At 16.2% G+C, this 64,270-nt stretch overlaps 11 protein-coding genes across 11 annotated transcripts, besides 74 other annotated features; 8 read left to right on the forward strand and 3 right to left on the reverse strand. All coding sequences in view use genetic code 6, as the record gives it.

Moving 5' to 3' along the window:
- Positions 1-58: a microsatellite.
- A 352-nt stretch (positions 59-410) lies between these two features.
- Positions 411-533: a microsatellite.
- Positions 415-521: a microsatellite.
- A 521-nt stretch (positions 534-1,054) lies between the features above and the next one.
- Positions 1,055-1,116: a microsatellite.
- Positions 1,117-4,010: 2,894 nt separating this feature from the next.
- Positions 4,011-4,050: a microsatellite.
- Positions 4,051-4,183: 133 nt separating this feature from the next.
- Positions 4,184-4,255: a microsatellite.
- A 284-nt stretch (positions 4,256-4,539) lies between these two features.
- Positions 4,540-7,241, reverse strand: IMG5_128250 (hypothetical protein; the record flags this gene model as incomplete). The annotated part of the gene is made up of 3 exons (XM_004032133.1): positions 4,540-5,323; positions 5,525-6,617; positions 6,679-7,241. Coding segments are annotated over 3 exons (2,440 nt in total), but the record flags the coding sequence as incomplete, so codon positions are not given.
- Positions 5,338-5,515: a microsatellite.
- Positions 5,410-5,513: a microsatellite.
- Positions 7,204-7,249: a microsatellite.
- Positions 7,250-7,637: 388 nt separating this feature from the next.
- IMG5_128260 (NLI interacting factor-like phosphatase family protein, putative) lies at positions 7,638-9,357 on the forward strand (the record flags this gene model as incomplete). The annotated part of the gene is made up of 5 exons (XM_004032134.1): positions 7,638-7,640; positions 7,809-7,895; positions 8,088-8,207; positions 8,264-8,410; positions 8,758-9,357. 5 exons carry the CDS (start codon positions 7,638-7,640, stop codon positions 9,355-9,357), a joined length of 957 nt encoding a protein of 318 aa, XP_004032182.1.
- Positions 8,433-8,483: a microsatellite.
- Positions 8,480-8,534: a microsatellite.
- A 1,462-nt stretch (positions 9,358-10,819) lies between the features above and the next one.
- Positions 10,820-10,852: a microsatellite.
- Positions 10,853-10,947: 95 nt separating this feature from the next.
- Positions 10,948-11,080: a microsatellite.
- Positions 10,948-11,127: a microsatellite.
- Positions 10,987-11,127: a microsatellite.
- Positions 11,019-11,183: a microsatellite.
- Positions 11,081-11,220: a microsatellite.
- A 126-nt stretch (positions 11,221-11,346) lies between these two features.
- Positions 11,347-11,417: a microsatellite.
- Positions 11,418-11,444: 27 nt separating this feature from the next.
- Positions 11,445-11,498: a microsatellite.
- Positions 11,499-11,647: 149 nt separating this feature from the next.
- Positions 11,648-14,213, forward strand: IMG5_128270 (hypothetical protein; the record flags this gene model as incomplete). Its single annotated transcript, XM_004032135.1, has 2 exons — positions 11,648-11,971; positions 14,172-14,213. 2 exons carry the CDS (start codon positions 11,648-11,650, stop codon positions 14,211-14,213), a joined length of 366 nt encoding a protein of 121 aa, XP_004032183.1.
- Positions 14,214-16,108: 1,895 nt separating this feature from the next.
- Positions 16,109-16,152: a microsatellite.
- A 1,819-nt stretch (positions 16,153-17,971) lies between these two features.
- Positions 17,972-18,026: a microsatellite.
- Positions 18,027-18,829: 803 nt separating this feature from the next.
- Positions 18,830-18,928: a microsatellite.
- Positions 18,929-19,306: 378 nt separating this feature from the next.
- On the forward strand, positions 19,307-21,432 carry IMG5_128290 (hypothetical protein; the record flags this gene model as incomplete). Its single annotated transcript, XM_004032136.1, has 2 exons — positions 19,307-20,310; positions 20,592-21,432. The coding sequence occupies 2 exons, from the start codon at positions 19,307-19,309 to the stop codon at positions 21,430-21,432; spliced, it is 1,845 nt and encodes a 614-aa protein (XP_004032184.1).
- Positions 20,378-20,417: a microsatellite.
- Positions 21,433-22,259: 827 nt separating the features above from the next.
- Positions 22,260-22,297: a microsatellite.
- A 123-nt stretch (positions 22,298-22,420) lies between these two features.
- Positions 22,421-22,477: a microsatellite.
- Positions 22,478-23,267: 790 nt separating this feature from the next.
- Positions 23,268-23,318: a microsatellite.
- A 2,179-nt stretch (positions 23,319-25,497) lies between these two features.
- Positions 25,498-25,540: a microsatellite.
- Positions 25,541-25,708: 168 nt separating this feature from the next.
- Positions 25,709-29,381, forward strand: IMG5_128300 (IQ calmodulin-binding motif family protein, putative; the record flags this gene model as incomplete). Its single annotated transcript, XM_004032137.1, has 5 exons — positions 25,709-26,459; positions 26,522-26,971; positions 27,027-27,178; positions 27,292-28,027; positions 28,330-29,381. The coding sequence occupies exons 1-5, from the start codon at positions 25,898-25,900 to the stop codon at positions 29,379-29,381; spliced, it is 2,952 nt and encodes a 983-aa protein (XP_004032185.1). The 5' UTR covers positions 25,709-25,897.
- Positions 27,180-27,248: a microsatellite.
- Positions 27,214-27,247: a microsatellite.
- Positions 27,383-27,422: a microsatellite.
- Positions 27,678-27,725: a microsatellite.
- Positions 28,048-28,133: a microsatellite.
- Positions 28,048-28,135: a microsatellite.
- Positions 28,057-28,165: a microsatellite.
- Positions 28,057-28,169: a microsatellite.
- A 72-nt stretch (positions 29,382-29,453) lies between the features above and the next one.
- Positions 29,454-29,494: a microsatellite.
- A 204-nt stretch (positions 29,495-29,698) lies between these two features.
- IMG5_128310 (major facilitator superfamily protein, putative) lies at positions 29,699-31,225 on the forward strand (the record flags this gene model as incomplete). Its single annotated transcript, XM_004032138.1, has 2 exons — positions 29,699-30,830; positions 30,879-31,225. 2 exons carry the CDS (start codon positions 29,699-29,701, stop codon positions 31,223-31,225), a joined length of 1,479 nt encoding a protein of 492 aa, XP_004032186.1.
- Positions 31,214-31,256: a microsatellite.
- A 1,041-nt stretch (positions 31,257-32,297) lies between these two features.
- IMG5_128320 (hypothetical protein) lies at positions 32,298-32,705 on the forward strand (the record flags this gene model as incomplete). The annotated part of the gene is made up of 1 exon (XM_004032139.1): positions 32,298-32,705. One exon carries the CDS (start codon positions 32,298-32,300, stop codon positions 32,703-32,705), a length of 408 nt encoding a protein of 135 aa, XP_004032187.1.
- A 1,248-nt stretch (positions 32,706-33,953) lies between these two features.
- Positions 33,954-34,024: a microsatellite.
- Positions 34,025-34,400: 376 nt separating this feature from the next.
- Positions 34,401-34,434: a microsatellite.
- A 112-nt stretch (positions 34,435-34,546) lies between these two features.
- Positions 34,547-34,592: a microsatellite.
- A 734-nt stretch (positions 34,593-35,326) lies between these two features.
- Positions 35,327-35,368: a microsatellite.
- Positions 35,333-35,385: a microsatellite.
- Positions 35,345-35,405: a microsatellite.
- A 185-nt stretch (positions 35,406-35,590) lies between these two features.
- Positions 35,591-35,625: a microsatellite.
- Positions 35,626-36,197: 572 nt separating this feature from the next.
- On the reverse strand, positions 36,198-37,176 carry IMG5_128330 (protein kinase domain protein; the record flags this gene model as incomplete). The annotated part of the gene is made up of 2 exons (XM_004032140.1): positions 36,198-36,709; positions 36,760-37,176. The coding sequence occupies 2 exons, from the start codon at positions 37,174-37,176 to the stop codon at positions 36,296-36,298; spliced, it is 831 nt and encodes a 276-aa protein (XP_004032188.1). The 3' UTR covers positions 36,198-36,295.
- Positions 37,177-37,367: 191 nt separating this feature from the next.
- Positions 37,368-37,417: a microsatellite.
- Positions 37,418-38,541: 1,124 nt separating this feature from the next.
- Positions 38,542-38,584: a microsatellite.
- A 1,733-nt stretch (positions 38,585-40,317) lies between these two features.
- Positions 40,318-40,356: a microsatellite.
- Positions 40,357-40,454: 98 nt separating this feature from the next.
- Positions 40,455-40,546: a microsatellite.
- Positions 40,477-40,559: a microsatellite.
- A 125-nt stretch (positions 40,560-40,684) lies between these two features.
- Positions 40,685-40,760: a microsatellite.
- Positions 40,702-40,760: a microsatellite.
- A 106-nt stretch (positions 40,761-40,866) lies between these two features.
- On the reverse strand, positions 40,867-42,315 carry IMG5_128340 (hypothetical protein; the record flags this gene model as incomplete). Its single annotated transcript, XM_004032141.1, has 6 exons — positions 40,867-41,119; positions 41,166-41,282; positions 41,348-41,471; positions 41,525-41,661; positions 41,709-41,890; positions 42,226-42,315. The coding sequence occupies 6 exons, from the start codon at positions 42,313-42,315 to the stop codon at positions 40,867-40,869; spliced, it is 903 nt and encodes a 300-aa protein (XP_004032189.1).
- Positions 42,265-42,303: a microsatellite.
- Positions 42,316-42,394: 79 nt separating the features above from the next.
- Positions 42,395-42,458: a microsatellite.
- Positions 42,459-42,629: 171 nt separating this feature from the next.
- Positions 42,630-44,115, forward strand: IMG5_128350 (hypothetical protein). The gene has a single exon (XM_004032142.1). It carries the CDS (start codon positions 43,577-43,579, stop codon positions 44,069-44,071), a length of 495 nt encoding a protein of 164 aa, XP_004032190.1. The 5' UTR covers positions 42,630-43,576; the 3' UTR covers positions 44,072-44,115.
- Positions 43,859-43,929: a microsatellite.
- Positions 44,116-47,851: 3,736 nt separating the features above from the next.
- Positions 47,852-47,881: a microsatellite.
- Positions 47,882-47,894: 13 nt separating this feature from the next.
- Positions 47,895-47,937: a microsatellite.
- Positions 47,912-47,955: a microsatellite.
- A 1,360-nt stretch (positions 47,956-49,315) lies between these two features.
- Positions 49,316-49,357: a microsatellite.
- Positions 49,358-49,360: 3 nt separating this feature from the next.
- Positions 49,361-49,418: a microsatellite.
- Positions 49,363-49,417: a microsatellite.
- A 27-nt stretch (positions 49,419-49,445) lies between the features above and the next one.
- Positions 49,446-49,515: a microsatellite.
- Positions 49,455-49,541: a microsatellite.
- Positions 49,457-49,541: a microsatellite.
- Positions 49,496-49,588: a microsatellite.
- Positions 49,518-49,606: a microsatellite.
- Positions 49,607-50,354: 748 nt separating this feature from the next.
- Positions 50,355-50,399: a microsatellite.
- Positions 50,400-50,592: 193 nt separating this feature from the next.
- On the forward strand, positions 50,593-52,109 carry IMG5_128360 (major facilitator superfamily protein, putative; the record flags this gene model as incomplete). The annotated part of the gene is made up of 5 exons (XM_004032143.1): positions 50,593-50,596; positions 50,700-50,707; positions 51,347-51,479; positions 51,540-51,998; positions 52,052-52,109. Coding segments are annotated over 5 exons (662 nt in total), but the record flags the coding sequence as incomplete, so codon positions are not given.
- An 887-nt stretch (positions 52,110-52,996) lies between these two features.
- Positions 52,997-53,051: a microsatellite.
- A 1,943-nt stretch (positions 53,052-54,994) lies between these two features.
- Positions 54,995-55,055: a microsatellite.
- Positions 55,056-55,654: 599 nt separating this feature from the next.
- Positions 55,655-55,709: a microsatellite.
- A 934-nt stretch (positions 55,710-56,643) lies between these two features.
- Positions 56,644-56,716: a microsatellite.
- A 995-nt stretch (positions 56,717-57,711) lies between these two features.
- Positions 57,712-57,740: a microsatellite.
- A 1,652-nt stretch (positions 57,741-59,392) lies between these two features.
- Positions 59,393-59,429: a microsatellite.
- A 438-nt stretch (positions 59,430-59,867) lies between these two features.
- Positions 59,868-59,930: a microsatellite.
- Positions 59,931-61,776: 1,846 nt separating this feature from the next.
- Positions 61,777-61,832: a microsatellite.
- The last annotated feature ends 2,438 nt before the right edge of the window (positions 61,833-64,270 follow it).

The raw sequence follows: 64,270 nt of genomic DNA on the forward strand, positions 1-64,270 counted from the left end.
AATTTAATTTAATTTAATTTAATTTAATTTAATTTAATTTAATTTAATCTAATTTAATAATAAATAATATATATATATATAATTTCTCCCCCCTCATATAATATTTAAAGGTGGTAATTTTATAAATTTTTTTAATATTTTTTTAAAAATATAATTTAATGTTTAATTTAAAAAAAAAAAAAAAAAAAAATTTTTTAATACAATCTAAAATATATTATTTTTTAAAGATATTTTAAATTATAAAAAAAAAAAAGTAAATGTATAAAATATTTAATATATACTAATATATTTAATAAAAATATTAAAAAAGAAAAATTAAAAATATAAAATATCTTTAATATATTTATATAAATATATTTTTTATTAATACAAAAATAAATATATATATATTGTTAAAATAAATATGTATTTATATATTTATATATTTTAATATAATTTTATTTATATTTATTTAAATTATTAAATATATTATTTATATATTTTTTATTTATTTATATATTTTAATATAATTTTATCTATATTTATATATATTTGTTTATATAACTTTTTTATATAAATATATATAATAAATATTTTTTATTTTTTGTATATCAAAACATAGAAGTTTTATATAATTTATTATTATAATTATTTTTTTATTTAAATTTAATATATGTCTCTATTATATTTATTTTATTTTTTTTATATGAAAATTTTATTCATAATATAATAATAAATTTGTTTTTTATATATTTTTTTTTAAATTTAAAAAAATGATTAAAAATAGTGAAGAAAATTTGATTAATAAAAAACGACAATTAATAAGAAATAGTATGCGTAAAAGTTAAGTAAAAGATCTTTTAAATAAGTGTAGAACTAAATATTTATAATAAACTACATATGAAATGAATTCTGTTTAGCCAAATTAATAAATATATGCAATAATACCCTAATATATATACAACAATCAAAAAGTAAAATATTATATTAATATAAATTTTATAATTATTTAATTTTTAGAAATTAGAAATATATATAATTGAAATGTGCAATTAATTAAAATAAGATTATAATAATTATAAAGAATTATAAAAAATAGATATTTTATTATAATAAATTAAAAAAATAAGAATTTTAACTGTTTTAAAGAGCAATTAAGAAATTTCATAGATTTTAATATAATAAAGAATACATAATTTATTAATTGAAATTTTAAAAAATAATGAAATTGATGTTTTATAATATGAAGCTGCATGGATATTATAAAATTTTATTGCTACTGAAAATTAAATAATAAAAAAAGATCTTTTAGCAGACTTAAATTATATATTTGATGCTTTTTCATAATTTTTATAAAGTGAAAATAATAATATTTATTAATTAGTAAAAAAAAATATTGTTATTAATTAAAAGTTAATTTTATTTAAAAGGGTTTATTTGGATTAGGAAATTTATGTTTAACATATTCTTCTCTTATTAGTTTATTTTATGAATAGGGTAATTTGGATATAATTAAAAATAAATATTAAACTGAAGAAAACTCTGAAAATAAAATATTGATTGCATGGATATATCTTACTTTATCTTAATATTTAACAATTGATGTTTTAAATAAAGTTTTTTTTATTTGTGAATATAATTAATCAATTAATAATTTTATTTTTTAGGAAGAAATTAAAAAGTAATTTCTAGATATATGCAAAATATGCTTAAAAGATTAAAAAAATATGGAATTAAATTAATACGGAATAAAAATAATTAAAAATATGTCAATTGATAATTACGTTTGTAATTTAATAACTGAAAAAATCGATAATTTTAAACTTATTTTATAATATTTTAATTAATAATAATACTAATAGGATATTTTAATAATATTAGGAAATTTAATTTATTTTTAAAATAATTCTGAAGTAAAAATAAATAAAAGATTTTACATTAACTTATTTTTTTAAAAAAAACTAATAAATAGATATATATATAAAATAATATTTTGGAATTATTATCTATTTCTCTTGATAATACAAATACAAAGGTTAGAAAATATGCTTTATTTTGTTTAGGAAATTTAATAATTGAGGGTGAAAATATAATATAAGAAATATTAAATTTTAACAGGATTATTGATAAAATAATTCTTATAGGAAAAATAGATTCAGAAGAAGTAATTTTTTTAAAAAAATAAAATAAAATATAAATAAAGGTTATTTTTGAAGTATGTATATGTATAAATAATTTTGTTTTCGGAGCAAATAAATTCCAATTAATAAAATTAGTAGAAAAAGGTATTTTAGATTTATATGTTAAAATGATTTAAATAGATAATGTTAACATTATTATAAAAAGCTTATAAGGAGTTGATGCTTTAATTAAATTTGGTGAAAATCTGACCTAATCTTTTGAAAATAATTTAATAAAAAGTGTACTTTAAGAATTAGGTTTTAAATAAAGGATTTAAGAGTTACAATACCATGAAAATGACTAAGTTTATGAATAAGTACAAAATTTTATTTTGAAGAATTACGAATATAAAAATTAAAATGAAATATAAGATGAGGAAATATGAAAAAAAAAGTAAGAAATGTGTACAAATATATATATTTATCTATTTTTATTATTAAAATTATAAATTTATTTTTAATATAAAAAATACAACAAATACAAATGATAGAGTTTTTTAAAATTGTAAATAAATTAAATAATTTATATTAAAATAAAAGAAGATATATATTTATAAATAAAATTTAGTTTTTATTAATAATTAAATAAGGAAAAACTTATTTGTTATCAATATTATTTTCTATGACCCCAAAGATTTTAAAATTACAAAGAATTTTCACTATCTTCATTAGTTTCCTCAATGCCTATTTTTTATTATTACAATATTTTATTTGTAGCTTCAAGTATTATATTAGATTATCTTTTTTATTAAATCATATTAATGCTTTTAGTTTATATTTTTCTACAAATTTATTAAGAATACATTGTTCTACTTCTACTTATAGGTTTGAAAATAAACTAAGTGTCATTATTTTTTTTTTATTAAATGATATTTTTTTATATAATGTTTTATTATTAAATTTATTATTTTATTATTTAAATAGAATTATTAATATAATTATTTTATTTATTTGAAATTATTTTAGGTTATTCGCTATTTTCACTTGTAGAAATACTTTTTTAAGAATCAATTTAATTTTAATGTTTTAATAAAGGTTTTTAAATTTTAACTTACTCTTATTTTTCGCAAATTTATGTTTAAGTTTATAATTAATTTTATATTTATTTAACGTATTATTATAAATTATTGAATTCTATTTTTTTTGCAAATTAATATAAGTATGTATAAAAATCATTTGATTAAGTTTAAATATCAAGCAATTATTTATATATTAATAACATTTTTTCATTTAAACATTATTCTTATTACATTTAATTTATTATTTTTAAATAATCTACATGTTTTATTAATTATTTTTCATATTTTTTCTTATAATTTTCGTTTTTTTCAAGACTTTAAGAATTCATTAAGTATTAATACATTAATTTTATATTTTATAAAAATAAAAATATTTTAAATAAACACTTTTCGGTCTTTATTGAAATAAATATATATATATAATATTTTTTTAGATAAATATTTTATTATTTACTTTATGTAATATATTGATATTTATTTAATTATTTGTATCATCATTTAAAAATATATTCTCTAATATTTCAGGAATTAATAATTGCTATGATTATTCGCTTTCGTTTAATATATTTTATGAAAATATAATGTATTCGTTTATGTAATTAAATAATGAATTTCTATTTTTTTATTTTAAAAAATTATATATTTTGATATAAGAATTAAAATTATAAAATAATAAAATATTTTTTAAAATTTAGTTTAATTTTACATTTCTATTTATTAAGAACTGTTTAAAAAAATAGAAAATTTTTCGATTAAATATTACTTTAAATATTTTTTATAAAACTCTTTTTTATCGAATATATTTATTTACATTTTTTTTATATTAATTATTTTTAAAAAATTTAAAAATAATTTAATAAATAATAAAAATAGAGCCTTTTATTATTTTTTGTATTTCCAATAAAATTTTTAAAATTTAAATTTTATTACTTTTAATAATAATATATATAATAATAATACTAATTAAAATAAAAAAATATTTCTTATAATTTTTTAATAAAATTGAAAATAATATAAATATATATTTTAGAAAAAAATAAAATAAAATAATATAAAATTAAATTAAAAAAAAAAAAATCATAAATATTAATCAATAAATTAATATTAAACAATTTTAGTTTAAGGATTCGCATCTATATAATTTTAAGCAATTTCCAATTCTTCCTAATTCATTTTATAATCAACTATAAAATCAATTAATTTTTATTAATCTAAATCATATAAAATTTTTCCTCCTTTTTACAAAATATTAATTTTAATTTATTTCCATTCATTTGAATTTCTAATAAATAAAAAAAAAGTTTTCTAGTTAAATCCTATTCCTAATTCTTTTTAAAGAATATCTCTTTCTTTTTCAAGACTTTTATCTTTTTCGAAAATTTCATCATCACAGCTCATATTTTCTAAAATATCTCTTAATTCCTCAACATCTATTTCTTTGAAATAAGGATCTCCATATTTATCATATAAAGCTATATTTCTTTATTTAAGTTCTTCTTATGCAAAAGTTATATACTTTGGTGCATAATCAAGAATTTCTTTCCTTTTAATACAATCGAATACCCATTTAGGTTTCAAAACATTTACTTTATAATTATTTATTATTGCCTAAACTCTAAAATCATGCATATAAGCTAAATAATGTGTTACTTTTCCGGAATCATTTTAAAAAACTTATCCATTATTAGAAATAATAGAAAATTAGAGATTTTGCTTTTCACCTTCTTCACAATTAATAATATTAAAAACAAACCCAATAAACAATTAAGAAACTAAATTAACTTAAGAAACATCTATTTATTAATATTACTACATTATCTAATTTGCATATTCTTGATGGTTTCTTTTAATTTGCTTTCTTTTTTTAGGTGATCTTGTACCTTATTCATTATTATCTTCTCCATCTTCTTTTTAACTTTTCTCAGCATCACTTTCGCCTTATTTTTTACTTAAATTATTTTTCATTTATTATAAATCTTCTAATGTCATACATTCATACCAATCTTTATCAGTTCTCAATTTTTCAAAACGAGGAAACCTTAAAGTATAATGAGTTGGAAAATTATGAGAATTAATAATTTCTGAAGCCCTAACTTCAAAAATAAGCGAATTATCAGGCGAATTAATAAAAGCTTCAGGTTTATCCTAATATAATAAATTTTAAATATATATATTTAAAAATATATTATAAAAGTATATAAATATATTTTTTTCAATATATAAGGAAATAAATATGTATAATATTATATATATATATATATATAATATAATATATATATATATATATATTTAAATATATATAGATATATATATATCTATATTAATATATATATATTTCATTTTTACGGATTTTTATAATTTGCAATTTTAAACAAAAGATGGCAAATTTGATGTTCTAACCCATTAATCTCTTAATTTTATTTTTATAGTTCTTAAAATTTCATCTGTATATCCTGTTCCAACTTTACAAAATGGCAAAAATACAGAATTTGTAGGCACATTTTTATCAATATAGCTACTTATTCCAAGTAAAAAATGAGTTAAGCAATCTGTCCAATCTCCTATGCCTGATGTTTTATATGATTTATTTCCTAAAAATGCTCCTAAAACAATTAAATCTAATGTATCAGTGATTCCTTCATAATAATCTCCTTTCATTTTAATCCATTTATTAGACCTTTCATCTGGCACATATTAACTATCTAATTATTTGATGATAATACCTTCCTCATTATTATTCATTGCTTCATTGAATTCATTTAAAATATCCTCCTATCTAGAATACTCGTTTCCTTATATGATTTCTAATTAATATTTTATTTCATTTACAATTGCACTTTTTAAAACTTCTTTTCTTTCTTTTAAAGTTGAACTAAGTAAATTCACATCATTTCCATTTTTAGTTTTAATATATAAAATATCAAAAACTTTATAACAAATGCAAAAATCAGTATCTTCATTTGATAATGCAACTACTTTATTCATCCCAAATTAAACTGATTATCCGCTTTCTTTTTCTAAAACGACCATCTCACCATCTAGTATACATTCGTTTATTTCTTATGAAATCCCATGACGGACTATTACGCACATCTTGTGGTATATATTTGTATAGTTATGCGAATTTCGGGTAAAGAATCTTATTTCATTCTCAGTTACGTGACATTATATTCTCTCTCCATCATATTTGGTCTCTATTAGGAAATCTTTACCTTCTAAAATATATTAGATATCCTTCAAACTCTTCTTTTAAGCCAACATAGGCCTTATAGGGTAAAAAATTCTCATTACTTCTTATAAACGGTGGTTTTTATCCTAAAATTCATTACATACTTCTCTTAAACTTGATGTAGTATTAAATAAAGCTAGGGCGTCTTAGTGAAATAAAGTTAATGTTTTATCATGATTTATACCTATTTTTAAATCTTTTAAAATTAATCTTTATTTTTTTATTTCAATTAAAAATTATTATTTATTATTTTTTGTATTAAAAAAAAAACCTTGCTATCCATTTCATTTCTTCTGATGTGCATTATTTTATTAAAAACCTTATAATTTCGATTTATTCTTCTTTAGTTTATGCTTAAGCTAATTTATTTAAATTTTCATCAACTTAATTTATTGTTATTACATGCATAGTTGGGCAAAAATCATCCAATACATGTTTTAATACATCTCCAAAATCACCTATAGGAGCCTAATGTGGTTAATAAGTAGCGTTTTTATAAAATCTTAATCTGTTTAAAATATCTTTACTAGGAGGAAGGGCTTTAGAGAAAATATCTGCTAAAACTTTTTCTTTTAAACCAAACGCTCCTCTCTCTTTATCATATACTGGGAGGAGAAGTCTTAATATTGTATATGAATAATTTGGGTCACGGCAATCTTTAAAGAAAAAATTGTCAAACCAATCTTTCGTTGTTTGGATTTTGGAATAACTTTATTTAGGCTTTTGCTAATTATTATAAAATAAAATCATTTAGTAAAATAAGATTTTATCTAAACGAGGATGTCTGATTGTTGTTTTTTCTTGATTTTATGTTTTATTTTCTTGGTTTTACATTTTTTTTTTATAATTTTTTTTTTTTTTTTTTAAGAAATTAATTAATATATTTTTGTTAATTAATTTATAATAAAATAATTGGATAAATATTTTTTTTTACTAACGAAAAATGAGGGAAAACGAACAAAATTTATAAGAAAAATAAAAAATGTTAAGTTCGTTTATTACATAAGCAAATTAAAAGTAATATTTTTTTTTATTATCCATTTATTTAAACATTAAAATAATTAATATTAAATATAATAAATTAATAAAATTATATTGATTATAATTATATATAAAAAAGTGATTAAAATTAAACTAATAAATAAGTATAGGTGACAAATACATAAAATACAAGTACTATATAATTTGGCTTCTTAGATTTTATATGCAGTTGTTTTATATAAAGCACTAATGGTAAAGCAAATTAAAAGAAAATTTATTAAAATGGAAAGGAAAGCAGTTTAAAAAATCCTTAATAAATAAAACCAAAATAATCTAAATTTAAAGTCTATTAAAAAAAAAAAAAAATAGGCAAAATAAACTTATGATTTGAAAAATAATTTAATTTTTATAAATAAAAAGGACCTAAAAACTCTTGTTATTGACTTGGATGAAACTTTAGTTCATTGTTATTTTAAAGAAGTAGAAGATTATGATTTTACTTTGACTGTAAAATAAATAGATATATATATATATAATATTATTATATAAAAAAATTTGTTTATAATTTATATTATTAAGAGGAAAAATAAAATAACTAAATTACAAAAATCAAATATATACTACTATATAATTATTTAAAATTTTTTAATTTTAAATATTTTTATTTTTTTCAAAAAATATTATATATAATAAAAATAGATTAATATTTAAAATATTAAATTTGATATTTATGTTAAGAAAAGACCAGGGTGTGAATTATTCTTAGAAATTTTAAGTCAATATTATGAAATAATTATATTTACTGCAAGTCTGGGAGAAGTATTTTATACATTAAATAATATTATCTATTATATATATATTTTTTTAAAAAAAAGTATGCAAATCCTGTTATTGATTAAATTGATAAAAATAAAGTTGTCGCATCTAGAATTTTTAGAGAAAATTGTACATTTCATAATGGTATTTTTGTTAAAGATTTATCAAAATTAAAAAGAGATTTAAAGGACATAATTATAATTGATGTAATAAAAAACAAATGTTAAAAAAATAATTATTTTATTTATAAATTAAAATAGATAATTTAAATTATAAATTTAATATATTTATATAAATAATAAAGAATTTAAATATTTTATATAATATAAAAAAAACTAATTATATTGCTTTAATAAATATTATTTACTTTTTGTCATGCTTTTTTCTGTATATTTTTTAAAAAACTCAATCTACAAAAAAAAAAAATGGATTATATTTTTATTTTTTTTTAAATTGAGTTTTTTGAAAAAATTTACAGATAAATTAAGTCATGCCAAAAAGTAATATTATGATATATTTTAAATATATAATTAAAAAAAAAACCTATAAAAAGAATTCTGAATGTTCATTTCTATTCTAAAAAGAAAATGCGATTTTAATAGACTCATTTTTTGATGATATAGAAGATTAAGAATTATTCTAATTAATTCCTTTTTTAATGTATTTGAACTAAGTTTATGATGTAAGAAATGTTTAATAAAAATTAATTGAATTTGTATAAAATTAATAATTAGAATATATTAGTTCGATTTTGAATAAAAAATGTATTTTTAATAAACCTAAATATTTCTAAGAAATTCAATTAATTTTTGAGTAGAAATATAAAGATGATAAATATTATAGGTATTTATTAAAATGGATAAGCGCATAAATTGAAAAAAATAGTGATATTAATATTAGTACATTATTAGATTAAATTTCTATGGAAAATTAAATAGATATTCAAACTCCAAATAAGTATAAAATAGAAAATAAAATAAGGGATGATGAAAGAAGTATTTTAGATTAATAAAAAATAAAAATTTTTGATAAAATAAGATTCTAATTTTCATCAAAAAATCTAAACTCTCCTATATCAAAATAATCTTATATCTAAATACTCAAGAGGAAAAAAAAAGAAGAAGTGTTGATTAAAAAAAAGAAATCATTTTGAAATTAATAAATATAATGATAAGAAAATAACTGATATAAATAATTGTAGTTTATTTAGGTTAAAAGCACAAACGACTTCAGAATTTAATTAATGATATAAGCATAATAAACAAGTTTGAAATATAATTAATTATATATTCATAATGAAATTTATAGCTTTTTTTGGTAAATATAAAAATAAGTAATGCAATAATTTTTTTTTTTTTAAAGAAAAAGTAATTAAAACAAAAACTAATAAATAAAACATATAATATTATTATTATAAGATTTATTATTTAATATATCTGTATTTATAAATCAAAAAAAAATATTAAACTAATAAATGATATTTATATTTTTATCATAATAAAGAAAAAATAATTTATTTTATTTTTATAAACATTTTGTATTAAGTAAGAAAATGAAAATCTAAAAATTTAATCTCCTTAAAAATATAAAGTATCCTTTTTGATATTAATAATTTGAAATTCATATTAATTTTGATAACAATTTGAGTATTAATCAGAAAATAAAAATAATTCAAATTAATTAGTAATAAAGAAATTAAATAAAAAATAAACAAATTTAAAAGTTATCAACTAGAATTATATCAATAAAAATTAATAAATATAGAAATATCTTTATAAATTTTAAAAATTGAATGAATTTCAGAATAAATTTAATAAGAAAATAATTAATAATAGAGATTATTTAAAAATAAATTCCGATAAAGTATATTTATATAATAATTTTAAATATAAAATTAAAACTTCTTTAAAAGAAAAATAAACTTATTCTTTTTCATTAAATATAAGATTATTGGAATGATAAGTATAATGAAATTAAAAGCTAGTATTAATATCATAATTTAATTAAAAAAAAAAAATTAAAAAATGTTGGAAAACATAATTAATTAAAATATAGACTATATATTTTTAAGTATTTATAAATAATTTTGATAATATATATGTTTGATTTGCTTTTATATATATTTATTTATTTTAAATATTATTAATTAAATAAAATTAAATACTTATTATTTACTTAAATAATAAGAATATATATTAGAATAATTTATTTAAATATCAAAAAATATGCAAATATTTCTATATATAAAAACATATTAATATAATCTTATCCAATTTATTTTTATATAATAAACGATTATTTATATAATTTATATTTAATAAAGTAATAAAAAAAATGTTTTTATTTAAATAGATTATAGAATTTAATGATAAATGAAATCATTATATAATAAAGTATAAAATAATATTTATAAAATTAAAAAAAAAAAAAATCTTAAATATTAAGGACATATATATAAATTGAAAATAGCATTATTAATCTTATAAATAATAAACTTAAATTTGCCTGAATATATTAAAAAAAAATTAGATAAAATATAAACAAAAAAATAAAATTAATTAAATAAGAATATATTATAATAATAGTATGATAACTAATGTTTAAATATATTTATTATTAAATTAAAAATAAATTAAATAAAAAAAATTGTATAATTATATAATGATAAATAAATAATAAATATGAATGTAAAAAAAAAAAATATTTGTTTTTATAGGTAAAATATTAAAGATTAAAAAATTAAAATAAAATAAAATCTAATATAAAAATGATATATAATTATATAATAAAAAATAATATAAATATTAGTAATACTAATAATATAATAAAATAATAAAATAATAATAATAATAATAAAAATTAATATAATAATAATAATAATAATAATAATAATTATTATTATTATAATAATAATAATAATAATTTTTATAAATGTAATAAAAATAATAATTTATAAATTATTAATTATAATATATTTATTATTTTATTTTAATAATATAAATATTATTTTATAATAGTATTATTTTGTTTCAATTATTGTTAAATTTTATATTATTTTTAATTTAAAAATTAAATAAATATTTCTCTTATTAATGCAAATTATTTGATAAAATATATATTTTATATACTTATTTTTTAATAAATATATATATATATATATATATATATATATATATATATATATATATATATATATATATTTATAATTATATACTAACTATTCTTTTAATATTAGATACTTATTTTTTTATCTTATTTTTAATATTTTATATTTATTTAATTAATATTTTTATAATAAAATTTTAAATCTATAATTAAATTATGTTCATTTTATAAATAAAAATAATTTTGCACATTAATTTTATACAAAAATTAATTCATATTATAAAAAATAAATATTATCTATAAATAAATTAAACACTAAAAATAATAAAATATAAAAAATGGAAGATGGTGAATTATCAGACGCAGAAATTGAATATGAATTAAGTACATAAGCTGAAAAAACATAAAATATAAAACGAGAATGCTGTCGTTCATTTTATTATTATCACGAAATATTGCAAACAAGTGAATCAAATACAATAGACTATAAATAATATTCATGGCCAATAGTTAGTCCTTAAATAACTAGAAAACTAGCTATTGAAATTTTGAGTTTTTTAAATACTAATGGAGGAGCTATTTTAATAGGAATTACTGACTTAACATATAAAGTTATTGGCATTAAATTATTTTTAAAATAAAGAGAAGAATTTACTAAATATGTAATTTTTAGTATATATGCGCATATATTAATATTTTTTGTACAATAAAAAATAAATAATAGTTAGATGATAAAATAATTTCATTTATAAATCCTGTAATAAATGATGAAATTTAAGTTGATTTCATTCCAATTAAAGGCTCAGAAGGTTGGAAAAATAATTTATATGTGGCACGAATTTTAGTTTAGTAAGGAAGAACTGATTAAATATATACATATAGTAGTGAAATGACCGAAACAATAAGCGCTTTTAGGAGACTTTCATCATGTATAACATTAAGAAGCGAATAAATAAAGCAAGAAATAATAAATAGAGCATAAAATTAAAGATAATAAATAATAGAAAAACATAAATGTACACATCCAGATATTGATGGATTAACACAAAGTAATATGATGTCTTAAATGGAAAAAGAACACTTAGAAGAATTAAGAGAAAAACAAAAAACGAATATTAATACGAGATTAAAAATGAATATTAATTTGAAATTTATAATCGAATAAATTTTTCGTTAATAAAATGTAATGAATGTGCAGAAAGTTTAGTTTTTTTATGAAGGAAATATTTACTAAGAGGAATATATAATTTAATTATGTTTTACATTATGGGAGTGTATTTATATATATTTTATATAAGGAAGATTTGATTTTGGTAGATGAAATATTAAAAAATTAAAATGAAAAAATAATTTAATTTTTAGGAGAATTTTTATTGAGAATTGTTTTTATGAATAAAACTTATTTTGAAAAAAATTCTGAAATTTAAAATTTAATTATTTTTGAAAATATTGATAAAAATTAATTCGCAAATTTCAAAGAATTTCTAAATGAAAAACTAGAAGATAAATCAGATTTTAATTTTTTATAATTGGATTTCAATATTTTCCTTTCTGTTAAAAATATCAATAAAATTCTACTCAATTTAAATTATTTGAGAAAAATTATTGGTAAAAGGTTCACTTTTTATAATTCTTAAGATATTAGATATGGACTATCAGATAACTTTAAAGTTATAATCCAAAATATTTCCAATTTGTATTCTTTTAAAAGTTTTTTTGATTATCTTTGTGATGGAATTGAATGTGTAGGCCAGGATATTGAAGAAGATTAAGTAGTTGTATTTTTTAAAAGTCCTGTAGATTTTATTTTGGGTTGTGAAAGACTTATTTATGTTTCATACTATGATAAATTATATAAAAATTTTGCGAAAAATGGAAAAATATATTGTTATGTGCAACTGATTTAAAAATGAAATATTTAAATTTTATTTATAGGAAAAGCTATGTTACAGACAAAAATATTAATATATATTTTTATAAATTTTAATAGATGTATATATTTAAAAGCCTAAAATCATGTTAATTGCAATTTTCATATTTTTTTAAAAAAAAATTAATTTTATACAAATATACCATATGGTTAAATTTTATTTATTTTTAATTTATAAAATTTATTATAATTTTTTTTTTTTATATTTTCTATAAGTATATAATATTACTTTTTTTATTATTATTTTAATAAAAATGAAACAATTTAGTTCTTATATTATTAATAGAAATATTTTAATTTAATTTTATTTTGCACTTAAAAAAAAATAAATATTGAATAATCATAAATAAAAATATTATAAAAAAATTTCGCCTATAAATAAAAAACTATTTTTTAATAAATTTAAATAAAAATAAAATAAAAATATTTCTAAAAAAAATAAAAAATATAATACAAAAGCATTCACATTACAATTTAGACAAAATGCAAAATATATAAGAGTAATAATAAATAGATGAATTACTATCATATTTATTTTATGATGTAAAATCGAAAGCCATACATAAGCATTACTAAATTAGTAATATAATAATAAATCCTCAGCAAGTATATTACTTATTTGAGCAATTAAAATCTATATAAAATCCAAAATAAAAAGTAATAAATATACTTAATAATATATAAAATATAAAAAAGATCTTATTCTTACAAAAACTATCTTATATTTTAATGTCTATTTAAACAAATGCAGTATTATTAGTATAGAAAAGCATTAAAAGCTAAGAATATCCACCGAAAAATATATTAGATTATACTATAAGTGAATACCTTAATACTGATGATAAGGAATTGAAAAAATCATATAATACATTCATTTCAATTCTTTTAAAATACAATTATATTTCTAAATATAATATTTATAATATGATTAGACAGAATGCTATAGACTTTCAAACAAACTAATTAAAGTTTGAAAAAGCTATAAATTCAGTATGTATCCTTAGAGATATATTAGGATATTAAATTTGGAGTAGTTAAAATGAGCCTAATAATTATTTTTATTTTAATGGATTGAGAAGTGGATTAGATATTATAAATGCAAACCATATCAAATGGTTTTTTAGTAAAGTTATATTTATATTATGTAAATTATATTATTTTATTTTTTTTTTTTAAAAAAAATAAAAAAAGAATTAGTTTTTTTTTATTTAAATTGACAAAAAAAATAATTTTTTAATAAAAAAAATAAATATATATATAGCTTTTATTTGATTTTTTTTAATAAAAAAAAAACTAAATCAAGTAAAAAAAAAAAAAAAGATTAAAAAACTTTTTATTTTTTTTTTTTTGATTTAAGTTTTTTTATAAATAAAAAAAAATCAATAAAAAAGTTTTGTATAAAATTATTAATTTTTCTTATAAAATTTTTATTAATAAATAGGGAATTATTTTGTTTTTTTGTTTTTTTACATGAATCTGGTCCTAAAAAGCATTAATCTATTTTTTCTGCATAAGCTGAAAATAAAGACTTTGAATTTTATATAGGAGAAGATGGAAAATTAAATTACAGATGTGAAAAGAAAGATCCTATATCCTTAATAAAAATTCCTTTTAATACATGGAATAAACTCGGAATTTAATTATTACATACAAAAGGAATGCTTTAAGATAAATATCACATTAGTATATATTTAAATGAAGATATAATTTAAAATATAAATATTGATTTTCCAAAAATTAAATCTGAAAGTTATTTATAAAAAATGTGTTTTTTCAAAAATTTACTTGGAAGAGTTTCAACTATTCTTATGTTTGGTAGCCAAGAAAATATAACGTAATATTTAATAAAAATATATAATTTATTCTTTGTTTTTTTTAGATTTATTTAATTTATGGAAATTTTTAATAATTTGAAATTCGGAATAGAGAATAATTAAGATCTGGAATAATTTTTGAATATTCTAAAAAATTAATAAATTAAAAAATTTCAAATACTTTTTACACCAATAAGAGCAAGCTAAAAAATTGCTTATGATATTGTTTCTAAAAAATAAGCTTCTTTTTGCGAAAATACAGGATTTTTAGTCCGTGATTATAGAAAAAAAAGTATTTAATTGAATAATATATTACCTTTTTATTATTATTTGTAATTTTGTGATAATTAAATTGAGTTTTTGAATGAACTTTTAAATCTTGTGGATTTATTAATGAAGAACTATTAAAAAGAAATGAAAGAAATGAATTTTTTTATTATTATATCTTAATTTATTAATGATAGTAATATAAATATTTTAAATAATTAAATTGTTGAGAAAATGATGGAAATTAGAATAAATATATTTGATAAATAATTAAAAGATGATGTATTATTTTTTTTTTTAATAATTAATATTATTTATTTAAATTTTATAGTATTTTGTTTAATTTTTAATGAACACAAATATTATTAATATAGAAAATATTTAAACTTTTTAATCTTATTTTGATTATATATATAATATATATATTGAGAACTTCAAACATAATATTAAACTATTTGGAATATAAGATATTTTAGAATATATTGTAAAATATTTTAATTTTTTTAATATATCTAACTAATAATAATTATATTAATAAATATTTTTTATTTTATTTAAAAAAAGTCTTCGAAATTTGAAGGAAAAATATAAATCTGCTGCTAATAACATTCTTATATTGAAAAAAATTATGAATTTTTAATTAAAGATTATAATAAAAAACTAAAATATATTTTACATTTAATTGAAAAGTTACTAATATATAGTAAAGAAAAAGATGATACTGTAAATGATTTTTTTCTTTTAATTAAATCTTTTGTTAATGACTATTCTCCATGTTTTTATATTTAAATCTTAAAAAAAATAACTGTAAAAATAAATTAATCTTAAAAATTATTTTAAAAATATTATTAAAATTAAAAGAATATTTTAATAAATGAAGATGAGTAGAATTTCATATTTATTTAAATATTTATGTAAAATAATGGAGTAAACTACATAATATACTTATTATAAAAATAAGATTGTTAAAGTAATATTTTATTTCCCCACCTCCACAAAAAATTAAAATTAAAAAAATAAGTTATAAAAGCACTATGTATAAAAGTACTAAGTTTGATATCAAGAAGTGAATACATAATAAAGAATGACATAAAATATATTCAAGATATAGAATATGACTAAAGTATATCTCTTTTAATATATTTTGCTTTATAAAACTTACCATTTACAACAAAGCAAAATGATTTCGTAATAATAGATTAAAAAGATATATTAGAAATTTAAACTAAATATAAATCCTAATAATTAATTCTTTCAAATAAAAATGGTTAAAAAATAGACGAAAATTCGGATTAAAACTAAAATGAAAAGACAGATTAAGTGGAAATTTCTTTTTTCGAAAATTCTAAAAAAATCAATTTTATTCCTCTCTATACTGTAATTATGGAATGGATGCTTAATAGAGATTTAACAAACAAATTAAAAGAACTAGTCATTATAGACGAAAAAGATACTATTTAATTCAAAAGTGTTTTTTAGTTACTTGTTGATGTTTATAATATGTGTGATTAATTAATTTAAAATATAATTTTAACAGACATGTATTTACTTATTAAATGGAACGCCAAAAATAAACTTATAATGTTACAAAATATAGAATTTAATAATTGGCTATTGGATCTATTATATTAAATAATTTAAAATGAAGAAAGCCAAAATCAGAATATGGAAAATACATGGAATTTCGGTACAAAAATACTATCTATTTTGCTAAAATTTGGAATGAACTAAGTGGAGAACAAAACAATTTAATACATAGTTCATTTAGAGAAAATAAATGAAGAAATTAATTGTGAAACTTAGCAAAAAATATTAGCTAATTAAAATGTATCATTTATTTTTTTGCAAAGATTGCTTTCTATTTATTGTTTAGATAGTATAAAAGATGATATAAAATAAATTTCTGAAATATCTGTTTCTTTATTATAAAATAATATTAGAATTTTAATTAATTATATTTTCTTTTTTGTTTTTAATAAAAATAATAATAATTCTACTCTAAATTATGACGGATAACATAATTAAAACTTTTAATTTTTTCCTTTTTTAAAATTTTATAACTTTAGTTTCAAAAGAAAAGGATTTTCCTAAACCTTATAAAGCTTTTTATGGATTTAATGTATGGATAGACACTCCTGTAATTTAAAAAATAATTAATCTTTACACACATTTATTCCAAAAGTAATTTCATGAAAGTGAAAAACTAATCTAAATCCAATTTTAATTACAAAACTAAAATTTATGTAAATTTTTATTTTTTAAATAATCCGAAAATCTCTTCTTTGTTTAAAAAATATACCTTTTAACTGCTTTTTTAATAGAATTTAATTTAAAAGAAGGAATTAATGTGAAATTTAATGAAAATTTAACTTTCTTATAAAATTTAATTATTTCATGTATAATATGTGCTCATAATATAAAAAGTATAAATGAAATATAAAGGGCAAGCGATTTTATAATAAACTCGATTTCCTATATTTACTTCCTAAACGAAAAAATGTCCAAAAACATATAAATATAGGAAATATTGGTAAACATATTTTCCATTATAATAAAGGTAATTGAAAAAAATTTAGAAAATTTATTAATTACTAATATTTTTTGCTCTATTCTTTAAGATGAGGAAAACAAAAATCTTCTAAATTAAGAAATAATAACTAATATTTCCAAAAATAATACTAATAAATAATTTTTACAAGAAATAATTTTAAGTGAACGATTTGTAAATTGTTTTGAGAAAATTCAAAAAAATAACGAAATTAATGAAAGTACTATAAATAATGATTTTTTTTAATAATATAAGAACAAATTAATTTTAAATTTGAAATAAGATAAATAAAAAAATAAAGCTATTAAAAAAATAACTCGATAAAAATACGAAATAGAATAATATGAAATATAAAAAAATATATTAATTTACGAAAAAAAATTATTCACAAATGATAAATAAGAATAAACTATTAGATTTGCAAAAAATCAATGGCACAAAATTTGGAAAAAATAAAGAATTTTTGGAGGATTTTGGAAAAATGAAAAATTCAAAGCTTAAAATGATAACATTTTTGATATAAAAGTAAACTATATATTTTTTTTGAAACAAAATATATAAAGTAAAAAAACATTTTTTTATATAGGATTTTACTTATGAAAAGTTGAATTAAAAAAAATTGTTTTATTATAAAATGTCCAAATATTAAACCAAATCAGGAATAAGGCCGTTATTAAAAATAAAATTAATAGAAAAAGAATTTTAGAAGAATAATAATAAAAATAATGCATAAATGTAAAGAAAAAAGTTGACTCTTCTCTAAGAATAAATTGAATATTAATAATGCGAGCAGCAACTATATAAGGATTAACTAACTCCATTATAACAATAAGGGAATATAAAAAAGAAATAATTTTAAAGATTTTCAATAATAAAACAATTAAAATAGATATACACAGGTATAAACTAGAAGGTAATATAACAATAATAACAATATTAAAAAGATGATTTTTATTTCTAAAATAATAAATAAAATAACAATAATAATAATAATAATAATAATAATAATAATAATAATATTTATAATAATAGTATTAATATTTATAATAATATTAATAATGGTATTTGTAACTCTAACATTTTTTTTTACAAATGTTAATGGATAAAATCCTTAACAATAAGAAACGGTACTATAAAACTTGACTAAAATTATTTAACATTTTATTTTGAGAATATTATCGAAAAAGAATCCCATTTATGTATATAAAATCACACAATTCCTGACTATAGAATGTTATTAAAAGTTTGGTAAATAAATTATATTAAGAAAATATTAAGAAGGAGATATGTACTAAGAAAATCTGCTGTTGAATTTTTTTTTATAGATGGATCTTAATTATTACTAAATTTTCCAGATAAAGAAATTTCAGATTCTGTTGTTGAAAAAATATCTTTTTTTTCCAAAATATAAGAATAGAAAACAAAAAACATTGAAAAAATGAAACATTTTAAAGAATGGGTTAATTGTAAATACTCCAATTTATAATATTTAATGCTTTTGAATTTCCTTTCTGGTCGTTCTTTTAAAGACTTAACTTAATATCCTGTATTTCCTTGGATTTTTCAAAAATATGATAATAAAGAATTAAATCTATCAGAATAAACTCTATATAGAGACCTATCTAAGTCTATGGGAGCATTAGGGACAGAAGAAAGAATTAAATAATTCATATTTAAATACGAAAGTGGAATATAAGATATCCCTCCTTATCATTTTGGCACACATTATAGTTCCCCAGCTATAATTTATTAGTATTTATTAAGAATAAAGCCATATACTGATGGTGCATGGATTCTATAAAACGGTAAATTTGATATTGCAGATAGACTTTTTTTTTCTATGAAAGAAACTTACAAAAACGCTACTGAAGAAACATCTGATGTGAGAGAATTATTACCTGAGTTTTTCTTTTTACCAGAACTTTTTTTAAATTTAGATGCAAATGATTTCGGATTATAATAAACTAAAGAAAGAGTTCATAATGTTTCTTTACCTCCTTGGTGTGGATAAGACCCTTTTAAATTCGTAGTCTGGCATAGAAAAGGATTAGAAAATGAATTAGTTTCGAAGAATATAAATTAATGGATTGATTTGATTTTCGGGTACAAATAAAAAGGAAAAGAAGCAGAGAATAATCTTAATAAATTTTATTATCTTACTTACGAAGATGCTATTGATATTGATAGTATTAAGGATGAAAATTATAAAATTGGAATTGAAAGTTAAATTATTAATTTTGGATAAACTCCTTCTTAAATTTTCTAGGTTTAACATGTCTAAAGAATTCTTAATTAAACTAAAATGCTTTTAACATTTACTGAATTAAGTACCTCTTTGTAGTTTTTTAGATCGGTTTGTAAAAACTAAAAAAGTAATGAAGGATAGAATTTGTAATTAAAAGATTTTTATTTTAATTCTTTAAAAGATAGAACTATTGTTTCGTTAAAATATATGGATGAAGATAAGGTATTGGCTTTAAGAAAAAATGGAGAAGTTAGTATCATTAAGTATTTTTTTTTATTTATTTTCATTTTACTTTATTTTATTTAAAAAAAAAGACTTTTAACTTCTTAAGATCCAAGAGATTATCCATTTAAAGTTAATACAATAAGTGATAGAGAAATATAACTCGATTATTTAAAAAATGAAAAATTATATAATGTGTTTTGTCTTGATGAATCATGTTCCTTTTAAATTCCTCCTTTTTTATTTTTGAATTAAGGAAAAGTTTAAACAAAAATAAAAATATTTATTTTTATATAAAACATTAAACATACTTAACATTTTATTTAACAAAAAAATAGCTTATTTTAACTGGAGGACTATGGGACGGTCATTTAAATTTATATAATGTAGAAAGTGAGAAAATAACATAAGATTTTAAAGAATTTCATTTTGAAACTGTAACAGCAATGAACTTTGAAAATCGATATTAAATTCTAATCACAGGTTCTAAAAATGGAGATGTCTGTATAATAAAAGTAAGCCCTGACTATTAATCATTTAATGAAATTTATCATTATTATGATCATTTTGAGGAAATTACAGATATAAATATTTGTGAAGATATGATAAGTTTTGCAACAAGCAGTTTAGATGGAACTATTAATTTATATAATTACCAAAGTTATTAGTTTTTGAGATAATATAATCACCCAAAATATTATCCAATTAATAAAGTCGAAATATCAATTTGTCCTTTGTATTCTATTATTTTCTTTTCATAAAGAGATTGTACTTTTTATTCATATAGTATCAATGGATAATTTTTAGCTTCCTTTAAAGAAGATTCTATGATTATTTTAAATCCTAAAATTATTAAAGATTCTTAATAAATGGAATATTTTGTAAAAATTTAATTTATTTATAAAAATATAAAAAAAAAATATATATTTATATTTTTTTAAAAAATAGGTATATGTTAATTATAGTAAACAACATATATAAATTTTAGAATTGCCTTACCTTAAAAATATTCGTAAATTAGAAAAACCTAAATACTTTCCAAATATGATTTGCTGGTGTAATTCTTTAGATAATAAATATGTTATTTGTGGTAGTGAAGATACTTAAGTTTATTTTATTATTGATCCCAAAACGTTTGAGGCGAATGTTTATAAGTAGATAAATTAATTTTTATGAAAACATAGATTATAGGAAGTTGGCTTTTATAATTGTTTATTAATTTTTAATATTGAAAAAAAAAAAAAATTAAATATACTTTATTATAAAAATTATTACTTTATAAATAAGTAATAATAATAATAATAGGTATCATAATTTAAAGTAAAAAATATATTTTATATAATATATAGTAGTAAATATATATCTTAATTTTTATTAATAAAAATTCTGTTAATTTTTTCATTTCTTTTTTTAAAACAAAATCTTTAAGATATTTAAATAATCACAAGCCTATAAAATTATATATTTTTAAAAAATGAAAAATTAATTTTAATTTAATAATTAATAATACTAAGTTTTATTATTTACTTATCAATATTAAAATTAAAATTGAATAATACTAAAATAATGTGATTAACCTTTGATACAAACCTTTTCTGAAAAATAATTAGAAGGGGGGGGGGGTTATCTTGAAAAAGAATTTCGAAAAATAGAAATATTAATGTTAATGTTAGCCATATCAAACTTAAACAAAAATAAATATATGTTTATTTAAATAATAAAATAAGGAAATGTAAAATTAAAAAAATCATATTATAATATTCATATAAATTAATGTTTTATTCATTTATATTTTTTCGAAAAGCATTTTGTTTGTTTAATAAATTAAAATATACTTATTGCTTTTCAGAAATAAATAAAATGTCAAATATAATATGTTTTTCATTAAATTAAAAGCGTTATAATTCAAAGTATAATTATTTACATTATATAGAATAATATTAAATACAATAATTTATATACGAAATTTTAAATAATATAATTACTCCTAAAATTAAAATAAGTTCTATACATATGTATAATTCCTCTAATAATGCCTTTTAAAATATGCAAACATATTTTTATAAACTATAATTTTATGTGATAAAATTAAAGAAAAAATACTTTCTAATGAATTAAAGAAAAAATACTTCCTAATAAATTTAGGTAATACGCTTTAATTAATATTATCAAATGAATTGATAAAACTAAATTTAAATATATAAAATATTAAAATAAAAAAAAATAAGTATGAAAACTGGAGAATTAATTGATAAATAATTAAAATCTTGATTTTTCTTATAATTTCATGTGGAAAAAGTGACATAATAAAAATGCATAATAAGTTCGAAAAAATTCAGTTAATATTTATTGAGTTGAAGAAATAGCAAAAAATAAAATTAATTTAAAATAAAAAGTATACTATAATTAATGCTTATTTATATATTTAATGATGGAATATATTTCTTAAATTTAAAATTACTTCAAAAAATTTAATCATAATTTAAAAATCTTAATGGAGCCAATTTTAAGTTAGGATTTTAGTTAATACATATTTTAATATTTTAAAAACTCAAATTAATTAATACTTATTTTTGATAGTTTTTATCATTTGATTAACGTTAAAAGATTAAGATTTAAAAATATAGAATTTTTTTAGATTATTTCTTCATATTTATTAAATTGCAATATATAAGATTGATAATATTTTCTTTCATCTATATCATTAATTATTTAATAAAATATGTGAAGCATATAACCATATATTAATCGAAATATGTATTATCACTAATTGGGTAATTTTACAAAAAAAAATCACTTAATTTGTTAGATAATCTTTTCGTCTTTAAATAATTAATATGGGGAAAAAATGAATAATTAATTAAGGGTAAAAACCGAAAAAACAAATAAATAAGATTTATTAAAAAAATTACTCAAGTATTAAGTATTATTTAAAATTTGAATAAATATTTAATTAAAATTTAAGAAATATATTTATCAAAATAATTCATAAGCTGAAGTAAAAAAATTAATAAATGTTTAACTAAAAAAAATATAAGTTTAGTTTTTTATAATGAATTTATTATTTCTAATAATTTTATGAAAAAAAAAAAAATATTTTAATTTTAAATTTATATATTCTGATTGTTATTACTTTTTCTAAATTTTATATAAACTTTTATTAAAATATATAAATTATTAATAATAATTTATTTATTTTTAAATAATTAATCATAATAATCATTTTTTATCCTAAACTTTACCATATATATATGAATGAGTTCTCTAAGGTATTCCGAATCCAATTACAGGTGGATACATTTTTAAATCATTTAAAATAATTTATCCAATATCTATAAAAGTTAAAAAATAAAAAATAAAAAATATCTACTTGATCTATCAATATTATTAAAATCATTATCATCATCTGGTGAATTAGATCTTTTTCTATTCCTTTCTCTATTATTTTAACTATTGTAATTGTTTGAATTTGTTGATGTATTATTTCTTTTATATTATCTTTCTAACGAATGTCTTTTAACATCTTCAGGATTGCATCCTGTAATATATTTTTTTTTTGTTTTTTTTTATAAAAAAAGATTGTTAATATAACCTATATTAGTAAATTTTTATAATAAGTTTTTAACCCTAACAGCCACAAAATTTGCATCCATTTTTCGGTAGTTATGTTTTTCTCACTTTTTCTGGTACCTGACATATACATGCCTTTTTTTTTTTTTTAACAAAAAATAAATAAAATTTATTGATTATTTTTTTTATTTACACGACCACTTTAAGAGAATGCCTTCAAACATAATTTACAGCATCCGTTTTTCATTTAAAAATCCTTTTAAGGTTTTTATTAATGGTAATTTTATTCGCTTGTTTTTCTCCTTTAATTGTAAAAATCATCCCTTGAGCATCCTTTACATCCGCATGTTTAACATCCTGTTGCTCCTAAACTACTAAATCTTGAATCTTTTGGAACTATACATATACATGTTTTACCTCCTTTATCATTTTTTTTGCATTTGTTACAACACTTATATATTTATTTTTAATTGAAGATTAATATAATAATTTTTTTTTTTACATTTTCATGATAACGTTCTTGATTTTTAGAATAACTTCTAGATCTAGATCTGGATGCTGATTTAGATCTACTATATTATCTTATTTTAAATATTTAATATAAATAGATTTTTTGAAATAGTAAAAAATATTTTTAAAAATTATTATAAGGAAAATCAAAATAATTATATATAAAATTATATTTATTTTTTTCTTAATAATAGGTTTTTATAATTATAATTATTTTTTCTTTTAAAAATAAATAAATATACCTGTGTTCTTTTCTATTTCTTCTATCATTTTTATCTGATTCTTTTTATTTTTGATTATCCCTTTAATTTGGTTATCTTTAATATTTTTATGGATTTTTATAATTTTCGCTTTTTTTGATATCATCTTCTTTTAATGAATTATTCAAACTTTAATCATCACCATTTGAAGTATAAATTTATTCATCATCATCTTCTTATCCTTAATTTTATTTATTTTATTCATCTTCTTCGTTAAATTCATTTGAATTATAAAAGTCATCTTCATCATTTTAAAAACTTTAGGAATAAGATTATTCTATTAATTTTTGTTTAAATAAAATTAAATTATTATTTTTATAAAATTAAAAACCTTAATTATTATTTTGATCTTCTTATTCGTTTTAATTGTCGTCGTTTTCATCGAAAATCTCATTTATGCAATTTTTAATATCATTATTATCAACTTATTTTTATTTAAATGTTTATTATTTATAAATTATTTTACTTTTTTTACCTTGTTTTGACATTTTTTATTTGATATCTTAAAAATATTTTATTTTTATATTATTACAAAAAAAAAAATTAATTATAAATAATATATATTTTTTTTTTTTTTACTTAATTATAATTAATTAATTTCTTCTATTATATGTTAAAATATTTAAAAAAAAAAAAAAATTAAATACATAAATATAATTTGATATTGAGAGAAAATAATTTATTTTTTAAACTAAATTAAATAATAATCAATAAATTTATATTTTTTCCATATATTTAAATTAAATATAATACGAAATATTTTTTTATTCTTTTTTGTAAAAATATAATATTTAATTTATGTTTTGTATCACATTAATATATTTTTTATTTTTAATTTAATTTTTATTTATATTTTATTTTTATTGCAAAAAGAAAAAGTTATAACATTTTTCTTTTTTATCATTAACAATTAAAAAAAAAAAAAAAATTAATAACAAAAAATATATAAATAATGATTAAATATAAAAGCATGAAAACATATGAAAGGTTAAAAAAATATAACCATCTAACCCTTAAATAGAATTATCAACAGTATAAGAAATCGACGATAAACTATAAGAATACTGTAGCAAATACAGAGAATAATTACAAGAAGAAACCCAAAAAGATTTTTTTTAACAATAAGTATAAAATTCACCTTTAAGATTTACAGAAAAGAAGAGAACTTTAATATTATTAAATAAAAGCGAGAAAAAAGAAAACTGTTTTTAAAATTTAATTGATGACAAGTTTAAATAATAATTATAAAATAATATAAAAAACGAATGCTCAGTAGTAAAAATGTTCGGAAATGCTTTAATAGCGACAGTATTTTAATCTCTAATAATAAAAACAGTTGAAAAATTATATAATATATAAATTAATACCGATAATGATGCTTCAATTTCATCTAAGTTAAATTAAAGTATTTTTTAAATTTATAAAAAAAAAAAATAGTGTTTTGAAAGCTTTTGATATTCAATTATTAATTTTATCTTCATTTAAAACTTAAGCAGAGAAAAATCAATATGTATAAAGTTGTATGGAAAAAACAATAAATAATTTAATAAACAATTTTAGAGAAAGATTAGAATTAAAAGAAAGAAAATAATATGAACAAGAAAAAAAAGAAAATAGTAAAAGTCATCAAAAATAAAAAGATGATTATTTTCCATGGCTAAAAGTTAAAACAAAATATGAAAGTTTAAGAAAAAGATTAAATGCTATTGTTATTGAAAAACTTAATGATGTCAATAAAAAAAATATTTTTAATAATTTAATTTATTTAAAAAATAAAATATTTAGTATGAAAATTTAATATTAGTATTATAAAAACTAAAAGAAAGATAAGATTTGAAAAAATTAGGAAAAAAGACTTAGGCGACTCATGTAAAGTTTTAAATGAAAAATGCTCCTTTAAAATCAACAAAAGATATTTTTTAAAATATGAGTACTTATGGTAATCCTCGAACTTAATAATTTTTATCCAGATTAGGCTTATCAAATAACTAAAACGATAAAGTGAATGATGGAAGATTATCTTATTAAGTTAAAGATTCGAATGGATTTTAGTAAATTTAGAAAAAATAACAAGAATCATAATTTTTTCCTGATAATAATAAAAAATAAAATGAATAAAATACAGGAGGAAAAGAGAATTTTTGGGATAATAAAAAAGAAAAATAATTCAAATAATATAGATTAGATAAAAAATAATTATATTATAATGAAGTTAATTCTTCATCATGGAATGATGTTGGATTTCTTCCATTTGTTTAAAGATATATTATAAATATGAAAAAATAAATGCAAAGAGGTATTTTTAAAAAATATAAATAAATATATAAATAAGATTAAAAATAAAAAACAAGATCATCTTTTAAATAAATACGCTGAAGGAGAAAATTTAACAATAGAAGAACTAAAACTACTAGCAAATACAAGTGAATTACTAAATTCTTGTATTGATAAAAAATTTATGTAAAATGCAGTTGATATAATTGACGAGGATGTTATATCAAATGTAAAATATTTATAAAATATATATATAAAAAAAAAATATAAATATATTATATATATATATATATATATAATCTTGTGTTTATTTATATATTTCATTTTTTTTTCTATATATAGTTGGAATTAGGTTTAGCCGAAGATATACTAAAGAATTATGAAGAAATTTAAATATTAGTTAAAGAAAGCAGATAATAATTTATAGCTAATTAATTAAAATAAAATTATATAAAATTTAAATAATATGATATTGCAAAAGCAAAATAATATGAAAAAAATGAATATATGAAAGTTCATATGAAGAATTACAAAATGTTGGCATAAATATGTTATAAAATGGAAAAAGAAGGTAAATTTAAAGAATAATTACCTGTAAATATAAAAGGATTTGATAAATTAGTAAATTTTATTGAAGGTAAAATAACATAAGAAGAATTAATAAAAGACATAAAATAAATTAATTTTTATGCCGATGAAATTGAAGATAAAGATTAAATAGAAAAGCATAAATAATTACAAAAAGTTAAATAATAATAAAATTTTAATAATTACATTAATAATATATCTTAACCTAAAAATTAATCATCTAGAAATTTTAAATAAGATTATATAAGGCATGTATACCATCCACCTTCAAAAATTTTCAAAACTTAAGAAGAAAGAAATTTTCAAGAACATACAGCAGAAGAATAAATAAAATACTCACAATTAGATACAGTTAAAAATAAAGTAAATAAAAATCAATAGGAAAAATATAAACTGAATCTAAAATCAAGTAAAGTGCTAAGAAATAATTCAAATTTTAAAAGATTTTACTCAGGAGGACCATCTAAACATGCAAAAGAATAACATTAATGTGTAAAATAATAAAAATAAATATATGTATATATATATATATAAATATATATTTTTTATTTATATTTTTATATATTTATATATTTATATATTTATATATTATATATTTTATTTTTTTACAATATTTATATATTTATATTTTAAAATTTAAATAACTTTTAACTCTTTTAAAAGAATTTTATAGATGGTTAAGAAATAAAAATATCTTAAAATGATTTAAAATATATAATTCTTATATAAAAAAAATAAGAAGATATCGTGAACAAAAGAAATTAAAAGAAATTCTCGATATAAAGTAAAAAGATAAAATTAATGATTATAAAGCAAAAATAGAATAAATCAGAAACATTAGTAAATAAAATATAAAAATTTAAGTTCTTTAAGACAAAAAAAACATTGAAATTATTAGTTTAGACGATAATTAAAAGCCTATAAATTAAATTTCTACTTAAACAAACATTAATTTTAATACTTTAGAAACTCGTTAAAGTATTAGAAAAGATTCCATATAATAATTTAGGCCTAAAACTGCTTTAAATATTTGCAGTTCTATTAAAGAAGATTAATAATTTTAATTTTTAAATACTTTCTAAAATCCTTATAGTACTACTTTAACTACTTTTTGTCCTGAGTTATCTTCCGATTTAAGCCATTATTAATTTAAGAGAACTGTTGAATAATTAAATGAAAAACACATAAAAAAACAATTGAGAAATGTTAAACTTATTGATGCTGCTAAATAGAATTTACTTTGGAAAGTTAATACTGATAGATTTGTTTTTTGTAAAAGAGATTTCTATTTTGCGGTTGATGAAAATGGGTGGACGGCTTTACATTGGGCTACCCATCATCAAAATATAGATTTTATTTAATGGCTAATTGATTAAGGGTCTGATCCTAATTAGCCTGATTAAAAAGGAGATACACCAGTTCATTTAGCTTTTAAAGGAAACAAATTGGAAGTAATTTATAAAAAAAAATTAGATATTTTTTTTTAGTTTTTTTTTTTATTTAAAAGATTATTAAAATTATTATTAATGGAGGGGGAAATTTAAATAATTTTAATTATAAAGGGTAGACTCCACTTGTTTTTGCTAGTTAAAATATGCTAAATTTACTAAGTTTATAGGAGGGTAGAAGATTTAAAAATGAAAATTTTGTTGATAATAATTGTTTAATTAAATTTTTAACTTAATCTAAAATAGAGTAATAAAAATAATTATCTTATTCATAGAAATTAATAAGAGGCAAGTCTGCTTTATAATAAAGTTCATTATCCATTTAATCTGGAAATAATAATTGTTTTTCCAAATAATAAAGTTCTGTTCACGTTTGATTAAATTTTTTTTATTTGATATTTATTAAATTATTTATTATTATTTTTTATATTTGTTTTTTGATATATGCCTTTTATTTATTAACTTTTTTTTATAATTTTTTAAATTTCATTTATATATTTTTCATATTTTTGAAGATAATTTAATAGTTTTAATTTTAAAGAACAAAAAAAAAATACAATAAAAATATTGTAAAACAAACGAATTTTTTTTTTTTTTAAATAATTTCAATAAAAAAATCAAATAAAAATTTATATTATTTTTACATAATTTATTATAATGTATCTATATATTTTTAATATATTATTTTACTTTATATTTTCTTAAAAAAAGTTATGTATGATATAATTTTCATTTTATTTTTAAGCTAATTCATAATAAATGCAACAAATTCAATAATTGCTCCTTTTTTTCCTTAATATGCATTTTAATGGGGTTTATCTTAATTTAGTATTAGTTTAATATTTAGTATTCATCCTGTAGGAAATTTAATCTGTTATTTTTTATTAGGGAAATAAATATGTGATGAAAAATATTAAAAAATATCACAAATGGCAGGAATTTTTTTGAATATAATTGGCATTTTCTCCTTTGCTATTTTGAGTTTATTTTAAGACAAAGCATATATTTTTTCTATAAGTTTATTAGCAAAGTTTATTTTAGGGATAGTTAAAAATATATACATATTCAAAAAAATTAATATTTTTAATAAAAAAAAATTATAGGCATAAACCCTTTTTAATTTTCCATTTTATTCGTATATTCCTATATTGTATTAAACTGAATATAAATAAAAATTTTTGCATTTAGAGTTATTTTCAGGAATGGGTTTCCTTTTTGGACCTTTTTTAAGCGGATTTCTTATTTAAGCTTTTGGTTGGGTAATCCCATTTATTATATTTGGAATTATATGTATATTATTATTATTTACATTTTAAAAATAAATTCCTGATAGAATGATTTTAAAAATAAAATAAAATGAAAAAATTAAAAATTAAAATGAGATAAATAGTTAGTATTTATTTTATGATAAAATTTAAGATAACTATTAAATTTATAAATTAAAATATTCAAATAAAAATCTGATTACAGTTTATATTTTAATGATTATTCCTTGCTGTGGAATTATGTCATTAGAAGCTACATTTAGTCTATATATATAATAAAAATATTAAACAAATTATTTTTTTATGGGTATTATATTTAGTTTCGGAATGATTTTATATATAGTTTTTGTCCCTTTAATTAAGATTATTTATAATTATTCTTATTTAGTTATATTTATTGGAATATTTGTTACAGGCATATGCTTTTGTTTAATAGGGCCTTATTATTTTTTATTTTAAAATATATAATTAAATTACATTTGTGCTTCTTATATATTTCTATCTTTTTCTATTTTAATGATTTATTTTCCATCTTTATTACTAATAACTAATATAATAAATATTACCAATATAAATAATAGTTACTTGAATTAGTAAATTTTTTTAGAATGAATAAAAAATTATTCAGAATAATTTTTTATATTATTTTAAAAAAGTTATAATTATTACAATACACTTTATTGTTCAGGATAATTTATCGGACCTTTGCTTGGAGGTTTCATGACTGAGTTTTTAAGTTTTGAAACTTGCAATAGTATTTTTGGTATAACAGTATTATTTTGGGGAATTATTTTTTATTTTTAAAAAAATTAATACTAATTTGATTGTTAATATTATTGTGTGTATATTCAAGGAGTTAAAGATTTAATTATAACTCCAAACATTTAAAATTAATAGAAAAACTATAAAAAAAAATTAGTTTTAATTTGTTATTTGTAGAAAAAAATATTAACTATAAATGAAAATTAAAAATGATATAAATAATTAAAAATAAAATAAATAATTAGATAATTCATATTTATATGATAGTTAAGATGAATAAGAATATAGCTATGATTTTAATAAAGAATAAAAATTTGATAAAAATTTAAACGAAAGTTTACTGTCTAGTTCATTTGGATGAAAAAGAATTCTATTGAAAGTTTAAGATAAAAAAAAATAAATGAAAACAAATCATTGTAAAGTTAATTAAAATAAAAAAAATTTAATTTTAAAATATTATTTGTAAAAATTAAATAAAATTCATAAATTAATATATGAAATATTCTATTTATTTATAATATTATATATTTATATATACATAAAAATATATATTATTATATATTTTTTATATTTCTTTTTTTATTATCACAAATATTTTGAAATAAAAAATTAATAAAAATCATTTTAATATAATGCTAAATTTTTATTCCAAATATTTTTATTATGAATATTCATTATCTGCATATTAACTTTTTTAAATTTCTATTCTTTAAACTTAATTTGGTAAATAAATAATTAAACAACTAAATTTACATATTTTTTAAATTTAAATCAAAAATTTATTTTAAATATTAATAAAATAAGGTTCTAAAAATATATCAATACGTTAAAAGCTTACATAATTAGCAAGTTTTATATCTTTATTAATTCGTAAATAATAAAAAGAAGGTCTTCGTGCTAAATTTTTTTTTACTATTATTAAACGAAATTTTAGTTTTATTACGTTAATATAACATTATAAAAGTCCCATTATGGACATTAATAACATCTTTAGGATTATATATATGGACAATTCCAAAACTAAAAGTATATACTTTTCCTAAACCAAAAGGTAAATACCCTGTAGGATATATTCATGTAAAACAGTAAAATTAAATTGAATACGCTATATATTATCCTTGTTAATTCCATAAGCATAACAAAGATAGAAACTGGATAATATACAAAGATTATTGGATGAGAATGTATGATACTAACATGAAAGACAAGGAAAGACCTGGAAAAATCCCTCAATTTTTTTTTAAAATATAAAGTAATTACTTATATAAAATAAAAATGGGTGTCCATGACAATGCCTAAATAATAAAAGAAGAAAACCTTTATTACAGAAATATTTAGAATAAAGAAATAAAGATAAACCGATTTCCTTTAATAATAATAGCTCATGGATTAGCTGGCCATTGCAATATTCATACAACTTTCGCTAAGGAATTAGCAAGTAAAGGTTTTATAGTGTTCTGTCCTGAATATGAAGAAGAAATTAAAAATCCATACTTTGACAGACAACTTAATTGGGAATTTAGACATAATTAATTACAAAAAAGACTTTCTATAACAAAGTAAATGCTTGATATTATATATAATTAAAAAACTTATATTTGGTATTTCGGTTCAAAAATTAATATCGATTATAGTAAAGTTTCTATCATTGGGCATTCTTTTGGAGGAACGACTGCTCTATACACTACTATGAAAGATAATAGAGTTACAGGGCCTTGTATAGGATTAGATCCTTGTGTTTATATTTTTAATGATGATGATAATTCTATACCTTTTCCTAAGCCTTTGTTATGTATTAATTCCGAGGATTTCTACAAAAGACTTTATCCCTGGTTTGAAAATGATAAAAGGTTGTAAAGATTTTTCTAAAATGCATCTCATAAAAGCAAAAAAAAAAGTATAAATTGTTTTATAAAAGGAAGCTCTCATGCTAATTAAACTGATATCGCTATTATTATGGCAGGTGAGTTTGATCTTTATGGAATTACTTAAAAAGGATAATGTGCGAGAAAAATTATGTATTATAATATGGCTTTAATTGAAATGTTTTTAGAAAAATATCTTATTTTTGAAAAAGAAAATGAATATTTTGATAAAGATTAGTTTTTGGATGAATTTTTTAAGAATATGCCGGAGGAAGATATTAAAAATTATGTTATTGATAAATGATTTAGTTTTATTTAAATTATTTTTTTATAAGTGTGTTTGCATATTTTTTTATTTATTTTTTTAGAATAAAATATTCATTATAAAAAAATTTTAAATTTGATTTCTATTTAAAAGTTAATTTTTTTTTTTTTATTTAAATGCTTTTATGATAATTTTATTATTAATAATGTCAAAAAAAGTAACTCTTATTTCTTCTTTTAAAACTTATTAATAATTTTTAATTGGCGTGACTTTTTCTTTCCTTAAATTAAAAAAGGAATTTTTATTATTTTGATTCTACATAATTATATAGTAATTTAGGATTTAATTATAAATTAAATATCTAAGGGTTTTTATTTATTAAAGAAATATATATATATATATTGTTTAAATTAAAGAAATTTAATTTTAGTAAAATAGGTAATTTTTTATAATATAATATTATAACTTTTTTTATATTATTTATGTGAATTTTTGTATATGATATTAACTTATTTTTTTTTAAAAAAAAATTGAAATAAATAATAAAGAAAAAAGAAAACAATAAATTTTTATTGTTATAATATAATTATAATGTTTTTATAAATAATTTAATTATTTATAAAAATATTTATATAATAAATAATAAAAGAATTAAATTTGTAGAATGGAAAAATTAATATATTTATACTTAAAATAAAAAAAATAGATATTTTTAATTTTTTTTTTTTTGTAATTTTAAAAAATTATAGTATTATTAAGTTAAGTAAATAAATTAGTTTAAATCTATTTTCTTTAGATTAAAACATGTAAGTATTTTTTATTCTTTTATTCTTTATTCTTTATTCTTTTATTCTTTTATTCTTTTATTCTTTTATTCTTTTAAAAATAATAAATTATTTTTAAATATGATATTATTATTATTATTTTTAATTTATATTAAATAATATATTTCTAATACAATCTAATATAATTTTTTAATTTTAAAATATTATTAAATTATTTTTTGATATAAAAAATATATATTTAGTTAATTTAATGTCATGAAATTAATCACTTAAAGATTTTATTCCCTATAATATTAAGAATTAAAAATTCTTATTAATTTTTACTTTATAAATAAATAAAATTTGCTTTTTTATTTCAATCTTAAATTATATCTTATGTTTTTAATTTTAAGGAAAATATTTGCTCTATTTATTTTTATATTAAAAAACTAAATATAGATATAAATAAAATTAAATAAATAATATATTTAATCTAATAATTTTCTATAATAATATTTTTCTAAATAAATTATTAAAATTTATTTAAAATAAATATAATATTACTTAATGTGTTTCTTATTATTTTTTTAAAATGCCTAATCAACAAAAATAATGATTTTTTTTTTTGATTGTGTTTTTAATAAAATAAAATACAGAAAAATAAATATAATATAAAATAATTATAAAAACTTTATTTTTTATAAAAAACATCAAAAAACAATAAATATTTTTTTTATTGATTTTTAAGAATAATATTTATTATTTAATTATTATTTATCTTTTTCATTTAAATAATTATGATAAAACTTTAATAATTTTTCTTAAGTAATTCAATTAGAGCAAAAAATTTTTGATACGTAATTTATAATAAATATTAGAATTACAATTTCTTATAAGATAATAATATTTAATAAGAATTAATTATATATAATTTTTTGAATCATCTGAAAATATTAATGCCGGCTTTAAAATAAGCTACATCATTCTTAAAATAAAAAAAATCTCAATATTTTCCTATAGACAAGAAATTAAAAGCTCTTAATATATATATATATATATTCATTAGGATATTTCTGATGTTAAAATATTTGTAAGATTAATATATATCATTTATAACTTTTCTACTTTAAATGTATATAAATTTATTAAAAATTAAATACCTATTATTAAAATATAAATGTAATTGAATGTATTTTAATCATCTTATAAATATAAAATAATATTAAAAAATAAAATATATTATTTTTACATCAAATATCATTTGTATGATACTTTATTTGTAGTCTTATATTATATTAATTTTAATTTAATTTAATTATATCATTTTTTAAATCTAACATGTCTAAAACTTATAAAATAAAAATTTTTCTTGCAATTTTAATCAAATAATAATCAATTAATATATATTCTAAATAAATCTTATGACATATATATATGCATATATATATATAAATATATATATATTTATATATATATATAATTTTATATATTAAATTTATTAACGTATACATATATCATTTCATTTTATTTTATTTTTTTACAATATATTTTTTATTTTAAACTTTTTTAATTTTTACTATTGTATTTTAATGAATAAATTTCATTTTTTTTTATTTTTAATATTAAGTTATTATATATTATTATAATTTTTTTTATTTAATGTAAATATATATAATTTTTATTTTTATTAATATTTAATTATTAATATCTTTAATTATTTATTACTTACTTGTATTATTATTTTTTTATTTTAATATATATATATATCTTATATTAATTTTTTATTTGTTTATTTAAAGTTAATAATTTATCAACTATATTTTTAATAATTTAAAACATTTTTATAAATCTTATATATTTATTTTACTTATATTATATTAATGATATTTTCTTTTTTAATAGATTATTTACTTTTAATTTTTATTTTAGTTTAATTTTTTTTTATATTTTTATTCTTTTTTATTTTATATTATGGTATATTTTATTTTTTATTTTCTTATCATTAATTTATATTATATTCTATTTAAACTTTTACTAAATATTTTTTTTGTTTTTTATTTTATTTTATAATTCTTCTTTTTACTTTTTTATATCTTTAATTTAATATATATTATTTGTATATCTCATTCAATTTATTTAAATATTATTTTTACTTCTTCATTTTCTTCCATTTTAAAACAATGATTTTTTTTTTATCTAATTTCTTATAATTTTTAAATTTTATATTACTTTCTTTATATTATGCTTATATTTATATTTTATTTTCATTATATTTCTATATATTTATTATTAATATAAATTTGATATAAAAAAATATTAAAAATAATGAAAAAATTATTAATTATATATATTTTTTTTATAAATATTAAAATAAATATAAAATTTAAATTCATAGAATATTATTAATTTATTAACAAATTTCTAAATTAATAATTTCTTTCCCAAATTTTTTAAGCCATGATTATTATAAGCATTCTTTTATATTTATTCTTTCTTCTTATTTGGAATTTAAAAGCTTACTAACAAAAGCTTGACCTTCATTACTTATTTTCCTCTAAAAATAAAATTATCCTTTTAATATATTTTCAATAGTTCCATCTTAACTTTCTTTATAAAAAGGACTCACACCCTATAAAAGCATATAACTGAGAATACCAAAAGCCCAAATATCAACAGAGCAATTATAATCTTCTCCATTAACAATTTCTGGACTTAAGTAATCTAAAGTTCCACAAAAAGTATTTCTTGTTTCAAATATATCACATTTTCTACTATAACCAAAATCAATTAATTTTATTATACCCTATATTTTTATAATTAAAATTTTTAGAAAAAATAAAATAAATAAAAAACATCAAAAATCATTAAATTTTCTAATTTTAAATCTCTATGGAGAATATTTTATTTATGCAAATATAATAGAGCTTCAGCCACTTAGTTTAAATAAAAAGCGGCTTCATATTCTTATAAATATTTACTAGATTATTTATTAACATATTATTTTAACGATATTCCTTAACAATATTCTATTAATAAATAAAAATATTCTTAATCAGCTATATAGCCATATAGTTTTACAATATTAGGGTGATTTAATTACATATGAATTTTTATTTCTTAAATAAATTATTCTTCCATACCAATTTCTATAATTTCTTATTTTTTAACTCTTTTTATAGCAAAAATAAATCCTGTGACTTTATCTTTTGATAAAAAAACATCTGAATGTGCACCTTTGCCTAAACTTTTTATAATTTTAATGTTATTCATATCTAAAATAGTTCTTTGTTATTCAAAATTTTAACGATGTTCAATAATACTTTCTTCTGAATCTATAGAAAAATTGTTTTTATTGAAATTATCTATAATATTATTTTATACGATGTTTTATTAAATTTAAAATTTAATTTCATTCTCAGCTTTGATTTTTTGCAATACTGGATTTAAATTAGTTTTTATAATATTATTATTATTATTATTATTATTATTATTATTATTATTATTATTATTACTGAATATTTCTTTAATTTAATTAGTATAAAAGTTTGGTTATTTATTTTTAATTAAATTTACATTAGGTAATGAATTTGGCTATTTTATTACATTTTAATACTATTTTTAATCTTTTTTTGATTTAATATCAATTAATATATCTTGTATATGCTTTTAAATATTAAAATTTTTATTTTCTTAATTATTAAAATGCATTTAATTACTTGAACTTCTTTATTAATTATGATTTGTTTGATATTAATTTTTAACATTTAGTTTTTGTTACATAAAATATAATTTTTATTAAGGACTACAATTATAACTTTTATATTGATTTTTTATGAATTATTCTTGTTATTTTTTGCCTCATCTTCTGGATTATTTAAATTTTATCCTACTTGTTATTATTTTGTTTTTCTAAAGATTGATTATATTTTTAAAATTATTCAATTGGTTTTTAATTTATGCTTTTTATTTTCTATTAACTTTTATTCATATTATCATAAATTTCTTAATTTTATTTTGTATATTCTATTTAAGGACGCCCATTTTATATGTTTGAAGGTAATCTTTCCGGACTTTTAAATGCTTTTTAAATTTATATTTTTTCTAATATTTGCCTTGATTATTCAGAAATGTATGAAACTTGCATATTGCTTTTATATTAATATTAATATAAATTCTTAATATATATATTTTTTATCTTTTATTTATATTATTTTTTACAAAAACTTAATAATTTTTTTAATAATAATAATATTTTAAAAATAATAAATAATTAGTATTTTATATTATTTATAGGTTAATTTTAGAATAGATAAATATTCAAATTTCAAAATATTTAATAAAAATGCTTATGAGATAGAACATATTCTTTTATTTATTTTTTATAAAATAATAATAATTATAAAGATAAATTATATAATTTAGTAAAGTAACGCTAAATAAATATAAATTTTTATAAAAATATAAATTTAATGATATTGGAATTATATTTAATGTAATTTTTATAAATATTTTAATTGATTAGTCTACAAAGATTCAATTTTGCATATACTATTTTAAGATTTCTATTTTTAAGAATATAAAAATAAAAAATTATAATCAAAAACATAATTAAAAAATTAGTATGAAATATTCATTTTTAATATATTTTATTATTTTGTTTAATAAATTTAATTATTTTTTATATAGTTAGCTTTTTTATTACATTATTTTTTTTGTAATAAAAAACTATGAGTATCATCAAGCCTATTAGAATTTCTATAATAATTTGGAGTAGTGCTCTTTAAAAAAATAAAAAATAAAAAAATTATATCTATAATAAAATAATATATGTTTTTTTTCTCATATATTTAATTACTTTGGGTTATTTTTAATTTTTAATAATTTATTTATTTTATAAATTTTCAGTTTTCTAAATAATTTTATTATTTTAATATATAGATTTATTATTAATTTTATTTGATTCAGGTCTTTTTTTATAAACATAATCTTTAGAAACAGTTCTCATTACTAACTAGTTATTTACGAAATTACTCTAATAATTTTAATATTAAGACTTTTAAATGCCAATAATTTTTTTTTTTAAGAAAATTAACTACTTTAATTGATTTTTTAATTATTTGTAAAATCATTTTAATTTCTTTTATCTTATGATTAATTATTGTTTTTTAAATAAAAATTATAATTTTTAAAAGGCGTTTATCTATGATTTTCAAGCTTTCTAAGTGCTTCTTCAAAATTTACATTTTTATTAATTTTTTAAATTTTAATTATTTTATTTTTAGGTTTAATTTTATATTCTTCAATCTTTTTATTCATTTTTTACTTTTTAAAATATTCAATTAATTTATTATATTATTCCTTCTTTTTATTAAAAATATTTTCTTTTTAATATTTTTAAACATTATTTCTTTAATTTGTTTATAATTCATATACATTTTAATTATTCTATTTTTTTTAATATTATACTTCATTTTTATTTTAAGTCATTTAATTTTAATATTCTACATCAAAATCGCTCTTATTTACGAAATTTTTTTCTTGATTATCATTTATAAGATTTATTTTTGTAATATTTTATGGTGTTAAAAATATTTGATTATTTAAACTTTTAATATACATTAATTTTGAAATATGTTATTAAGTATTTATTGGTTCAAATATTTTCTTTCTTTATGTTCCTATTTAGGTATTTTAAGAGTTATTTAAATAAATATTCTAATCAATTAAACTTGCTTTATTATAATTAGTATTAATATTATTCTAATTTTTATTCTCTATAATTATTAAATTATTATTAGGAAAATTCTATATTTAATTTAATTATTTTAAAGATTAAACAGGACTTTAACTTTAGTAATTATTCAAATTAATAATTTCAGAAATAGCAAAGAATTTAGATTTATTTGAATTTTTTATTTCTGAAATTTTTAGTTAACTAGTATTTTAACAAGTAATAAATTAATTAATATCATTATTAATTTAATCATTTATATTTTTAAGACTTTCTTATTTATCAATTGGTTAAATTAATTTTTAAATAGTGTTTTAAGATTTTTTTAAATTTTAATATGATTCAAAATTTTAAAAAGGAATAGAAAAAGACATATTTATTATTTTAAATTCCGAAATATTTAACATATGAGATTATATAATATTATTTATTTATTCTACATTTATTAATGATTAATATATTTCATTTATCTTTTATTTATTATTTTTAATTTTTTATTTACTTTTGTATTTTAAAAATAATTATTATTTTAATTTTTTTAAGCTATCTTCTTTGTTTTAATTTAATTAATCATCAAATTTAATGTTTATATTAATAATTATTATGCCACTTATTTAATTCATTTTTATTTATTTATTCATATTAACTTTTTTACAAATTTTTATTTCCCATTTATTTTCATATATAAAAAAAATAGATATTAAAAAAAATATATATATTTAAATATTTTATAACTTTTAATTTTCATAATTTTCAAAAAAATAATTAAATATTATTATACATTAAGAAAAAATATATTTTCATACAAATTTTTTTATTATATATTAAAATATTTATATATTTATATATTTATATATTTATATATTTATATATTTATATATATTTATAAATTTATATAATTATATATTTTTTTTAATTATATTACAGTTTTTTTTAAAAGTTTTTAAAATAAAAAAATACCTTAATTTTTAGTTTTTACAATAAAAAAAAGCAAAAATATATAAATGTAATAATAGATTTAAATAAATAAATATAATAGTGTATTTTAATATTTATATACAAAAATATATATATATATATATATATATATATATAAATATATATATATTTATTTATATATATACAATTATATTATTTTTTTTAAACTTAATTTTTATATATATTAATAATTTTTTTATATATTTAATTTAATGAAGATTATAATTAATGAATATTTTAAACAAAAATTATCAATTATTTATTTTATTTAATTTGTTTATCATATATTTAGCTAAAACAAGTAATGATCCATCAGCTTTGAAAATATCATCTAAAATTTATTTATTAACAAACTCTTTATTAATGTCAAAAATTTTTTCATCTCTAATAATATTTGCTCTTTCTTTATCTAAGTAATAAAGACCTTCATCAAGTAAAGTTTCAATTACATTTGACATATAGCTTTTTACTGAAAAAGAGAAAGCATTTTTTACATGATTATCACTATTTTTTTTATTAACAAATAAATATTTAAATATTAAACATATACCCATCATAATATTCTGAATGGCTTGTATTTAATTCTTTGCTTTTATATTCATTATTTTTTTTAGTTATTTCTGCTGTTCTATTATTTTAACAAAGTATTGAAATTTCAGCTATAAAGCTTTTTTTATATTTTTACAATGATATTTAATATAATATATTTTTTTTATTTTATTTTTTTCATACTTTTAATTTTCTTCAATTCTTTCCGAATAGATATCTACCGAAAGTAGTTATTTATTATAAGGATTATCTCTTAAAACATTTAAAAACATCATTCGTATTTAATCAGTCCATATTTCACTTATATCTTTTAATATTTAATTAATTATAAATATATTTATTTATTTTTTTAAAAAAAACCTTCTGAAAAACTCAAATTTCTGACATTATGCTCTCCACTTAAATATTTAACTAAATATTTTAAACTAGTATTTGTAAGTTATCCGAAATCATAATCTTGAATTAATTTATTTAATTTAATACCTTCAATAACACGGCTTTTTTTAGATGAAGTAAAATAAAATAAAATATTAAATTAAAATACTTAGCTCCTTAAGTTTATAATCTAGCTTAATGAAGATGTAATTTTCTTAATGTGTTGTTTACTTTTATTGCATTTCCTAAATTTTCTCCACTAATATAAGTGAATTTTTATATTTTATTTAATGAAAGTCCTGTTATTACTGGAATGTTTTATTTTAAAATACTACAAATTCTATTTGTTGTCTATTTATTTATTTTATATTATAAATATATTCAATAATTATCTTAAAAAATAATACTTAATCCGTTATATTATTTTCCGATATTATTAATTCGCCTTTAAATTATTTATTTAATGATAATACTAATAAAAACTCCTCTAAATCTTAATCATTTAATTTCAAAGCTTATAGTAATTCTGTAGTTTATTTCGATACATTAATATTTGGATCAAATTTGGATTTCAAAAGACTTGTTTCTTTTAATTCGTCAACGTTTTCTTATTGGGCTTGTTCGATTTTTGAGATATTTTCTAAAAACTCATTCGCATTTTCATTAAAATCTAAGTTTATTATTACTTGTTCGTCACCATTTTAATCTAAAATAGGCAAATCTTATTTTAAATATTTTTAATAATCTTTTAAATTTTCTAATAAAAATCGTTTCATTTTTATTTTTTGTTTTTATTTTGTATTTTATAAATAAAATATAAAAAAATAGGAATATATAAAATAGAAATCAAATAAAAAAAACAAAAATATTAATTAATAACTATAAAAACATATATTATCAAAAATAAAAATATTAATTACTGAAGTCTAAAAATAAATTAATTGTATAAAAATAAAAAGAATTTAATAAATAATGTCAACAAGAAACAATAATAGCAACAAAAAAAATATAATGACTCCTTCGACTCTCCAGAAGACACCTCCGACAACTTGTCATAATCCAGATTAAGCTCCTTAAATTCCTCTGATTACGACTATTTTGAGCCCAGTGAACATAAAAATACAGTAACAATCCAAAAAGGTCTTCAAACTTAATCATATGAATTCAAAAAGGAGACCTAATTATCTAAATTATAATCCAAAGTGACTTTATAAAACATATCTTCAACATATACTACAGCCCATTAAAGTACTTTAAGCACAATAAAAGGTACTTTAAATAAAGAATAAAGAGGTTCATAGAGAGTAAAAGACAAAAAAGACCGAGCAACAGTAGAATAAGTATTAGACCCAAAGACTCGAGTTATATTAGTTAAATTACTAAACAAGAAAATTATAAAGGAAATAAATGGATGTATTTCAACTGGAAAAGAAGCAAATGTATATCATGCAAGTAATGAAAAAGGGAATGAATTTGCAATAAAAATATATAAAACATCCATTTTAGTATTCAAAGATAGAGATAAATATGTAGCTGGAGAATTCAGATTTAGAAAAGGACATTGTAAGGGAAATCCGAGAAAAATGATAAAACTTTGGGCCGAAAAAGAAATCAGGAATTTAAAAAGAATCCAATAAAGCTCGATTCCTTGCCCTGATCCGCTTTTAATAAAATCTAATATCCTAATGATGTCTTTTATTGGTAAAGACGGGAAAGCGGCCCCTAGATTAAAAGATGCAGAAGGACTTTTATAGGAAGATTATAGTAAAATATATCTTTAATTATTGAAAAATATGAGGACTTTATACCAAGACTGCCATTTAATACATGGAGACTTGTCTGAATATAACCTTTTATATTATAATGAGATTTTATATATGATTGATGTCTCTTAGAGTATAGAACATGACCATAATCATGCTTTGGATTTCCTCAGAAGAGACATATTTAATGTAAATTCTTATTTTAAGAAAAAATAAGTTCTTACATTTGGAATGAAGTAAGTTTTCGATTTTATCACTGACCTCTAAATTAAAGATGTGGATGAATAAATAGATTAATTAATAAATAATAGACATGAAGATACTGAGTAAGAGGAAAAGATTTTCGCAGGAATTTACATTCCAAGAACTTTAAGTGAGATTAGTTTAAAGTAAATAGAGGAAAATATTATTAATAAATAAGATAATTTAGTTTATTCAAAATTAACGGGATTAATTCTTTAAGAAAATAATAATAATGATTTAAATAAATAAAGTTAATTATAATAACAATAATAAATAGAAAATAATAATCATGAAAATGATAATAATAGCTATGATAGTAATAATAGTGAAGGTAATTATAGTAGCAGTGATAATGAAAGTAGTAATAGTGAAGATAATAGTAGTGAAAATAGTGAAAATATAAAAGACGATGAAAATTAGAACACCAACGAAAATTAATAAGATGAGAAAAATGAAGAGGGCGATAATTAAGAATAAATTAAAGATAAAAAAAAGAAGGGAGGAGTTAGTAAATATGAAGGGTTGAATAAATAAGATAGGAAAAAATAAGTAAAGTAAGAAAAAAAAGAAAAAAGAGAAAATAAAATTCCTAAACATATAAAAAAATAAATGACTAAAAAAAATAAGAAAAAATGAGTTTTTTTCTATTTATATATAAATTTGTTTTCTTTTTATTTGCATTTTAATTAAAAATATAATTTAATAATAATAAAAAAAAAATAGAAATAATTATTTTATTTAAAAATAAACAAAAAAAATGAATAAGTTTATTATATATTTTATAATGTTACTTACTTAATATAAATTAAAATATAAAAAAAAGAAGAATTAATTTATAATATTTATATAATATAAATTATTTTATTTAATTACAATTGATATTTTAATTGTGTTTTTATTCATTATGAAAAACAAGATAGGAAATTTTAAATTATGGATATTTTTAAAACTGCATTATTTAATTTATAAAATTTTATAATAAATTTATTTTATTTACAAAAAAAAATCTAAAAAAATCATAATAAAATCTTAACTATTTTTTAAAACAAAACAAAAAACAGAAATTATAATTAAATTAAAGCATTAAACAATTAAAAAGTAAAAAAATAAATGAAGATATTAATATTATAAATATATAAATTTATAATCTCTTTCAAAATAAGTTAATTAAAATGTACTTTAAGTAAAAAGGAATTTAAATATAGAAAAATAATCTTCTGAAATAACTTTAATTTATTAAAAACAGGAAAAAGATTGGATATAAATAAAATTATTTTTTAAATACACTTTTAATTTATTTTTGTAAATAAATATATATATAATCATAGATCTAATAAATTATAAATATAAAATATGAATTTATTTTTTACTAAAAGAAATCTAAGTATTCAAATATAATCCTCTAAAAAAATAAAATTATTAATATTTTTTATTAAAAATAAGTTTAGGTAAAATTTTGTAAAAATAAAATAAACTTTTTTTTTAAAATTTTTTTTTTTTATTTTTACAAAATTAAATTTTTTAATAATAATAAATTTAATTTAAAAAAAAATATAAATAAAATAATCTTTTTTTTTTATAAATATTAACAAATAAAAACGATTTTGTTAAATAGTCAAAAAATAAATGATATAATGGAAAAGAGTTTGAATTAAATATAGACATCTTACATTTTTTAGAACTCAATACTTAAGAAAAATATGAGATTATTTAAATTGTTAAAACTATTATTAAGTTTATTAAAAAGGTAAAGAAATCAAAAAAAAAAGTTTCATTAATATCTATAACTAAAAATATTATATTTATTTTAAAGTACTTATTAAATAAGATTATAAAATTAGAATAATTAAGATTTTTATGTAAAATATATAACTTTGTAAATTGGCTAGAATAATAGGAAATAATTAATAAAATAATTTAAAAAAATAAAACAAAATAAAAATAATTATTTAAATTGTATAAAAAATATAGAATATTATTTTAAATATCTAATAATTATATTGTAGATATTCTTATGTATTTACTAACTTAAATAAACTTAATATATTAATTTATTTTATTTAATATGAGAATTGTTACTAATATTTATTTTCATTAAGTTATATTGTTTTAAAACAAATAATTTAATTTAATATTAAAAAAAAAAATTTAAAAACCTTTTTTTAAAAAAAAACAAGAAACATAAAATATAATATGTCTAATATTTCTCTTTTTTCATTAAAAGTGATAATACATGATATATGTTTAACAAAACTTGCATTTCCAAACGAAGATGTTGTAATTTAAAAACCAGGTCTTAAATTAAAATTCGCTAATTTTTAACAAATAATAATATAATCAAAAAGTTCCTTTTATTTGGAAGATTTTGTGGATTACAATTAACTATTAAAAAATAAAAATAATAAAGAAAAAATAAAGGCTTTCAGTAAAGGTAAGTCTATATATTTTAATTGCTAATATTAAAAGATGTAAGAATATTTAGAATATTACACATTAATAATTTAATTTAAAGATTTTAGGCATAAAAATCATCGTAAAATAGGTCAAGCAATTTGCAATATAGATATGTTTTAAAAAGACATATAATTTATTATTTCAGAATAAATAGAAAGATTTAGAAGAAATACATTCAAATTAGTTGACAATCAAAATAATAGTATATATATTATTTATATATTTACATTAAAATAAATAAATATAGTTGTTGGATGGGTTGACTTAAGCTTATCTATTTTATAAAGACCAAAAAATTATTTAATAAAAGCAATAAATAATGAATTATAAAATTAACAAAATACCTAAAAATCAAAAGAAAGTTTATTCCTTTAAAATTCATATAAAACATCTAATTAAATTTAAATAGATGATAATATTTAGGAATCATAATTAAGCGAATTTAAAGGTCCTTTATAAACAAGAAAAACAAAATCTCATTAAAAAGATCATACTTAAAATTAATTAAATAAAACTTTATCTGGAGCAGTTAGTTAGTTATTAGTTTCTGGAACAGAAAAATAATAAACAAAATAATAATAATCATCATCATGTTAATAATAATAAAGTGAAGATTCTTATCCTGAAGATTTCTAAAGTTGTAGTATAACAAATAATTCAAATAGATTTAAAATGAAAAACAATAATTAAGGAAAAAAAGAAAGTGAAGATTATTCATAAAATGTAAAAAATTAAATTTTAATTAAAATACATTTTTTTAGTATGAAGAAGATTTCGAAAGCATGGTTTTCTCATAAAGCGTTTCTTAAAGTATTGCAAGAAGTATTACAAGAAAAGAAAGCATTAAAAAAAATACTTCTTTATAATATGATATTAGTTAATCGAAAGTGCAAGATGATACTATAAGTGAAGAATATTTAGATGACTTTGATATGTGAAATATTGTATTTTTTTTTTAAAAAAAGACTTTATAAATAAATAAAATAATTATTATATATATTATTATTTATTTAATTTTTATTTTATTTCATTCATTTGATTTATTAAAATCTATTTTAGTTGTATTTGTTTATTTCGAATCTTTCTTATTTTTATTAGTTAATTTTTTTTTTTAATTTGATCTTTAATACTATATGGATAAATTAATTTCTTCAATAGACATATATTAAATATAACTATTTTAGCATTTATTTTTATATTATTCTTAAGTACTAATTTAAGGTAAAATAGAACGATTTTTTTATTATTAGGTAATATATTTAGAAATCGAGCTCAAATTACCTTTTTAATTTAAATTTGGTAAAGTAACCGATTTATTTTCTCTCAGTAAATTTTTTTAAATCAAATATTTCCTCATTAATAAATCTGGTTCTTTCCTATTCATTGAAGTAGTCATAGGTACGTCATCAATAGTGAAATTAAATTAATTTTAATAGTTATTACATTATAATTATTTATTTTAGAAAGAAATATTTTTATTATAACTTCTAGTATATATATTGTCTAAACGGGTATTGAATGAAAAATTTTTATTAGTATTTTGTTAATTCTTTTAATTAATATTTATATTATTTAATTAGTTATCTAATGCATTATTAATATTTTCTTATTTTAATTTAGAAGAGGACAAATGTTAATTTATAATATTTTTACAATACTAGAATTTATTAAAAGCAGATTATTTAAATATTTTATATTAAGAATGTTACTTAAGGAACTAAATTAATAAAAGAGCATCAATGGCATAAACTTTAGCTTTTTAAGAAAGACAAAAAGCAGAAAAAACTCTATTTAATTTATTAAAATAATAATCTTCATCTCCAAAATAATTATTATTGCTCAATTTAATTAATTATTTATCAAATTTTTATTTACAAATTTTAAAAAATTATTCGTATTTTTTTTTTTACATTTTATTATTTTATTAATATTTTATTTAATAGTTTATTTATATTTCTCCTTCTATTATAAAATATATCTTTAAATTTTAGTCTTTCTCTTATTTATATATTTCTTATCCTAATTAAAAAGTTGTATTTTATATAGTATGAATAAAGCTTATCAATTTTCCTGAATTTATGTTTTAAAAAAACTCAAATTTACAAAAAAAATTGAGTTTTTCATTTAAAATAGCTTATTAAAACGCTCCTATTATTTATTAATAACTATCTTTTTTTAAGCTTACAAACCATGAATCTTATTTACATACAATACTAGCCATTCTTTATTAATTTTTTTTTAAAAAAAAAATTAAAATAAAAATGTTATATATTTTACCTTCTCGATTCTGAAGTTAATAATGCTATCTCTCCGAATGTATCGCCAGATTTATATATTTTAATACATCTAAAATTACTATATTCTCTTTATAAAAAAATTTGTTCATTTTATTCTTCTCTATATATTAATTTTTAAATAAATTAATGGTTTTTTTTATTTATATTACTATAATTATTAATTTATTATTTAATCTTTTTTATTAACACTGCTATTTTTTTTAATAATAAATTGCCTTTTTCTTCTTCAAAACTATTATTATTGTTGGAAATTAATTTAGGAATAAGACAATAAGCTTCCCCTATTTAATAAATATATTATTTAAAATTATTTTATTATTTTTAAAAATTATAGACCTTCAAAAATAACAAAATAATATTTTAATAATTTTTATTGATTTTTACCTTATAATAGAATAAAAAAATCACTTCCTCTCTCTCCATAGTTAAATAATGGTTTATACTTATTTATAAAAACTATTTTAAGATTTTATATAATTTTATTATTTATTTTGTCTATATTTATTAATTCTTGCTATTCTTTAAAAATTTGAATGTTTTATATAAATAATGTTAAAATTTATATTTCTTATTGATTTTTGATAGGCTTCTATAATAAATATATTAGAAGCTGTAATTTATAAAAAGTAAATATTAATAATTATTATGTAAATTTTATGAATATAATTATTAATAAAATATATAAAAACCTAACATGTTTATTCATTCTAAATGTCTAGTAATTATTCTTTTTCTATTTATTAAATTGTTTGTTAAAAGTATATATCTCTTTAATTGTTGTTAAATTTTTTAGACATTATTTCGATAATATGATTTTTAAATAATTAATTTAACTAAGAAGAATTGGAATTAACTTTATCAATTTACTAAACTCGTTAAGAAAAATATTTATTTTAAAAAATGTTTTAATTATTGTCCATTTATAATAATGATTTAATTAAAAAATAGATAAATGTATTAAAATAAATAAAATAGTTTAAAATTTTTATTGTTAAAGTAAAATATTTTTGTTTTTATTTTAATAATTATAAAGTAATAATAAATAAAAATTAATAAAATTACTTTTTAAAAAAAAAATTGAATAAAAAAAAAATAATAAAAAAAAAATTTAATAAATAAAATACTATGATAATATAAAACATGTTTTATAATATAAAAAAATATATATTAAAATATAAATAAATATATAAATATATAAATATATATATATATATATATATATTATTTATTTATATATTAATATATTTTTTTTTATTTATTATTATTATTGTTATTTTTATTTAATTTAATATTTTAAATTATATTTTTTTATTCTTTTAAATAGTTTTATGAATAAATTAGTTTTGATTTAAAACGATTAATATACACCGAGATCAAAATCAGACTCTAAAAGAAAATAATTTTATGAATTAACTTAATAAGAAATTAATGATGCTGAATATGCATTTAATAAAATTCTATTAATAGAAAATATATAATCAAATAAATTAGATTAAATTTATATTAATAATGCCTTTAGTTTATTTTTTAATTTTTATAAAGGTAATATAATTATTATAATTTTAATTTATATGCTTATATAATCATATATATTTTTTATTAGCATGTGATCAAAATTAAATAAATAATATTTATTCAGATTTTAATTTAAAATATGGTATATCTAAAAAGGAATTTGTATAAATGGTTCAAATTTTAAAAAGAAAATAAAAAGGGCTTGAATAAGTTTAAAAAATTAAATTAGATAAAAAATAGTTTATTATTTTTTTTTATAATATATTAATTATATTAATAAAAGTATAATAGAAAATCTTTGTGGAAAAAAAATAACAGTTATTGAAAGAAATTGGTATAAAATGGATCCTAACAAAATTGGAATAATAGAAACAAAAAAAATACCAGAATTAATAGAATATTTAAAAAACTAATTTAGTAAAATATATATAATATTATTATTATAATATAATTTTTACAAATTAAATCAGTATTAATTCATTTATAATATAAAAGCTTGCTAAACTTTTTAACTTATTTATTATTAATATTTTAATTTTTAAATATTTTTTTTGTATATAATTCTTTTATTTTTATTTAATTATTTTTATAGAAGAAAATCCAATAGATAAATACAATATGTTAATAAAATTACTAATTTAAAGATAATACATTGATTTTGATGAATATGCTTTTCATTTAAGTTAATTTATTGTATCTAATAAATTAAATATCAAAAAAAGTAGATATTAAGCATGTTGTATTACTTTTTGATTTAAACTTTTAAAAAATATATTTATTCATGGGTAAAATATTTACTACTAAAATATTATTATTTATTAATAATATTTTATAAAATTTCTTTTTTTTAAATTATTTTAAAGCTTTAAAAACTTATAATTATATTAGAATAAAGTGTATATTTTTATTTTTCAAACAATTTTTAATTTATTAAACTAGTTTAAAAATTAATAGTTCTTTTTTAATAATTTTTTATTAAAAATATAAAAATATTTAAATAATAATACTTTAAATTAATTTATATATATCAAAAATTAAATATCTTTATAAAATAATTTATTTAAACTTGAAATTTATAAATTATTTATAAATATATACATTATTATTAATAATGTTATTTATTATATAAATTTTTAAAAAATTATTAAATTTATTAATTTTTATAAACAAATTAAAATAAGGTAAATAAAATGAATTATTTAAATATAAAAATATAATTTATTAATTTTATATATAAATATTATAAAAAAATATTTAATATTTTTTATATTATTCAAATTAATATTATAAAAAATATACAAATATACAATAAAAAATTTTTTAAAATTATATTATATTTTTAAAAAAATGATAAAAGGCTAAAAGCTATCAACTTAATAAATAATATAAATATAAAATGATAGTTGGAAAGTTTTAGTTGGAGGTCTTAGCATAAATATAGTATTTTTAAAAATATATTTAAAACAAATTAACTTATTTTGAATAATTTTATTTGAATTAAATTAATATTTTTTTTTTTTTTATAAAATAAAAAGATTTTAGGTTCATTTTATTCATGGGGAGGATATTCTATTTATTTATCAAGTTATTTAAAATCAAATGATCATAATATATAAAGTGATTTAGTATCATTAATATTTCCGTTCATGAATATTGTTATGAATGCACGTAAAAATATATATTAAATAAATTATAAATAAAATTTATATTTTTTTATAATTTAAAAAGTTATTCCTTTTGGAGAACGAATAATAGCAAAAGCAGGATTAAAAAACGTAGTTTTTGTTGGAATAGCATTTTTAAGCACATTTTTTTAATTGCTATCAATAATAAAGAATTTTTATTTAATTGCATTTATTTATATTTTTTGTATTGCACCAATTTACGGAATCTTATACATGGTTCCCTTTTTATGTTCTTGGAGATATTTCCCAACTAAACCTGGAGAGGTAAATGCAATATTATAAGCCGGATATGGTTTTGGTTCAGCAATTTTTTCTTACTTTTCTTATATTATTGTAAATTATCAAAACGATTAACCAAAAAGAAACGAATATGAAAACGGTGAAAATAGTGTTTATTTTGAAGAATGTATTTCTTATAATACTCCTAGTATGATGACTTTTTTTGCAGTTTCTTTTGTAATTTTGGGAACTTTTTCTCTTATATTTTTAAAAAATAATAATGGTATAATTTATATATAAATTATTAAACATATATTTTTTTTAAATTAAAAAAAGCTGGATTATTATAATCATACCATTATTATTAAGTTGTAAAATAAAAAAATTAAAATAAGATGATAGTGCTAAAGAAAAATAAAAAGAATGATTCCTTAATAAGAATGTCCTTCATTAAAAGACGGAATTAAATCAAAACAATTTTTCTAACTTTTATTTTTCGCTATTTTTTCATCATGTTTTTATTTATTACATTACTTTTAAATAAAGTTTTATCTATATATATATATATTTATTTCTTTAGTTTTTGGATATTTTGCAATGGGTTATTATAAAACCTATGGATTAGTTTAGAATAAAAATGATTTTTAATAAACTTTATTAGGCAGTTTTGCTTTTGCTGTTTTCGGAAGTTCAAGATATTTATGGACTAAATTAATTAATAAATTAGAATTTAGAAAAAGCTTCTATTTATTAATTTCAGTTTAAGTAAAAAAGTTATTTTTTTACAAACACATGCTTATTTTAATAAAAATAATAAAAAGACTATACTCATTTTTATTTTTCAATATGCTGGAAAAAATGATATTGTTTATAAATTAAGTATTTTTAGTTTAATTTTTATTTAAGGTGGTATTTTTAGCTGGTTTAGTAATTTTATTCCTAAAGTTTTTGGATATAAGTAAATAATTTTTTAAAAAATAAAAATTAAAAATTAAAAATAGAATAGGTAAATTAATATTTGGTCTAATATTATTAGGTTTTGCATTTTCAAATTTACTAATTCATATAATTATTGCATTATCATAATAAGTATTATTATTAAAATAAATAACATTTTTTATTTTTATAAATAAAAAAATTAAGGGTTCATTGTTTAGCTTTTAATGGATATATACAATTAGTATCATATCTTTAGTATTAATAGGTTTATCTTTTAGATATTTTAACGAAAATCCAAAATTTATTTGATAATGAAAAATAAAAAAAAAATAACATTATTTCATCATGTATTATATAATAATATCATTAATTATATAAATCAATATATATTATTATAAAAAAAAAATATTTAGCTTTATTATATATTTTTATTTATAAATAAATTTATATTTATATAAAATTAAAAAAAATAAAATAAAATGGAAAAATCCCAACAAAAAATTAATCTCTAACAAGATTCGATTGAAAACAATAATAAATAATCAGCATAAGCACTTGATCTTCCAGATCTACACAATGTATTAAATCCAAAGCACATAATTTACAAGGACTAATTTAAAGATAAATTAACATTAAATCCTTTAAAGAAATACTAGAGATACAATAAATTTCCATTTAAATTATTAATACACATCGGCCTAGTATTATTTACGACAGTCTAAATATGTTATAAAGATTCTGAATTAAATCCTTATACCCGTCAACAAGATTACTAATGGCTTCATTTATTTTATGATGATGAAGATGCATCAGGAAGTGAAAAATTATACTATTTTTATACTCTAGAGGAATTTGCTACCCATTTATAAAATATATTCAAGAATATTTAAAGTTATAACGATACATATTTTTCGTAAATAGATTATTCGACATCAACGACAAAGTTATCTTATTATCCTTCTTACCCAGAAGATTAAAAAATAATAGATAATAGTTAGACATATTCTAATATTCCTATAGATATAAATTAAGGGATTGTGACTCCTTTTAATCCACAAGATAAGAATACATTAAAGGAATTTTTGACGAAAACTACAGAGTTTAAAATCCAAATTTAAAATTTGAAAGTTCAAAATTATGAGACTTCCTTTTGTTGGTAATTTATTCTTGTTTATAAATATATTGACAGTTCTTTTATTCGCTCAAATTTGATTTCATATGGAAATTATTGTAAAGACTTATTATTTTAAAATAACTCATCTAACCTTCCAAATACTCTTTTTTATGGATCAGATATTTTTATCACTTTCATTATACTTTTTTTATCTTTATTTAGTTTTGTGCTTACTTTAAAATATATATTTGATATGATTAGAGATTATATGTCTTTTAAAAGGGAAGGTAAGATCTAAAGTCCAGTTTTAATTTAAAATAAAAAAAACGAATCTTCCGAAAATGTTACCCTAATTAAAATTCTTAGCGAATAAAGACCTTGGGATTAACTAACTTTTGAAGAAAAAAGGAAGTATTTTGATTTTTGGTTCTTTCTTATTATGATTGGGAATATTTGTTAGATCTCGAGTAGTCTGTACATCATATTCTATGATTCTGATTATAAAGAACATAATTCTATAGGTTCTTCTTTTAGAATAATATAAGGGATAGGTATTTTTATTTTAAATACATATAATCAAGTATATATAAAAGGATGTTTCATGGCTTGGATTTCAATATTAAAATATTTTGAATATTAATCTAATTTTAATATAAACACAGAATTAATAAAATATTCATTTCCGAAAATAGTGAGACATTTCACAGGTTTTATTCCAATTTTATTTACATATATAATCATTGGAATGAGTTTTTTTGGTAAATCGAATCGCTTTTGTAGTATATAGGAAAGTTTGTCAACTTTGTTTTCACTTTTAGTAGGAGATACAATTTTTGGTATATTAGAGGATTTATATTAAAATAGTTTTTCGCGTTTTATAGTTAATGTGTATATTATATCATTCATTATAATTTTTATGCTTGTTGTAAATAATATTATGATAGCAATAATAGTAGATGAAAATGATAAAAGGAAATAAAGACTTTAATAGTTAGATGAATATAAAATAATTAATAAAATAAAAAAGAGAACAGAATTATTTAAAAAAAATTAAATATAAAAATTCAAAGAATATGAAATAATAAAATAAATTACAGATAATAATAATTAAAATAATGGGAAAGTAGAATAAAATAATAAATCTTAATAAGTAAAATAAAATGAAGAAAATATATACGATTAAATTGATAAAAATTAGTGTATATAGGAAAGTAAAGAAGAATAGAAATAAAATTATAATAATAATAATAATAATAATAAAAATAATAATAATAATAATAATAATAAATATAATTTGTAAATTAATAGTTCTAATTTTAACCTTTCAAAATAAAACTTATCAAACATCATTTAAGATATACAACAAAATATATAAAATGATGATGAAGAAGTTATTTAAAATAATAATTAAACACTTTAATTATAAGATAGTGTTAGTAATATAGTTTCTGCTAGAAAAATTAAAAGCTTAAAGTCAGTTTAAATAAGAGATGATGTAAAAAAAAGAATTTCATTAAAAGCTCTTCTTAAAATTTCTCTAATGTTATAATAAAAACCAAAATAAAATTAAGAATAAGTTGATATTAATTAAACTTATTTTTAGGAAGTAGAATAAATGACAAATAAAAAAATTATATTCATTGATAATTATAAAAGAATTAAAAAAGGTTTCGATAATATATTTTAGTTAATGGATTAGAAAATGTATGAAATAAAAAATAATATAAAAATTTATTAATTAAACAAATCTGATAAGGAAGAAGTTTATATTAAATACAAAAAAATTATTAAAAGTTTATATATTAAAACCATTCCGAAAAAAGATTGATTTTATTAATTCTAACTGTTTTTAATGATATAGATAATTAAAATATATATATTATTATATAATATTTTTTATTATTTAAAAATAATTGTTTTTTTTTTTTTAAATAATTAATTTGAATTCTATATTATATTAAGCACATATTATATATTTTTTTTTTTTGTAAATAATAAAAAATATGATTAATTTATAAAAATATACACCCATATAACAATATTATCTACAAAAACAATTACCAGAATTCAGTACAATATAAAAAACAGATAAATAAATAAAAAACCACTAATATTATAACGATAATTATAATATATGGAATAATCGTTAATAGACATCAAAAAAATATTACCCATATTATTTCCATGATTAAGATTAAAATAAATTAAATATACAATAAATGTAAAATCTTTAATTAATAGATAAATTAAGTTAAGAAAATGTAAAGAAAATTATAGTCAATGCAAATAAAACTGATAACTAAATACGAATACAATCAAGAAGATAAGAAAGAATAGCTTTATAAATGGAATGTAAATAAGATATAATTACTGTATTAGATGAAAAATTATTAAACAACTTAGTGAATTAAAAGAATACTTCAAGTTTAAATTAATTTATTAGTAAGAAAAAAAAAGAAAAAATTCTTTATATGGAAGAGCCTCATTTTCATGGAATAAATATATGGAAATGTCTAAAAAGTAAATAGATTAATCTATAAGGCCTATAGTTTTAAAGAATGAAAAATAAGCTATAGAAAATATTTAAAAAAAAATAGAAAGGGATGAAGAAATCAATAATTTGAAAAAATAAGCGTTCTAAGATAATAGAATAAAAATTAGGTAATAATTTAAAAATTAAACATAATAAAATTTAGATTTTTTACTAAAATGTGGACTAGTACCAAGTTAAAAGAATTAAATTATAATCTAATACAAACAAAAAAATATAGATAAAACAAATTTTTAAGAATAATAAAATAAATAAAATAAAAATAATGAATAAAAAGAAATAAAAAGTAACTATAATAATAGTAATAATGCTCTGAGTAGTATAAATATTAATAATAATAATAATAATAAAAATAATAATAATAATAATAATAATAATAATAATATTAATGATAATAGCAACAATATTGATAATACTAATTATAATAGTAACAATTTTTCATACTAATTCAGTTAAAAAAATCTTTAAAATTTAACATTTTGTGAATAGTAAAATTCTAGATTTTCATATTTACAATAAAAGAAATAAATATAGCCTAAACATCCATTAGATAGATCTGAATATAAAGGTCTTTTAGTGCCAGAAATAGAATTAAACAATTAAAAAAATTTAGAAAATGAATTAGTTAAAATTTTTATAAAAAATAACTTAGTTAATTAGAATAATAATAATAATTCTATTAGACCAGAAACTAGATAAACGAACGTTTCTAAATTAGATTTTAATAGAACAAATTTAATTAGTTTTAATAGACCTTAAACTGTCGGAGGATAAAAAATAAATAATTGTAATTAAAATTTAATTAATGAAAATGATAATGATATATAAAATAAAAAAGAAAATAAAGTATAAATTTATATCAACATATTAAATAAATTTTTAATTTAATATTTATTTTTTATATATAGTAAATATTTGATGAAATTAATTAATTTGAATAAAAATTATCTAAAAGAAAAGAAAATGCTGGTGGATTTTCTTAAGCAGATCTTGTTAGATTTTAATAAAAAGAATAATTTGTAGGAGATAAATCAGTGTTATAAGGAAAAAACTGAAATAAATTATATAATTATAAATTTTGTTGTAATAATAATAATATACCTATATATATATAATTATATATTTTTTTTGATATTACTAAAATTTTGATATATTCATAAATTAAGTATATTTTTTAAAGTGTCTATTAATATATAAAATAAAATTATTTTAAAATATTAATAATAAAAATAAAAATAAAAAAATTAAATAGAATAAATTATATATTATATAAAATAATATATTTTTATATATATATATTAATAATTATCTAATTGTATATATAAAATAAATTTTCATATTTCTTTTAAATAATTATAATATATAATACTTTAATAAAAAATAATGATAAAATTATATTAATTTATATTAATTTAATTAATATATTATTTAAATGTTATAAAATATATATTATATTGTATAAAATTATTTAGCTATTGATTTTTCATTAATTTAATTATTTTTTAAAAATGCATATATCTATATTCCAAAACTTGGGACTGTAGGTTTTTTAAAATTAGTACCTTAGGAAGTTTAATAAAGAAAATTATTATTTTATCCCCTAAACCTTTAATTTTATTATTTTATAATTATTTGAAAAAAATATTCATTTTCATTTTCTCCTTCAATAACAATATCATAAATATATTTTTTGAGATTATTATTATTTATACTTGGTTCAGATTAATCTAAGTTTTTATACTAATAATTTAAATCTTTTTTATCAAAATAAGTTCCCTTTACATTTTTTCTTTTTAATCCAATATAAATAGATTCTTTAGTATTATTGTTTAGGATACTATTTATTTTTTGCTCAAGTTAAATTATGCTTTCTTCGTTTAAAAATCGTTCTTAATATTATTTTTTACATTAAGCTTTTTTATAAAAAATAAAATATTATATATATATTAATTAAAATAAACATAAATAAAATTTACTCATTTTATAAAAAAAAATTAAATAACAAATGCATTATTAAAATAAATAAAATAAATAATACACCAAATTTTGAAAATATTACAAATTCTAAAATATAAATATGTTTTTTTTAACATTTTATACATATTTTAAAATAAAAAATCATTTTCCTTCTGTCATTTTCTTTTCATTATTAAAATAACTATATACATAAGGATTTAAAATAATCTATTCAATTGGCAGTAAAGTAAAAATAAAAGTAGTTTAATAGAGCTATTTTTTAATCATTTTAATTAAAGAATTACTTACAACAATATAAACAAAAATATACATAGTAATTCCATAACAAAACAAAACAAGTTAGGAGAAATTTAAATAATCAAAATAATTATTACTTTAAAATAAAATATAATAACAAAGTATATCAATAAGATCTCTTGCATAGTAATATATTCTATCAAATTCTATAAAATTATATTCTTTATGAAATTCAGCACAACCGACATACATATATTATGGTAAAGTAAGTGTTTTTTTAAAGATTTTTTATAAATTAATTAATTTATTATATACTTCAGTTAAAGTAAAAATTAAGCCTTTACTAAATGTACCTTTAAAAACCTAATAACAATCATTAACTGAAACAAATTAATTCAAATTAAAATTATATTTAGAAACATATTTTTCAAAAGAACTGAAATTCTCGAATATTTCACAGGCGTTATATTTAATTGCTTACTCATATATGGCCTTATATTCATATAAATTATATCTGTTTATATCCTAAAAATTTTATTCTGTATTAATAAGTTATTCAATTAAAGATTTTCCATTTGTGTAAAACTAATGTAGCTATTTGTCAAATTTTTCTATAGATTTAGGAGCAAATTTATAAGCTATTGAGTTTAATCGTACATAGTTGGATGCATAATTGTAATTCAATGTAGTTCTTATGTTATATAGAAGTGTCAATTCGTTTAAGTTGTTATTCAAATTTAAATAAAAATTATTGTTTATGATGTAGTTTATTAAAGGATATAGAGAAAAAATAAGGAAAATTATGATAGAATAAACTAGTAGAAAAATAGGTATTTTTTATATTTGATTAGTTTCTGAAATTATTTTTTATTTATTACATTATTATTTTTTTATTATTTTTAATTACGATTTACTATATTTTTAGTAAGTTCGATTTTTTTTTTTTATTAATTAACTATTTCAGTATAAAAAATTCTGTTTAGTTATATATCCTTATATCTGTTAATTAAAAATTACAATACATTAGGGTTAAATGAACATGCTAGCTTCAAAATTTTCTATCTTTTATTTTAAACTATAAAATAAATAGGCAAAATAACAAATATTATTCCAGCATTAACACCCTCAACTAAAGAAATACTTGTCATTAAAAAGTTAGATGTGTAAAGAAGTCCATCTTTTGCAATATCCATTGTAAACTAAGAAAAATCATTAATGATATTCAGATAATCAGCAAAATTTGAGAAAATAAAAAATATATCATTTATGTATAATTTATGTTATGAATAAATAGATAAATAATATGGTAATAATAAAATAGAATTTCTATTTATTATATATATAAATTAATATATATATAAATATATATATATAATTATATATATATATATATATATTTACAATATATTTAATTTTAATTCAATAGGTTCAAATCTATTATTTGTATTTTATAGCAATATTTATGTTTTTTTTTATATTAAATACTAAAATGATTTATCTTATTTTTACATTCTTTCAATCTAAGAAATAATTTATTTTATTTATTATTAGCTTTTATTAGATATTTCTTATTATTTTATTTGAAATTATTTATCTGCTACCTTTTATACAAAATCTAATGCTTATAAAGATTAAAGCTATCCTTTTTTTATTAATATTCCCATTATTTTTGCTTAAGTATCAAATTCTTTTATTTTTACTATTGATATATAATGTTCTAATAAATAAGGAACTTATTTATGATTTTTTATTTAGATATAATATAAAAATTTAAATAATACCATTTGATAAATTTTCGAAATAATATTTTTATTATTAAAAACTAGTTCTAACTTAAGCATAGCAAACACAAGTAAGAGTAAATAAAATAGACAAGGCGGAAAAACCTAAAATCCTAATATAGACAACTTCTATGGGATTTTATTTTCGAGTAATGATTTTATATATGGATTATTTTTTTGAAAAAAATTAAGAACTGCCTGACCTTATAGATTAATCATCTATTACACTTTACCTTTATTATTCGTCAGTTTTTCTAATATAGCTAGAATTTTCATTAGAAATATTATTATCATTCGATAAGTTTATTTGTTAAATACTATCCTCATCTAATTCATCATTTTCGTCGTCATTTTCTTCTATATATTCTATTAAGCCTTTGTCATCTATTTATATTTAATTATCACTTAAGGTTTATGTGTCTTTCTTAATCCAATCTTTTGTTTCTTATTTTTCTAATCTTTAATAATTTTAAATTAATTTCAATAAACTCGGATTATAAAAAATGTCTTTAGTATTTTGAACTGATAGATTTTCTTATTTAAAGGTATTTAAACCTGTTAAGTTTTATACAAATTAATTTTTTTTTAAGATTTTAGCGTCTGGTGAAAAACAAGACAAAAAGTCTGTCTTTATTTTTATTTTTTTATATATTTTTTTTAATTTTACTTCGCTTTAAGCAAAATTAGCATATTCTTATTATCTATTTAATTCTATATATTAATCTATTTGTATTTTTTCATTTAATAAATAGGCTTTTTCATCAAAAATATTATGTATTTTATTTATAACATTTGTATTTAAGTTCTGTTCTTAAAAATTATTGAATTTTTTCTAAAGTATTTTAATTTTTTTTATATATAAAAAGAAATACTTTATAAGAATAAGATATCAAAGCGTCTGATTCTGTTTATAATTTAGTATTAGCATTTTATGTTTAAATATTTTCTTTGAAATCGTGCACTTTATTTTTATACAATGGAACATCAATGTTAGTTTCGTATTTTTTTTAAAGATTTTCTTTCAATGAAATTAGGTATTTGTTAATTTTTAATATATTTTTTAATTTTCTTATTTTTGATATTTCAATAATATATAGCTTATCTTATTATTAGAGTTTACTTTTTTATATTAAAGGTATATAAGTGATTTCTAAAAAATTCATTTTAGATAAATTAAATTTTTTAAAATAATTATTAATATCAAATCCATTAAATTAAACATTAGATGAAAGAAAATCCATATCATCTTTATAAATTACAACTAAAGATAAATAAACTTAATCTCTATTAAATAAAATATCTTTATATCCTTTTGTAGACTCATATCCTTCTAAACAATTTAGAACTTAAAAATCATTAATATAAAACAATTAAGGAATAATGTTTTTTAAATTAATAGATTTTAAAAATTCTATATAAAATTGAATAAAAAATAAAAATAAAAATTATATAAGTATATAAGTATATATATATATTTATATATTTATATATTTATATTTTTCTTTATTTAATATATTTTATTTTTTTAAATATTAACATTTTTACTTTAATTATTAGTTACGCTTATATTTTCACTTAATTATTTTATTAAACTTTATTTAATAAATTAAGTAGAATCTATATAGTTAAACTATTTATCACAAATAATATATTAATAATCATTATTAATAATTTAAATATACATTGAAATACCAAAATTGCACTATTCAATAAAATCTAATTTACATCTTTTAATAACTGGTTATAAGAAACCATTCGAATCTTTTATAAAACAAAAATATTTTCCCAGTTATATCGGTAACATATCAGCTTCTTCTATTAAAGAGTCAATTTACAAAATTAGATTTTAGATTAAAAAATCCGGATTAATTACATAAAAAGGTTATCCTATAACTTAATCAATATCATATCCTATAACCTTTTTGATAGATGTGCTAGTTTTATAGATTTGTTTATTATATAAAGATATAAAAATAATAAAAGATTTTTATTAAAATAAATCTATTTGAGCATCCTATTTCTATAAATTTCTTTTCATTACATTCTTAGAATTATTTATGAATGATTTTTTATTTCTTTTAGAAAAATCAAAATATTCAATATATATTTACAACAATTATTATGTTTATGTATGTTTTGGGCTAATATCAATTAATCTATTAATTTTTTTATAAATATTCTATTTAGAAATAATACATTTATTTCCTTATTTTTATAAGTCATCTAAATTTATATAGTCGTTACATAAAAATTAGTAAAACTCTTATCTTAATTATAGTGCTTTTTATATTTCTTTTTTTGTCTCTAATTATAAATAATCATACTCTATTATATAGGAAATTCCCAACCTTTAATTTTAGTATTCATGTTAATCGAAAAAAATTTTGAATTTATTATATGTTTAATTTAGTAAAATATAGACAATTTATTGGGTTTATAACGAAGATTTTTCATTCACAAATTATTTAATATAAAATATTTGGGTAAACGATTTAGCAGGATTATTAGCTATTTATGTAAGAAAACTCATATACAGAGCTCTTATTTCTAAAAGAATACCTTCTTTTTAATTATGTGTAATATATTTTTGGAATAAATTGTTTAAATATTCAATAAGGGAATTATTTCCGATATTATGCCCATTAATTTATTAAATATTTTGGTTGTTTTGAGAATTTTTAAATTTAAAACAAAAACATATCTCTTAATTACATTTCATTAAATGGTTTGCGTAAACATTTTCAAAAGTAACTCCTTGTCCATTTTTCATATAATCTTCTATTGCGATGTTAAACAAAGGAATTAAAGAACGCACGTATAAACTAAATTTTTCAACTTTTAAACTATTTATATCAAAATTTATTAATTTTTAACAAATTTTTGATTATAAGAGAAAACCCAAATAATAGGATAGAGGAAGAGTTATTAGAAAAGTAAAAAAAAAAGACATTTTTAAATCAATATTTAAATATAAAATACTAATCACACTATTAATTATTTAAATTGTACAAACTTCACTATGTAAAAATTAAATTTCTAAATAGAAAAAAGGATAATCATATAAAAAAGATAAAAACTTTATTAAATTAAAAAAAAACTAAATCCATAATTATATCTAAAGCTTACCAAATTTATCTATAAAAAGTATTATTATTTCAAACAATATAGAAATCCATTTATATTTATTTTTACTACTTTGAGCCAAATAATCACTTTCTATTAATGAATAATCGAATTCATTTAATAATATTAAAATTTAAATTAAAAAAGATTAAATTAATATAATTATTGAAATAACAATATATTCCTTATTAAAAATGCCATCCAAACTTAATTATATGAAAGGAATTAATAATAAATATTAATATGTTTGATAAAAAATCGAAAAAAATTAATCCATCTGCTTATAATTTGTTTTTTTCTTTTTACTATCTACAGTGTGCCAAAGCAAAAAACGCAATAAAATGTAAAAAATTAAAAATGTATTTAAGAAAAACACAAAAAGTATTTTAATTTAAAAATTCTAGAATATTAATTAAGGTTTTTTTGAATATAAAATTACATTTCAAAAGTTATCTAATAAAGTGTCTTTTTTTTTTAGAAAGATAAGTTAAAATATATTATCTATTTGAATACTTATTAATTATATTTAATTCCATAATATTAAAAATAATGAAAATTTTAAGTTTCTATTAAATGCTTTTAATATTAAAGACATTTATGTAATATAAAATAATTTGCTTTTATAAGTAAAGCTTATATTTTCTTTAGTATTAATTTATTTATATATTTACATATTTTTTTGTTTTTATAAATTTTGTTTATTGCCTGTATAAATAAAAATTAAAATAAGTTAAAGATAATTTAAAATTTTAATAATAAATTAGTAATTTAATTTAAATTAAAATAAAAATTATATAATAAATAAATTTTATTTAATTAAATATATGGATAAT

The sequence above is a fragment of the Ichthyophthirius multifiliis genome, assembly GCF_000220395.1.
Source record: "Ichthyophthirius multifiliis unplaced genomic scaffold scaff_1120509251009, whole genome shotgun sequence".
Classification (NCBI taxonomy): Eukaryota; Ciliophora; class Oligohymenophorea; order Hymenostomatida; genus Ichthyophthirius; species Ichthyophthirius multifiliis.